The 63260-nt window shown below is 54.0% G+C and overlaps 2 protein-coding genes and 3 pseudogenes across 5 annotated transcripts in view; 1 reads left to right on the top strand and 4 right to left on the bottom strand.

The window, feature by feature from the left end:
- Window positions 1-1656: 1656 nt before the first annotated feature.
- LOC309448588 (olfactory receptor 14J1-like) lies at window positions 1657-2589 on the bottom strand (annotated as a pseudogene). Its single transcript has one exon. The product of its transcript is annotated as an olfactory receptor 14J1-like (transcript).
- A 12377-nt stretch (window positions 2590-14966) lies between these two features.
- LOC309448691 (scavenger receptor cysteine-rich type 1 protein M130-like) lies at window positions 14967-29350 on the bottom strand (the record flags this gene model as incomplete). The annotated part of the gene is made up of 13 exons (XM_082070419.1): window positions 14967-15088; window positions 15316-15468; window positions 15653-15736; window positions 16136-16231; window positions 17003-17173; window positions 18933-19247; window positions 19776-20090; window positions 20430-20744; window positions 20830-21150; window positions 21671-21985; window positions 23153-23317; window positions 25430-25594; window positions 29290-29350. 13 exons carry the CDS (start codon window positions 29348-29350, stop codon window positions 14967-14969), a joined length of 2598 nt encoding a protein of 865 aa, XP_081926545.1.
- Window positions 29351-40006: 10656 nt separating this feature from the next.
- On the bottom strand, window positions 40007-40940 carry LOC309448780 (olfactory receptor 14A16-like; annotated as a pseudogene). The gene has a single exon. The product of its transcript is annotated as an olfactory receptor 14A16-like (transcript).
- An 11943-nt stretch (window positions 40941-52883) lies between these two features.
- On the top strand, window positions 52884-53817 carry LOC309448750 (olfactory receptor 14J1-like; annotated as a pseudogene). Its single transcript has one exon. The product of its transcript is annotated as an olfactory receptor 14J1-like (transcript).
- A 9307-nt stretch (window positions 53818-63124) lies between these two features.
- LOC309448614 (olfactory receptor 14J1-like) overlaps window positions 63125-63260 on the bottom strand; it is a gene marked incomplete at both ends in the record, with an annotated part of 933 nt that continues 797 nt past the window's right edge. Inside the window, one exon of the mRNA XM_082070324.1 lies at window positions 63125-63260. This exon is cut by the window's right edge and continues 797 nt beyond it. Coding sequence (XP_081926450.1) covers window positions 63125-63260 — 136 coding nt within the window.

Raw genomic sequence — 63260 nt, 5'->3', positions numbered from 1 at the left:
CCAGGCACCGAGCTCAGGCTGACAGGCCTGGAGTTGCCAGGGTCAGCTTTGCAGCCCTTTTTGTGGACTGGGGTAACACTGGCCAATTTCCAATCATATGGGACCTCCCCAGTGAGCCAAGACTGTTGGAAGTTCTTGTTTGTGCTCTTCTTGAAGATGGGTTTGAGGTCTGCATTTTCTAAGGACCCCAGAACCACTCTGGTTTCTATGGCACTTTTGAGAGCACAATCCAGAATCATGGGCAAGGGTGAGGTAGGAGACTGGAGCACTTGCAATGAGCCTGTCCAAGGCAGCTGAGATGAATCTCAGTGGGCCTGTGGAGTTTGTTCCTGGAGTCACACACAGAAATGTCAGGGTTTCATCAAGCACCCACATGTGACTGGACCTCATGGACTCCTTATGCACCCAGGGATGTTCAGAGACAGAGTCTGTGCCTTTTACACACAGAGGCAGGAGTCACAGTGTCCCTCTGGCCTCCTGTTGCCATTCAAAGGGATGGGATGCACCTCAGCCCTGTGGTGTGTCACCTGCTCTGCACTCACCTGAGATATCCCACACCATGAGGAATGGACAAAGGGACCTCAGTTCAAGGATGAAGATCCCAGTGGGTGGTTTCCCATGAGCTGTTACTCCCAACATGAAGTGACCTCGAGAAACTGTCTGTCCCACAGGCCTTCATGGAAGCTCCAGGAATCGCTGATGGAATTTTTCCTTACTCAGGTTCATGTCACCTCACATACATGATCTGCATGCTCACATCTCATCTGAACAGTGCAAACATGGATTTCTGACCTACTCATTCAGGGTCCCTCTGTGGAGGGTAGAGCAAGCTCTGTGAGCTGGGGTGAGAGGCCAGTGCTGGAAATGGTGGCTGTGAGGGGCCAGTCCATGGTGATTGACCTGGGGCTCCTTCCATGGGGTGTCCAGTGCACAGGGGCACAGCCCAGCCCCTGCTCTGCTGGTCCTGCAGGTCTCTGGCAGGAGCCTGGCTGTGAGAGGACACTGCTGTGTGCCAGCCCTGCACACACACTGTTCAGCTGCACACTGGGGTTTGAATCTGTGGGACACTTTTGTACTCATATGCTTGAAGACATAAACCATCATGCACTGCCCTGAGGAGATCACCTTTCTATCTGGAAAGGCTGTTGTGAGGCCAGCTCTGTCACAGCAGTGCCCATTGCCTGTCCCTGCCTGCGCCCACAGGACTGACACACAGCAGGACGGTGACCAAGCTGCCAGAGCACTCAGGCCTTGCACCAACACAAGGGATGAGAAGGAGAGTGTGAGAGTGGAACCAGAACAGCTCTGGAAGAACAAGCGCTGGTGCTCCCTGGCAGGGCTGCCAGGTTGGACACGTTTCCCCTCCTCCCATCACAGGAACTGTCCCTGCAGCTCTAGAAAGGCCTTGGAGTTACAATGTCAGTAGAAAAAAAAAAATTGTGGAAGATCCTTTTATTTTACTTAAACACAGAGAGCACGAATTCCTCACTGACACAGCCACTCAGTGAGAAAAAAAAAAAGCAGGCAGTGAATTACAAAGGGAATTAAAATATTTTCATAATAAACAAACACAAGGAGAAATAAAAAATACTGCACACAGGATGAACCTGTAATGAGTTAGACTATAACTCTTATGTAGAAGAAGTTAGAGACAGTTTATAGCTTCAGAAGAAATCCAGTCATCTGTTTCCTCAGAGCATCCTTGAGCTCCTGGTTCCTCATGCTGTAGATGAGGGGGTTCACTGCTGGAGGCACCACTGAGTACAGAAAGGACAAAACCAGGTCCAGGGATGGGGAGGAGATGGAGGGGGGCTTCAGCTTAGCAAACATGGCAGTGGTGAGGAACAGGGAGACCACGGCCAGGTGAGGGAGGCAGGTGGAAAAGGCTTTGTGCCGTCCCTGCTCAGAGGGGATCCTCAGCACGGCCCTCAAGATCTGCACATAGGACACCACAATGAACACAAAACAACCAAAAGCAAAAGAAAAGCTGACAACAAGAAACACAGCTTCCCTGAGGTAGGAGTGTGAGCAGGAGAGCTTGAGGATCTGGGGGATTTCACAGAAGAACTGGCCCAGGGCATTGCCCTTGCACAGGGGCACTGAAAATGTATTGGCCGTGAGCAGCAGAGCATTGAGAAACCCAGTGGCCCAGGCAGCTGCTGCCATGTGGACACAAGCTCTGCTGCCCAGGAGGGTCCCGTAGTGCAGGGGTTTGCAGATGGCAACGTAGCGGTCGTAGGACATGACTGTGAGGAGACAATATTCTGCTACTACCAAGAAGGTAAACAGAAAGAGATGTGCGACACATCCTGTGTAGGAGATGTTCCTGGTGTCCTAGAAGGAATTGGCCATGGACTTGGGGACAGTGGTGGAGATGGAGCCCAGGTCGAGGAGGGCGAGGTTGAGCAGGAAGAAGTACATGGGGGTGTGGAGGTGCTGGTCCCAGGCTATGGTGGTGATGATGAGGCCGTTGCCCAGGAGGGCAGCCAGGTAGATGCCCAGGAAGAGCCAGAAGTGCAAGAGCTGCAGCTCCCGTGTGTCTGTGAACGGCAGGAGGAGGAACTGGGTGATGGAGCTGCTGTTGGACATTTGCTGCTGATGGTCATTACTGTGGAAACAGGAGAGCACGTTGACAAATCAGGACAGAGGTCTCCCAGAAAATCTCTTCCCCCCCTCAACCAACATCCCTCTTCCACTCCCACCTGTGCCACCGCATACAGAAATGCAAATTGTTCTCTCCTTTTTGGCAGCCCCTGTGGTCACCTCTCTGGCTGGAGCGTTGGTTTGTGCTTTCTGACTGCACTGTGAGGATCAGGGCCTCTCCCCGTGGGCTCCCAAGGAGTCAGTCCTGCCCTACAGCACCAGGACCTGGGAGAGGGGGGGAGTTCTTGTGTTTATACATAATCATAATCTACTTATATCATAATCATAATTCACAATATCATGCCAGGGAAGCACTGGGATGTCCTAAAGCTGTTCTGGAACAGAATGGGCTCATTCCCCAGCCCCACACATCACACATTCCAGAGCCCCACAGGGCATGATGGGCTTAGGGACTTTGCTCCCACAGAGACATCTGCAAGGCAGGACTTGCAGCATCAGTATCTGATCTTCAGCTGAAAGCCCAACTGCAGAGAGTTTGAGGGAAGAACACAGGCAGCGGAGCCACCGAGTGGACAAGGAGACATGGCCCAGCGCTCCTGCTGAGAGAGAAAAGGGACACACAGACAGGCCCTCAGGAGCTTCTCCTTCTTGGCAGCTGGGCTGCCAAGGAAGTGCCTCAGCTCAAGACACCACAGACCTGAGGACAGAAGCCGTGGTGGGTGGGAGAGGAGCCTGGCAGCACTGCTAAGGGGTAGACATCAACACTGCAGGGGATGGCAGGGAGGTGCTCAAGTTCCCCCTGTGATGGCACTTTTGGCAGAAGGTCCCTCTCTCCCCCTGCCCAGGTCTCCACTGCCTGGAGCTGTTCCTGCCGGGAGCTGTTTCTCTGTTCCCATGTCTCCTCCCCGTCACTGCTCTCAGGGTCAGTCTGTCCCACCCCCTGTGTGCTCAGCTCTTCCCTGCACAAACCTCCTGGCAGCTCAGCACTGCCCAGGAACATCTCTATGTGTGTGCGGATTCTGCTGAGAACATCACACCAGCCCTAAAGGGGCTGCAAAGGAGATGTTGCTGCTCTGTGAGCCGGAGAGCATTGAATTGCGCTCTCAGAGAAAAATAAATATTTGGAGTTTCAGCACTTCCCCCGGAAATGCAAGACATATTTCCATCTTACCTTTCCTAGCCAGCCAGCCAAGAGTAGAGGACAAAAGGCAATAATTGCTTCCCCTTCAGATAATCCCTGCCTTGTTGTCCCTCTTGGAATGTCCCTGGGGGTGAGTTGTCAGCAACTCTGATCTACAGGGCACCCTCTCAAAGGCAGAAGGACCCTGTCCTGCCTGGGACCACTCCTTCCCCCCACAGCTTCTCCCCTCCTTATTGCTGGGATCTCCCCGGGCAGGCTGAGCGCTGACCCTGGCAGGCGGCAGAGTCCCTGCCCGGCACAGCCCTGGGGTACAGGGACCCTGCTCTGCAGGACAGCCCTGGGCACCCCTGGGTGCTCACCCGGCTTCACACACGTCCTTACAGATCCTACAAGCTGTGCCTGTGCCAGTTTCAGGAGATGCCTCCAGGAGCTACAGCTGCACTGCCCTGCACCCAGAAACTTACCATGGCAAGGGCTGCAAAGGTTTCTCCTCCAGTGAGCTCTCAGTCATCCTCCCAGTCCTGACCACCTTGAATCTCTCTCTGCCTTGCTCGTCTGCTGAGATCCCCAGGCAGAGCCCTCAGCCCTGCTGTGTGTGCAGAGGAGCTGCTCCTGGGCAGAGATGTCTCTCTGCAGCGCTGCCGCTGCCATGAGCTCCCTGTGTCCCAGGAGCCCAGCCCAGCTCAGCAGCACAGGAGCAGCCCAAGGCGCTTTAATGACCCCTCTGGTGGGTTTGGTGCTGAGTCCATGGACCTCTGGCCCTGGAGGAAGTTGATGAAACCTCCCAAGAAGTCAAAGTCAGAATCAAACTCCAAAGTTTCTTGTAATGTTAATGGGTCCCACTGGGGTACAGTACTGAGCAACTTTCCCTAGGGCCAGTTAGAGCAGAAAACTGGAGGCAGTGATGACAGATCAGGAAAAGCGAAGTAAATGAATCTCTAATGCTGAGTAAACCTGGATATGTTTCATTAATCAAAGGGCAATGCCCTGACCCCCAGCACTGGGAAGGCAGATCCTGTTCCTCCCACGTTGCCCAGGGCCCTTCCTGGGACAGTGTGATGTGGGGCTGTGCAAGGCCAAGGGCAGGTCTATGGTCCCACACCTCCCAGGTTCCTGGCTGGGGACAAGGAGGCCATGAGGCCCCTGTGCTGCAAGGACAAGGTGTCTCCTCACAGGCATCAGAGGTGCAGACAACAGCCACAGCCAAGGGGAGAAGGAGCTCATGGCTGGTGGGGCTTTCAGCCTCTTTATATCCCGTGATCATCTCCACGACAGCCTGTCCTGTGCTGTGGCATCCCCTGCACCTCTGTCCCTGCAGGCTGGAGACATCCCCCCTGCTGCCCCACCTTGCTCCTGTCTGAGCATCTTCCTTCCTTTGCTGAGATCTCTCCATCCTCCCCAGCTGCTCCTTGAAGCACAAAGCCTTGGGCTGATGCAGACTCCCTCTGATGACCTGCTCCACCATAGCACTGCCCTTCCATCACATTCCTTTCTGCTCATGTCCAGCCTGGACCTCCCCAGCTGCACTTTGGGCCATTATTTCTTTCTCATGTGCTTTCCCACTATGAAGAAACCTCCACCTCCATCTCTGAAACTGCCCTTCAAGCACCCTCAGGCTACTCCTGCACTGCTGCAGCCTCCCCAGCACTGCTGGGCCAAATCAGCCCAGGTCCCTCAGCACCCCACACCATGTGCACAAGGTGCTGATCCTGCCTTGGCACAGCCCTGCACTCTCCAGTTCCTCCCTGCTGCTCCAAACTGGGAAGCCGCACACTGGCACACACCCGTGTGTGTGGGTCACACCAGTGCTGAACCGAATGGGATGAGAACTACAGGTGTCTGGGTCCCCACGCTCCTCCTCATGCAGCCCCGTGTGCAGCTGCCTTGTTCATGGTGAGCGTGCATCACGGGCTGGTGTGGGGACCTTGTAGTGCCCAGGCCCTTCTCCTCAGGGTCACTGCTCGGTGTGTCAGGTCCTGCTCTGTCCTGATGGATGGGGTTATTGTGCCACCCTGATACAGAACTGGCCACTTCCCCTTATCAAACTTAGATCTTTCTGATGGGTGAGTTCCAGATTTCCTCAAAGTTGTGTCTCTCCCTGGACAGAAGCTCCATTCACTCAGCTGTTAATGTTTCCATGCAGATGGCTTGTCCTGATCAGGGTGTCTCTCCCAAGAAAACAGGATAAGGAGTTACAGGGCACTACAAATACCGTTTCCTGGAGAAACTGTGGAGTCTTGGGCGTCCAGTACTCATAATGCCAGAGGTCTGGATTTTCTGATATTTCCCTTCATATGGTAGAGCAGCAGGATTACGTGGAGCTCCGCCTGGGGACAGACAATGTCAGCTGAACGTTGAGGAGTCAGCATGAGAGGACAGAACAACATGGGCAGTGTTGTGGTGACTGGACATCAGCTACTGACTCACTGATGAGGAAGAGGAATGAGATGAGGCCTCCTTCAGACAAATGAAAGAAGCCTCATGTTTCCAGGGCCGTGTCCTCATGGCAGACCTGAGATATCCCAATATCTGCAAGGAACCAGCCATCCAGGAGGGTTTGGAACCCATTGACAACATCTTCCTGACACGGGTGACTGAGGAGTCAGTGGGTGAGGTGCCCTGTGGGACTTCACTCTTACAAACCAGAAAGAGTTGGTCAGGATGGAACAGTCAGGGATGGGAAAGTGGAGCTGAGGCTCCTGGGAGATGAGAACAAGGCCAAGAGCAGGATTTCAGGAGAGCAGGATTTGGCTGCTGAGGGACCAGCTTGGGTCCTATGGGATATGACCTTGGTGTCTGCAGAGCTTTTCTCTCCCATCTCCTCCCTCCTCTCTCCCACCTGCTGTTGTGCAGCGTTTTTTACCCTTTCTCAAATACAATATCCCAGAGGTGCTGCCGGCATCACTGAATGGCTCAGATTGGGCAAGGAGTGGGTCCATCTTGGAGCAGCTGAAATCGGCTCTGTCTGACATTGGTCAAACTCCTGTTGTCTTCTCAGAGAGGTGACAACTGTAGCACAGCCACACTCACCCCCAGTTCCAAGACTTTTCCATGTAAACCCAGTACAGGGTGACAACCTGTTGGGTGTTACAAACTGCTGGATCGTGGAGAAGAAATGGAAAAGATCTTCTGTCGGCAACTCAAGGAAGTCACAAGTCAATGAGCAGATTCCTACGGGGAACTGTAATTGCGCTGACATTCACGGGCAGGCAAAGCTGCAGATGCGAACACTCCAAAGAATCTTGGGCCAACGGCTTAAAAGAGCTGCCTGATGGGCCACAACGGTGATGTTCACCAGGTCTGGAACTGGAAAAGAAGGGAGAGCTGGTGAGGGATGTGAACATCAGTGTCCACCTTGGCTGTTGTGACCAGGACACAGTGGGGTGCCAGGCACCAGAGGGGAGGGAGGAAGGCCAGCAGCACAGCACAGGCTGGTGGAATCCAGAGGAGAAGTCTTGGACATACTGGGGGATGGCGGCCGATAAAGGTGGTGACATGGAAGTAGATCTGAAGGTTTTAGGAGCTCAGGAAATCTCATCATCCTTACAGGACAGGCTGCTCCAAGCACAAGAATGATCTCTCCAAGTACCCATGAACAGAAGCATTTATCTCGTGAGGCTGCTCCTCTGAACTGTTGGAGCTGCAGGGCACAAAGGCAGCAGCACACAGGAGGTGGGAGAAGGGGAAGCTGCAAAGGAGGAATTTAGAAACCTTGTCCATGGGTGTAGAGATGATGCAAATCTCCCCTGGACTTGATCCCTGCTGGGGACTGTAAGGGCAGCAAGATGAGCTGGCACAGTTTCCTTACAGTAAAAGAGTAGACAGGGTGAATGTGGGACTGCTGCTGAACTTCAGAAGAGTAGAATCAGATGGGACTGAGGTTCCTCACGGCTGCTTTGCCTCCATCTTCACCAGCAAGGTCTCCTGGGACTTGGTTCCTGAAGGCAGGAGTCTGGAGAACACCCAGCAGTGGATGGGGCTCAAGTCAGGGGTGACCTGAGCAAACTCAGACACCGTTACAGAACAGGAAATGGGTCACTTGACCAGCTCCTGAACACAAGTATCGCTGTGCTGTGGCACCTGAGATTGCCAGGGCCACCCACCTCCAGAGGTGTCTGACTCCTCTTAAGGTGTCCTGGACTATTTCCTGATTCACATGGTGATTTAGGTACCCACTTTTCTGACATATTCAGTCTTTATCAGGAGACGCTCCATACCGATATGAACTGGAGGCTGCTGATACCACCTGTTCTGGAAAGGGAGGAAAGGGTGAGCAGGGAAGGTAATAGAAGACATTTGGCTTTATTGCTCTTTATTATGGAAATACTTTCTGTTTGGCTATTCTGAAATCTCCCTAATCATTCACACCAGACTCGAAAGCTTTAGGAAAATGATGCACAGAGCCTTGGCTTGTAAGAGCATTTTCGATGTTAATGAGCCCTCTGGTGTCGTAATTCTGAACTGCAGCTACTGAGAGAATGAACAAACCTCTAATGAAGTGAAAGGCAGAAGCAAACCCCAAGTTCTGAGGGTGTTTGGACCCCATGAGGGGCCATCACTGACACAGCTGTGAAGGAAACAACCAGTGCAGGTCCCTGTCCCTGGAGGCTGCTGAAGGAAAGACTTGGAGACCCTGGTTCCAGGTGGTGAGGGCCGTGTGGAGGTGGCTCTGATACTGAGGTGTGGAATGACCTTACAACCCTTGAGGGTTGTAAGGGAATGACCTTACAACCCTCTTGGGCTACCAAGGTCAAGATGTCCCATCCCCGGACCCCATGAGGCCACCAAGACCCAGGATGTCTCATCTCTGGACCCCTTAAACCACCAAGACCTAAAACGTCCCATCCCTGGACACTTTGGGCCACCCAGACTTATAATGTCCCAACTCTGGATCCAAGATGTCCCATTTACAGCCATCTCGGGCCACCAAGACCTTAAATGTCCCAACTCTTGGATCCCTTAGACCACCCAGGCCAAGATGTGCCATCCCTGAACCCCTTAGGCCACCAAGACCTATAATGTCCCATCTCTGGACCCCTTGAGGTTGTAAGGAAGGTATATATTTTACCTATTTACGACATCAGACACACAGGGAAGAATTTCACTTAATACCAGTGTGTATTTCCAGTAGTTGTGAGCTTGGTTAAATGCAGTAAAGTGTTACATAGTCATGAAAGTTCTAGGAACACCTGCACATATTCATAAGAGTTAAGGGTTAGTCTCTGTTAGCTCTTTAAGTCTTTACGTGTTAGTTCTTTAAGTGTTAATTAGTAATTGTTAATTCCCTGTATCAGGCTGGTGGAGGTGAAGTCACCCTGCCCAGGGTGGGGGAGGATGTGGCTGCCAGCACCTCGGTACCACCCTGGTGTGTGCATGGGGACAGGCACAGTGGGGCACAAAAGGTGCTAAGGAGCCATCACTGCCCTATTGGAGGCTCTGGATCTCAGGGGGATGTGCAACTGCCACGGTGGGGCATTGTGATGTCACTGGTGATGTCACAAAGGGCCCCACACCCCTTTAAATATGAGGCAGGGAGGTGGTCACCCCACCGGGTGCTGGTCCGGGTGAAAGAGATGTGGCCACTCTTGCTGCTGCTGTGTCCCATCCCTGGAAACTGTGAGGCCACTAAGAGCCAAAACTTCCCATCCCTGGAAACCACGGGCCAGTCAGGGTAAAATTTCCTGTCCCTGGACCCATTAGGGCACCAAGACCTAAAATGTCCCATCCCTGGACCCTTTGGGCCACCAAGAGCCAGAATGTCCCATGCCAGACCCCAGATATCCTATCTCTGGAGACTTTGGGCCACTAAGACCTAAAATGTCCCATCCCTGGATCCAAGATGTCCCATCCCTAGACACTTTAGGCCACCCAGTCCCAGAAGGACCCCATGAAGCCACCAAGACCCGGGTTGACCCATCCTTGGAAACTTTGGGGACACCAAGTCCTAAGATGTCCCATCTTTGCATTGAAGATGTCTCATGCCTGGAGACTTTGGGCCATCCAGGCCAAAGTGTCCCATCCCTGGACCATGTGAAGCCACCAACACCCAAAATGTCCCATCCATGGACACTTAGGGCCACCAAGATGCAGGATGTCCCATCCCCGCACCCAAATGTCCCATCTCCAGCCCTCTTGGGCTACCAAGGTCAAGATGTCCCATCCCCGGACCCCGTGAGGCCACCAAGACCCAGGATGTCTCATCTCTGGACCCCTTAAACCACCAAGACCTAAAACGTCCCATCCCTGGACACTTTGGGCCACCCAGACTTATAATGTCCCAACTCTGGATCCAAGATATCCCATTTGCAGCCATCTTGGGACACCAAGACTTAAATGTCCCAACTCTTGGATCCCTTAGACCACCCAGGCCAAGATGTGCCATCCCTGAACCCCTTAGGCCACCAAGACCTATAATGTCCACTCTCTGGACCCCTAGGGCCACCACAAGCCAGGTTGCCCCATGTCAGACCTCCACTGTCCTATTCCTGGAAACTTTGGGCCACTCAGATCAAGATGTCCCATCTCTGCTCCCAAGATGTCCCATCCCTGGACACTTTGGGCCAACAAGATGTAGGATTTCCCATCTCTGGAAACTTTGGGCCACCAATACCTAAAATATCCTATCCCTGGATCCCTTAGGCCACCAAGACTTAAGATGTCCCATCCCTGGACACTTTGGTAACACCAAGACCCAGAACGTCCCATCTCTGGACCCAAGATGTCCCATCTCCACCCCCTTGGGCCACCAAGACCTAAAATTCCCCAACCCATGGACCACCTAGGCCAACATGTCAATTCTGTGGATACTTTGGCCACCATGACCAAGATGTCCCGTCTCTGGACCCCTTTTGGCTACCAAGACCAGCATGTCCTATATCCAGCCACCTTGGGCCACCAAAATGAAGATGTCCCATCTCTGGACCACTTGGGCCATCAAGAGCCTGGATGTCCCATCTCTGGACATTGTGAGGCCACCAAGACCCCGGATATCTCATCCCTGGAGCCAAAGTGTCCCATCTCCAGCCTCTTTAAGCCATCAAGAGCCAAAATTTCTCATCCCTTCATCCCTTGCGTTACTCAGGGCAAGATGTCCCATCCCTGGGGCCCTTAGGCCACTGAGACCTAAAATGTCCCATCCATCCAATGGGTTGGGGGGGATCTCCAATGGATTTAGGGATCTCCAATGGGTGGGTGGGATCTCCAAGGGGTTGGAGAATCTCCAAGGGGTTTGGGAGGATCTCCAGTGGGTTAGGGGGATCTCCAGTGAATTGGAGGACCTGCAATGGGTTTGGGGGGAGCTCCAATAGGTTTGGGGAATCTCCAGTGGGTTTGGGGGATCTCCAGTGAATTGGAAGAACTCCAATGGGTTTGGGGGGATCTCCAGTGCGTTGTGGGGGATCTCCAATGGGTTTGGGGATCTCCAGCCAGTTGGGCGGGATCTCCAATGGGTTGGGTTGGGGGATCTCCCATGGTTGTGTTGAGGGATCTCCAATGGGTTGGGGGTCTCCCATGGTTGGGTTGAGGGATCTCCAGTGGGCTGGGGGGTTCCCAGGGGTTTGGGGGGGATCTCCAATGGGTTTCGGGGGATCTCCAGTGGGTTGGGAGATCTCCAAGGGGTTGGGGGATCTCCAGTGGGTTGGGAGATCTCCAATGGGTTGGGTTGGGGGATCTCCAATGCATTGGGGGGATCTCCCATGGGTTTGGGGGGTCTCCAATGGGTTGGGGAATCTCCAATGGGATTGGGGGGATATCCAGTGGGTTGGGGGATCTCCAATGGGTTGGGGGATCTCCAATGGGTTTGGGGGGATCTGCAATGGGTTGGGGTATCTCCCATGGTTGGGTTGGGGGATCTCTGATGGGTTTGAGGGATCTCCAATGGGTTTTGGAGATCTGCAATGGGTTGGAGGATCTCCAATGGGTTTGGGGGGATCTCCAGTGCGTTAGAGGGATCTCCAGTGAATTGGAGGACCACCAATGGTTTTTGGGGGATCTCCAATGGGTTGGGGGGATCTCCAATGGGTTGGGGATCTCCCATGGTTGGTTTTGGTGGGTTTTCCAATGAGTTTGAGGGGATGTCCAATGGGTTGGGGGATCTCCCGTGTTTGGGTTTTAGGTGATCTCCAATGGCTTGGGGGATGTCCAACGGGTTTGAGGAGATGTCCAATGGGTAGGGGGATCTCCCATGTTTGGGTTTTGGGTGATCTCCAATGGGTTGGGGGATATCCAATGGGTTTGAGGGGATCTCCCATCTTTGGGTTTGGGGGGATCTCCAATGGGTTTGCTGGGATCTTTAATGGGCTGGGGGATCTCCAGTGGTTAGGTGGGGGGATCTCCAATGGGTTTGGTGATATGTCCAATGGGTTGGGGGATCTCCAGTGGGTTGGGGGGGATCTCCAGTTGATTGGGGGATCTCCAATGGGTTGAGGGATCTCCCATGGTTGGGTTGGGGGGGTCTCCAATGGGTTGGGGGTTCTCCAATGGTTTGAGGGGATATACAATGGCTTGGGGGATCTCCAGTGGGTTGGGGGATTGTGAGAGTTGGTCTGAAGATGGAGCAGTATTTGCCTGACCATCGCCATCAAGAACTGAGAGAACTGAGGCCCTGACTGAAAGAACAGATGGACAGTGACTTGGAGAGAGGCCCGAGGAGCAGCATTGTGTTGAACTGTTTTCTCCGGTACGGGGGGGCTCCTGCTTACAATGGCTGCCGTGTGGACTTTGCTGCTGCTCCAGCCAAACCAGCCCCCGCCTCCTGAAAGCTGTTGTCATGAGGGTCTCTTTGACCCAGGGACAAGAGCTGCCGTCCAGAAGGTGTGTTCTCACCTGCAGCCTCAGGTACACGTGTCCCTCACCTGCTCCCCCAAACAATGGCCAATGAAAAGGAGCATGGCCAGAGCTCGCCAAGGGTCCTGAGGTCACCCGATGGACCAGAGAGAGACCCCTGAATGCTGGACATGCTGGCAAAAGAAAGCGTGGATCTGTCGAGCCTGCGCAGTACGAGCCTGGGTTGCAAAATCAAGGAGGAGACTGGGCTGAAACAATGGGAGCAAATGTCCTGGTTTTGTTAAAAACAAGTTTCTCTTTCGGTGAATTTTGCCTGTCAGCTAAAGCTTCATATTAACTGCATTTTCCTGGAGAACCAGACACATGTTTTGGTGAATATAGCAATGGAATGCGAGGTTATTGATAAGCATGGATGGACATCTCGCGAGAGGGGCGACGAGAAACAAGGGACCAAGAGACTGACCAACTGTGTATAACATTCCATTCACGTGAATACTTCATATAAAAGTGGGAGATCACGAGGATCTCGGCCCTTCTGCTTATGGCGACATGAGGAGAGGACCTTGCGAGTCATCCCTGTGACCTGAGGCCAGTGACAGACTGAATCCAGCTCCGGTTGGCTGCAGAGTCCAGTCCAGGACTTTGGGTGCCGGCTCTGCAGTTGCTGAGACTTTCAGGATTGGTTTTGTATATTTTGTATTATTTTCTCTATTCTTATTAGTAGCATTAGTAAAACATTGTTAATTTTCCCAACTCTCTTCTCTCTGTCCTTCTTTCCCTCCCGATGGCCTGTCCTGAATGGGAAGGGGGAGAGGGAGGGGCAAAAAGGGGGAAGTGGGGGGAGAGGGGGTTAACAATACATCTGCCAGGGTTTGATTGTCACCCCGCAATCTAAACCCTCGACAGCAAGGGGGGGTGAAGAAGCATAAAAGGTGACTCCAGAATGGACACCATTGAAGATCCTCCCACCAGAGGATCCCGAACCATGGCGGAGAACCAGCAGGACTCCACGGGACCGGAGACCAGAGGGAGCTTCTGGAACTGGATGGTGATAAATGCAACCTCATTTCTCATCTTTTCCTTTACTTTTCCCTGTTTCTTTCCCCTTTCTCTTTCTTACTCTCTCTCTATCGCGTGCCACTTTATGGGCAAATTAATAAAGCAACACTGCTTGATTGAATTATAACCCCTTGGCTTTTTGGTCGCCTTAATTTTGCGCTCTGAGATCAAGGTAAAAGCACCATCAGGAGTCCATCATGGAATGGACCGTGACACCCGCCCGCTCCCGTCCCTCTTTGGGCCACTAAGACCTAAAATGTCCCATCCCTGGATCCAAGATGTTCCATCCCTAGACACTTTAGGCCACCCAGGCCCAGAAGGACCCCATGAAGCCACCAAGACCCAGGTCGACCCATCCTTGGAAACTTTGGGGACACCAAGTCCTAAGATGTCCCATCCTTGCATCGAAGATTTCTCATGCCTGGAGCCTTTGGGCCATCCAGGCCAAAGTGTCCCCTCCCTGGACTGTGTGAAGCCACCAACACCCAAGATGTCCCATCCATGGACACTTTGGGCCACCAAGATGCAGGATGTCCCATCCCTGCACCCAAGATGTCCCATCTCCAGCCCTCTTGGGCTACCAAGGTCAAGATGTCCCATCCCTGGACCCGTGAGGCCACCAAGACCCAGGATGACCCAGGATGTCCCCGGGGGGCCTCACAGCCCCTGCTCAGGAAAAACGCGGCTCTGTGGCTGTGACAAGAGTGCTCGGGGTCTGTGACGGCCCAAGGCAGCAGGAGCGGCCCATGGAGACTGCGGCCCTGGCAGAGCCAGAGCAGAGGGAACCCCAGCCCTGTGTGTCCCAGAAAGTGGCTCCGCACCCTGTGCCGGGCATGGGGAGCACAGCTGCCTGCTGACCATTGTGGGAGGTGATCTGGGCTGTGATCCCCCCTGGGCCATCTGGAGTTTAAAGGGCATGGTGATGACCTCAGGGCTCACATCTGCGGGGTCACAGCCAGGACTTACCCTGGCACAGCAGCTCTGTCATGGCCTCTGCACTGCGGGACCAGCCTGGCCCAGGCAGGGCCTGGGGAAAGAGCAGCTGGGGATCTCGGGGTGAAGAGATGGGCACTGGGGAGCATCATGGGACCTGTTAGAGAGTCATTTTGACCAGAAACTGCCTGTGGCAAGCAGGATGGAAACCACCCCAGGGCTATTTTTGATCTCTGCTGCCCCTGATCAAACTCAGGAAGATTTCCTGACGCATGGGTTACACAAACCAGCTCCAAGTCAAAGTCCACCGACACTTTCAATAAGAACAATATGATACACAGTGGAAAAAAGGGGAAAGTAGAGGAAACTCTGGGCTGTTTGTGCTGCCCATGGGCAAAGGGAGGCGGTTCCCAGTGCCACCCAGCTCTGTCACAGCCTTTGTGTGTCACAGGTGTGCCAGAGATATCTCTTCAGCGTCATCATAGCCCGTGCTCCCCGGGGACAGGGACGCGGTGTCTCCTTCAGCTCCAGGGACCCCGGCACTTCCCTGGGAGCACAGGCTGCCCCCTGCAAGCAGCAATGCGGGACATTGCAGCTCACCCCATGGGGTCTGTGCATCACCTCCCCCCTGCTCCTCACCACACTCAGCTCCTTCTCCCACCCTTCAGTCCCTCCACGGGAAACTCCTGGGGCAGTTCCCCCTTCCCAGGAGGTTTAGGTCTCAGTGCAGCAGCAACCAGGGTGGCCGTGGGGATGGCACCCCAGGAACCAGCAGCGCTGAGTTTCCCTCTCACCTCTGGGTGCATCGCTGGGTCCTGCTCCCTCCGCTGGCACCCTGGGCATTTCCTGAGCTCCCTGTCCAGGGGCATCATCCTCTCCAGGGTCAGAAACCTCCCTGGCATCATCATAGCCATCCACTGGGTCACCCCCAGGCAGAACAGGAACATCTGAAAAGAGAGGGGAGCTGGTGACAGTGAGCAGATCCATCCTGCAGAGCAGAGGATGGGAGGCGCTGGTGTTGGCAGCAGCACAGGAGACCCCCAGGTCCTCCCCGTCTCTGACGGTGACACCCAGTGACACCTCTGTCCTTCACTGGTCTGCAGGCAGATCAGCCCCTTCCTGCTTCATTACCTGGTGCTGATCCCAGACCATCCTCCTCCTCTCGGTGCCCCAGGTAGGGCTGCAGCTGGGTCAGGGACTGCTCTGAAGAGGAGCCTGGAGAGATGTGCAGTGAGTTATGGGACGAGCCCACTGAACTGGTTTGTGGTCAGCACTGCTGGGGAGGGACCCACAGAGCTGGGGCTGCATGGGGAGGAGGGCTGGGAATTCACCCTGCTCCCTGGGACAAGCCCTGTCTCAAAGGTGCTCCCAGAGCCGCCCCAGGACAGCTCTTCCCTCACTCGTCAACGGGTGCAGGGGCAGGAAGAGAGGGGCTGTCCAGCTGCCATGGGCAAAGCGGCTTGGGAGGCAGCTCCTCTCCCAGCCCAGGGCTGGGGTGCTCTCCCCACAGACCACACAGCCCCAGCACTGCAGGGACCACGGGCTGGGGGCTTCAGGGGATCAGCCCTGGGGAGGGGCCAGGGGAAAGGGTCCTGCAGATGTGCCCACACCCACCTGAGCCACCAAACCTCGCCTGCTTCTCCCACGCTGGGCTGTGACCGATCTCCTCGTACACGGCCTCGGGGAAGAGCTCCTGGGCTGTCCTGGAGCCTGGGGACAGAGGCAGAGCTGGCATGGAGCAGGCAGAGGGGCAGTGGGACCCCACTGTGCTCCCCAAACCTGTTCCTTGGCCCAGCCCAGGACTGCTCCAACAGCACAGCCCCAGGGTGTTGTCCAGGAACAGCTGCCACATCCCCAGTGAGGGCCACATCACTGTGGAGAAGATCTGGGGCAGCATCACCCTCACATCTGCCCCTTGGAGACAGCGCTCGAGCCCCTCTGGCCCCTGGGTCACCCCCTTGTCTGACCCCAGAGCAGCTCCCGTGTTTCCCCTGCACCTGGAGCCGACCCCTGTCTGCCCCACGAGTCCATAGCAGGGCCCCCACCCTACCAAGAGCAGGCAGGGCTGGGCAGAGGGTCAGCCTGGGGCCTGACTCCATGGAGATGGGCCCTGCCGCCCTGTGTTCCTCCCGTCTTCTCCTTTGCCCCAGAGCGCCCTCCAGCACTACCCAGAGCACTGCCAGCCTTGGCCACCTCCCCCAGGATGACATCTCCCCCAGGATAACTTCTCCCCCAGGATAACATCTCCTACAGTCCTGCTCTGCCATGTCTCTCCTTGCCCCATCTCTTGCTCCCACCACCTCTGGGCTCTCTCCACCCTTTGCTGCTGGTGCCCTATGGCCAGACAGTCAATGGGGTGCATGGGACAGGTGGCAGCACACAGTCTCCTCCCCTCAGCTCTGCTGGTGCCCCTTACTGACCCCCCGCAGCACCCCCAGCCCCTCCAGGAGGCATCACTGGGAGCTCTGTGGAAGGACCCACCTCTGCGCCCAGCCCTGGCCCTGAGCGCTTGCCCGGCCAGCAGGGCCAAGAGCAGGCAAAGGGCCCCCAGGATGATGCAGATGATGACGGGCACTGAGATTCTCCCACTGACAGTCGGACGGCCCCGGGTGGGATCTGCACGGGCAAGAACATGGAAGAACAGCACCAGCCCTGCGAGAGGTGGAGGCAGCACCAGTCACAGAATCATAAAATCACAGAATCATTTCAGTTGGAAGAGACCCTTGTGGGGGACTACGGTGGGTCCATGGATTCCCTGACGAAGGGCATGAGAACAGAAATCAGCCTTGAAGATATGAAGGCCCACCCGTGAGAAAGATGGGAGTAAAGGAGTGTCTGGAGATGTTCGGGATGTACCGTGAGAGAGAAGGGAGTAGAAGAGTAACATTGATGACAGCAAAAATAGCCAGGGAGATGTTACTGCTGTAACTTGTACCAATAGTGAAGAGACACATGAATTGGTAAAACTGTATAAAAACGCACTTGTGGCAATAAATGGCATCTACTGCTTTCATCCTGGAAGAACTTGGTCCATGTCGTTTGTCCGTCTCAACCACAACTGACCCTCAAGATCATTGAGTCCAAACATAACCTAAGTCTAGCACTAAGCCATGTCCTTCAGAACCTCATCTAAATGCCTTTTAAACCCCTCCAGGCATGGTGACGCAATCACTTCCCTGGGCAGCCTGTTCCACTGCTTCACAATCCTCTCTGTGACAAATTTTTTCCTAATATCCAATCTGAACCTTCCCTGGGCCAACTTGAGGCCGTTTCCTCTCAAAATGGTCTGACCCCATCGCACAAGGCAGCAGGGGGGTGAGTGATGGGGAAGCTTCCACCCTGCTGAGTGAATTTCACCCCCACACCACCACCCCAGTGCCTCCTCCTGGGAGTTTCACGCCCCAGCAAGGCGCCCCTTGCACCCCAGTGTGGGTCAGAGCCCGGCCCTGGGATACCCAGCCCTGGGGAGGACGAGTTACCTGCTCGGGGTGGGGATGCTGCTGTCCTGGGCGCAGCTGCAGAGGAGGAAAAGGAGAGCTGGGCTGAGAGGGTGGGAGTGCACGTACCAGGGAGCCTCCCCTGCAACACCCGGTGTGTGTCTGTAGTGTCCCTGACACATCCCACCCCAATTGCCCCTCCCATAGTGCCAGAAAGGGACCCAGGACAGGGCGCAGGGCCTCTGCTCTGGGCGGCGGGCAGGGTGGCACAGGCAGCCCGGGGCTGGATGGTCCTGGAGCTGCAGGGCCCCACGGCAGTGGCCCAAGGACACCCAGTTCCACCGAGGCTGCTCCCTGCTTGGCACCAGCTGCTGCCCCCACAGGAACGTTAGGACAGGGAACTGCTGGAGAGGGTCCAGCGCAGGGCAACAAAGATGCCGGAGGGAGTGGAGCATCTCCCGGGTGAGGAAAGGCTGAGGGAGCTGGGGCTCTTTAGTTTGGAGAAGAGGAGACTGAGGGGTGACCTTATTAATGTTTATAAATATCTAAAGGGTGAGTGCCATGGGGATGGAGCCAGGCTCTTCTGGGTGGCAAACAATGATAGGACAAGGGGTAATGGGATCAAGCTGGGACACAAGAGGTTCCACTTAAATTTGAGAAGAAACTTCTTCATGGTGAGGGTGGCAGAGCCTGGCCCAGGCTGCCCAGGGGGTTGTGGAGTCTCCTTCTGTGCAGACATTCCAACCCGCCTGGACACCTTCCTGTGTAACCTCATCTGGGTGTTCCTGCTCCATGGGGGGATTGCACTGGATGAGCTTTTGAGGTCCCTTCCAATCCCAAACACACTGTGATACTGTGATACTGTGAACGTTCCTGCTCTCGGGAGCTCAGGGGCCGTGCCAGGACCAAGCGGGTGAAAGGCCTTTCCCAGCTCCCTGCCAACACCTGACCAAGGGCTCCCAGCCCCCGCTCACCCGAGCAGCACACGGCAGCGTCTTCCTTATGCCGGCAAGCACGTCCGTCCCCAGGCCGGGCCCAGCAGTCCTGCAGAGACGACTCCGTCCCCTGGCACTCCACCCGCTCCAGCCAGATGGGGCCCTGGCCCACCCCAAAAGCAGCCTCGTGCAGGGCAGACACCGCGGGGCCACAGCCCAGCTGCCTGCACGCCACCTGGGCATCCCGCATGTCCCAGGAGTCATCGCACACTGTCCCCCAGGAGCCGCGGTGCCACAGCTCCACTCTGCCCGAGCACCCGTCCTCGCCTCCCACGGCACGGATCTTCTCCCTGTCTGGAGAGGGCAAGGAGCTCCCACGGCACTCAGACAGCAGAGGAGCCAGGCAAGAGCAGCATGCGGAGGAGCAGCTCCCTACCTGTGCAGCTGCTGGAGTTGGGGCACGGGGCCAAAGGCTCTGGGGGCATTTCTGGGTGTCCCCCTGAGGAAGGAAACACTGTGGTGAAGGGGCTGGCTCGGGGATTGTGCAGAAGAGAGCGGGGCTGAGCTCTGCTTGTGCCTGTGTGTGCCATCTTGGTCACAGAGCAGCAGGAGAGTGTCCATGGAGGGGAGGCTCCTCTGAACCCTCTCTGGTCTCTGCTGAGACCCCACTTGGAGATGTCGCTGCCTCCCCCAGGCACTGCTGGGTGGCAACTGCTCCCGAACATGTGGGACACTGAGAACTGTGGTCACATCTGTGCCACCAGCAGCACAAGAGTCTGACATGGCAACGAAATCCCCTCCAAGCTCTTTCTCTGCATTTGGCCGTGCCCAGAGGGGAGCAGAAGCTGGGGTGGCACCAGTGCCCGCGTGGCTCACAGTTACCATTGCAGGTTATGTGGGCCTCATCTCGCAGGTCATCGCACGACTGTGGGTCCCAGGGGGTGGATGGACACTGCGAGAAGGAGCTGGTTCCCTTCTCACACTGCACGTAATCCAGCCAGGCAGCGCCAGACACCCTGCCATAGGGCAGGCCTGCTTCCAGGGATCCTCCGTCCCCGCAGCCCAGCTCCTTGCACACCAGTGACACCGTGTCAGGAGTCATCGAGCTGGAGCAAACGCTCCCCCATGTCCCGTTGTAGAAAACCTGGAGGCGCCCGGAGCAGCCGTCACTGTTCTCCAGCCTCAGGGCCACGAACTCTGGGAGGAAAGGCAGCAAGAGAACAGGCTGGTGTGGGGCTGTGGGAGCCAGGACACCCCTGCGCTCCCCAGGCCCGCAGCCAGGCAGGGCAGGGCCAGCAAGTCCCCCTTGCACCCAGGGCAGAGAGAACTCCCTGATGGACACAGCCCCTGCTCTCCCCGCTCACCCTGGGGGACACTGAGCTCCCCAGGGACCCCGCTGAACTGAGGGCACCCGTGCAGGGGTGTCTGTAGGCTGGGCTCAGGCAGGGGCTCAGCCAGGGACAGCCTTGGCCATGCCCGGCTTTCCCTGCGTCCCGGCCTCCCGGGAACCATCCCGGCACAGCTCCTGGCACACACCTGAGCACATGACGCCCGCGTCCTCTTTGTGCCCGCAGTCGTGCTGCCCCCAGGGCCCGGCAGCGCAGTCCCAGAGAGCAGCTTCGGCCCCGGAGCAGTTCACACCGTCCAGCCAGATCTGCCTGGAGCCTTCCCCGAACCGAGCAGAGCCGGCCGCCTCCAGCGCCCCTCCGCAGCCCAGCTGGTGGCAAACGACGGCGGCATCAGACAGGTCCCAGCCATCGTCACAGACGGTCCCCCAGCTGCCCTGGTAGTAGATCTCCACTCTCCCTGCGCAGCGCCCGGGCCCATTCACCAGCCGGACCCGCCGGCTCCCTGCAGTGGGGAGAAAGCCCAGGAGCTGTCAGGGGGTGGCTGCCCCCCCACCCCATCATCTGGGGACCTGTGCAGCGCTGCTCACCCCAGCAAATGACTCCCACGTCCTCCACAACCCCTCCCAGCAGGGCACTCCCGGGCAGGGAGGTGTTGCAGAGGGTCAGGCTGGCCTCGTGCCCTGCGCACCGGACCCCTCGCAGCCCCACGGGGCCCGTCCCTCGCTCAGGCTTTGGGGGGCTGTAGGCTTTTTCTGCCCCTCCACACCGCAGCTGCCGGCACACCACGCTGGCCTCCCGCACGCCCCACTGGTCGTCCAGCACTCTGCCCCACGTCCCGCGCTGGAAGATCTCCACTCGCCCGTCGCACCGGCTCCCGCCGCCCACCAGCCGCAGGGATGCAGAGTCGGCTGGGCCTGGGGAGAGCAGAGGAGCCGCAGCCATCAGCGGCACCGGGCAGCACGGCAGCCTCCAGGGAGGAGGGCAAGGGGTGTCCGACCAAACAGGGCGAGAGCGAGCCCTGTGCTGACAAGCAGCGAGGGCAAAGCCCAGGCCCTGTCTGCAGCTCACACCGGGTCTGCTGCTGCGGGTGGTGGGATGAGGCTCTGCAGGGCTCTCTGTGGGGATGGGATGTGTTTGTCTGCAGCCACAGGGATGGAGCAGAGCCCCACCAGCCTGTCCTGGGCTCATCCCATGGAACCCGGGCCGGGCAGTGGTACCAGGGCCTAAGGCGCTGCCCTGGGGACAGGTGTCTGTGTCTGTTCAGACCGCAGCTCTCCCAGAGCAGAGCGGTCAGTCTGAGCAGGGAAAGCCCCCCAGGGATCCTCCAGGGAGAAATTCAGCCTGGTGCTGCCATGGGACCCCTGCTTTGGGTGGCCGTGTCTCACATAAAGGGAAACAGAGCTAATGCACCATTTTCCCAGCACTCACCTGAGCAAATGACAGCAGCGTTGTTCCCGGGGGAGCACAGGGAGGCCCCCAGGGTGGCCACTGGGCACTGTCCCAGGTGGGCTTCAGTCCCGTCACAGTGGAATGAGTCTCTCCAGACAGGGCCAGTCTCTCTCCCAAAATTCTCTCTTCCAGGAATGGACTCAGCAAACCCACAGCTGAGTTGACGACACAGAACGTGGGCATCCGAGAGATCCCAGCGGGAGGCACAGAGGGTCCCCCAGCTCCCCAGCACCTGGACCTCCACCCTCCCCGCACACGCTGTGCTGCCGTTCACCAGCCTGAACCCTGTGTACTCTGGGGACAGAGGAGGAGAGAATCACAGAATCACACAATGTCAGGGCTTGGAAGGGACCTCAAAGCTCATCCAGTTCAACCCTCCCACTGGAGCGGGAACACCCAGATGAGGTTACACAAGAAGGTGTCCAGGTGGGTTTTGAATGTCTGCAGAGTAGCAGACTCCAGAACATCCCTGGGCAACCTGGTCCAGTGTTCTGTCACCCTCACTGCAGACCGCACTCCCTCAGTTTAGCTGTGAGGATGCTGTGCAGACTGTGTCAAATGCCTTACTCGAGTCAAGGTAGATCACGTCCACCACTCTGCCGTCATCCATCCACCTTGTTATGTCCTCATAAAAGTCAATGAGGTTAGTCAAGCACGACTTCCCCTTGGTGAAGCCATGTTGACTGCCCCTAATGACCCTCTTATCCCTGATATGTCTTGAGATGGCATCAAGGATAAGTTGTTCCATCAGTTTCCCAGGGATGGAGGTGAGGCTGACTGGTCTATAGTTCCCCGGGTCCTCCTTCTTGCCCTTTTTGAAGACTGCAGTGACATTTGCTTCCCTCCAGTCCTCAGGCACCCTCCCATTTGCCACAACTTAGCAAAGACGATGGAGAGTGGCCCAGCAATGACCTCAGCAGCTCCCTCAGCACCCGCGTGTGCATCCCATCCGGACCCATGGATTTATGGTGTCCAGATTGCCTAACTGCTCCCTATCCCAGTCCTCATCAACCGAGGCAAACTCCTCCATTGTCCTGCCTTCCTCTGGGGCCTCAGTGGTGCAGGGCTCCTAGGACAGCCATGGGAGAATAGGCAGAGACAAAGAAGCATTCAGAGAGGGCGGGTTGGTGCTTTTGTACCCTTGGTAGCTGGTGGAAAGGCCAGAGGGACAGAGGCCTTTCTTCTCCTTCTGCACGGTTTTCATGCTGCAGACTGTCCCATGACCCCTCCTGCCCTACACCCACCCAGCACAGTCCTTGCTCTGTCCCCAACCCCCGGCACAGCCCCAGCATTCAACACCCCACCCCGAGTCCTCACGTGTGCAGCTGACAGCAGCGCTGTTCATCTGGGGGCAGGCCTGGTCCCTGGAGGACCCCGTGGGGCAGGAGGACAGGAGGGACTCATTCCCCACACACTGCAGCTCTCCATCCCACATGGGACCAGCCCCTTCTCCAAAGTGACCTCCTCCAGACACAGGCAGGGCCATGCCACACCGCAGCTCCCTGCAGACCACCTCAGCAGCCTTGGGGCCAAAGCGGGAACCGCAAACGGTTTTCCACTGGTTCCCATCATGGATCTCCACACGTCCTGAGCAGCGGCTCTTCCCGTCCACCAGACGGACAAATCCTGGATGGGGGAAAAACAAACCAAAAGAAAATAAGCAATCAAACCTAACCAAACAAAGAAACAAAAAGCAACCAAACATACAAACCCAATGCCACCCCAGAAATCTCTGACAGTTAGATGTCCACATCCCACGTCACCCCAAGCAAGCCATGGCCAAACTGCCACCGCACATCCCTGGGGAAGCTGTTGGGGAAGTGCTGGTGACACAAACACATCCAAGACCCTCCTCCCCTTGTCTACAGCACCAGAGCACTCAAGGTGTGTGTCTGCCACACACTCACAGCCACAGGTGTGCTCAGACAAAGGGTCCCACACAAGGTCCTCTGTGCTGCCCGACACGCTCCCCCAGCACCGCAGCCCTGTGAGCCATTTGGGTCCAGGAGAACTGGCCCAGATGGTGACGAAGCTGCAGCTGCTCAGCCCCTGCAGAGCTTGGGCCAGGCAGGACCATCATCACCTGGTGCCACCAGAGGCTCACTCTGATCCCAGGGTGTTCCTGGGCTGTTGGGAGGTTCCTTTTAGGTGGGAGATGTCCCAGAGCACAGAATTGGAGCAGCTGTTATCATGATTTGCACTTTCCAGAGCCCTCCCCTGCCTGCTCCAGGGGGATGTTCTCATCCAGGGACACCGTGCTCTGCCCAGGGGTGCACAGGTCCCAGGCCAATGGCCAGGCTGGGGACAGGAGACCCGCATGTCCCCCTGGCCTCAGCTGCCTCAGAGGGTGACAGCAGCACAGACGAGAGTCAGTAAGTGCTGGCAAAGACCCTGTTTCATGGGTCAGTGTGGGGAGCTGTGGGCAACCAGGAAGGGTTGGGCAGCTGGTCAGCGCTGCCTGCACGGGGTCCTGTCCCCTCAGGGATGTCACAGCTTTCCCCAGGGACCAGTTACACCAGCAATGACAGTCCCAGCTCAGCAGCATGTCAAGCATCACTGGGCTCAGATCCAGCATGTTTGTTGCTCCCTATGGCACAGCCGGGTCGGTTCCCCAAACCCATCCACTAAAGGTGAGAAATGGATGACTCCTTACCTGAACATGTCACTCCAACTTCGAGAATGTGAGCACAGTTATGTTCACCCCATCCTGCATGTTTGCAGTCAGACAGGGCAGATTCGGTGCCTTTGCAGCCAACATTTTCCATCCAAATGGGGCCAGATCCTGCCCCAAAGTGTCCGTACTGAGGAGCTCCAACAGCAGACCCACAGCCCAGCTGCTTACAAACCACTGCTGCATCGTTCATGCTCCAGTAGTCACCACACACAGTGCCCCACTGTCCCCAGTGTTTCACCTCCACTCTCCCGGCACAGCGCCTGCCGCCATCCGCCAGCCTCACCTCCGCAGCACCTTCAAACACCGACACGGGACCAGTCAGATCAGCGCCAAGCCCCAGCACTGTGGGTGTCAGGGTGGGAACCCCCCCCTTCCAGGCTGTCCCCAATGTGGTGCAGAGGTCCTTTCTATCCACGTGGAAGGTGCAAGCCTGAGGTGTCCAGCTGCAGCTCTGCTGGGTCATTTATGGTCCCAGAGCTTTCAGCACTTCCTTCTACCCTTGCAGACCCTCCAACCTGACCCTGGCCCAGGCCCACCTAGAGCACCCACTCCTCCCCAGCCAGCACCCTGGGAAGAGACCTGTCCCCAAGGATCCCCAAGCACATGCTGCTGCTTCTCCCAGGGCCCCCAGCTCAGCTGGGCCACAGTCTGCACTGAGTACTTCCCAGCTCATCATCTCAGGCCTTTGTGTGTCCCCTGTGGAGCAACATGTTGATCCCAGGGAGCCTTCCCAGCCCATGGCCCCTCTTTGTTCTTGGGCATCAGCCCAGTCCTGCCCTTGTCTGTGATCCCCAGGAGGGTCACGTCTCTGCCAGCCTGTGGGAACAGATGCCCCAGTTCCCCTGTCTTCACAATCCCAAACTGTCCCCTCCTCAGGCTGGGTTTCACCCCAGTGTTCAGCACCCCGCCCCGAGTCCTCACGTGTGCAGCTGACAGCAGCGCTGTTCATCTGGGGGCAGGCCTGGTCCCTGGAGGACCCCGTGGGGCAGGAGGACAGGAGGGACTCATTCCCCACACACTGCAGCTTCCATCCCACACGGGATCAGCCCCTTCTCCAAAGTGACCTCCTCCAGACACAGGCAGGGCCACGCCGCACCGCAGCTCCCTGCAGACCACCTCAGCAGCCTTGGGGCCAAAGCGGGAACCACAAACGGTTTTCCACTGGTTCCCATCACAGATCTCCACACGTCCTGAGCAGCGGCTCTTCCCGTCCACCAGACGGACAAATCCTGGATGGGGGAAAAACAGACCAAAAGAAAATAAGCAATCAAACCTAACCAAACAAAGAAACAAAAAGCAACCAAACATACAAACCCAACGCAACACCTGGGAGCTCCCCAGAAATCTCTGACAGTTACATGTCCACATCCCACGTCACCCAAGCAAACCATGGCCGAACTGCCACCGCACATCCCTGGGGAAGCTGTTGGGGAAGTGCTGGTGATACAAACACATCCAAGACCCTCCTCCCCTTGTCTACAGAACCAGAGCACTCGAGGTGTGTGTCTGCCACACACTCACAGCCACAGGTGTGCTCAGACAAAGGGTCCCACACAAGGTCCTCTGTGCTGCCCGACACGCTCCCCCAGCACTGCAGCCGTGTGAGCCGTTGGGGTCCAGGAGAACTGGCCCAGATGGTGACGAAGCTGCAGCTGCTCAGCCCCTGCAGAGCTTGGGCCAGGCAGGACCATCATCACCTGGTGCCACCAGAGGCTCACTCTGATCCCAGGGTGTTCCTGGGCTGTTGGGAGGTTCCTTTTAGGTGGGAGATGTCCCAGAGCACAGAATTGGAGCAGCTGTTATCATGATTTGCACTTTCCAGAGCCCTCCCCTGCCTGCTCCAGGGGGATGTTCTCATCCAGGGACACCGTGCTCTGCCCAGGGGTGCACAGGTCCCAGGCCAATGGCCAGGCTGGGGACAGGAGACCCGCATGTCCCCCTGGCCTCAGCTGCCTCAGAGGGTGACAGCAGCACAGACGAGAGTCAGTAAGTGCTGGCAAAGACCCTGTTTCATGGGTCAGTGTGGGGAGCTGTGGGCAACCAGGAAGGGTTGGGCAGCTGGTCAGCGCTGCCTGCACGGGGTCCTGTCCCCTCAGGGATGTCATAGCTTTCCCCAGGGACCAGTTACACCAGCAATGACAGTCCCAGCTCAGCAGCATGTCAAGCATCACTGGGCCCAGATCCAGCATGTTTGTTGCTCCCTATGGCACAGCCAGGTCGGTTCCCCAAACCCATCCACTAAAGGTGAGAAATGGATGACTCCTTACCTGAACATGTCACTCCAACTTCGAGAATGTGAGCACAGTTATGTTCACCCCATCCTGCATGTTTGCAATCAGACAGGGCAGATTCAGTGCCTTGGCAGCCAACATCATCCATCCAAATGGGGCCAGATCCTGCCCCAAAGTGTCCATACTGAGGAGCTCCAACAGCAGACCCACAGCCCAGCTGCTTACAAACCACTGCTGCATCGTTCATGCTCCAGTAGTCACCACACACAGTGCCCCACTGTCCCCGGTGTTTCACCTCCACTCTCCCGGCACAGCGCCTGCCGCCATCCACCAGCCTCACCTCCGCAGCACCTTCAAGCACCGACATGGGACCAGTCAGATCAGCGTCAAGCCCCAGCACTGTGGGTGTCAGGGTGGGAACCCCCTCCCCTGCAGGCTCTCCATCCCACCACACAGGGCACCTCTTCCCACCCCTTCATCCACCTGCCCCCCACCCATGCCCACCCACACACTGCCCAGCTCTGCACTGGGCACCCACTGCCCCCAGCCCAGCCCCCCCTGAACAGCCCTGTGTACCCAGGGCTGCAGCTTCCCCTGTAAAACACCTGTCCGAGCACCATCCAAACCAACCCCATCCCCAGGGTTTTCCCTGTTCCCACTGAGATGATCCAGAGGATCTCACATCCCCTCCTCTCCCCTGGCATCAGCCCTGGGCCAGGCCCCCTCAGGAAGGACATGTCTCTACTGCAGATGTCCCCGTCCTCTCTCTCTGGGGGCACAAACTGCCCTCGTGGGGTCAGGTTTCCCTTTGAACAAGGGGCGCTGAGCAGCACACAAACCCTCTGGGGCAGCCCAGAGGTTGGCAGTGCCCTGGGCATCTCTGGGTGCTGCCATCGGCAGTGAGGCCACCACTGGTCCAGAGGCAGAGTGCTGGCAACAAGGGGACCCCAACGGTACCCCAGGACAGGGGGGTTGTGAATCCAGCCAGGCACAGAACACTGGAGCCCCAGAAAAGGAGATACTGTCTCCCACCCAGACAGGCACAGGGAAAGGCACAGGCTCCGTGGATCTGAGAACCTTCTGCTCCCTGTCTCAGCAGCAGCTGCAAAAGAACCCCATTCCCAGAGAGATCCCCATGACCACACTGGTACCCACTGGCCCTGGGCGGTGGGACTATGAGTCAGCACTTACCCCTGCACAGCTGTACCCAGAGGAGCAGCCACAGCGTCTGAGGGGACACGAGTCCCTCTGTGCCCATCCTGAGCCTCCTGCCCTGATGGCACAGCCCTCTGTGCCGCACTCCCTGCCACAGCTCCAGGGACTCGTGGGAGCAATGATGGCGGGAGGGCAATATATCTCTGCAGATGCCCCCAGTTACAGGAGGAGCCAATTGAAGCAGCAGCACCTTTTTAGACATTATCAGGAGCTATCTCCCCTCCGACACGGCCCAGTCCTCCAATGAACTTCTCCAGCGCCGTTCATGACCATATATGAGGGACGGCTCCGCTGCAGGTGTCACATCACTGTAATGGTAGACCATCACAGGACAGGGCTGGTTGTAGTGGGGCAACCAGTTTTTCACCCCTGGAGCTCTGAGTGTGGACCAGGAGCACTGAGCATGTGCTGCGACAGGCACATCCAAGAGCCCGAGGTGAGAGTGTCCAGTCACCCCGGTGCCATAAGACCCAGGGGGCTGGGACTGCACCGGGGCTGTGTCAGGAAGGGAAGGAAACAGCCCCTGTGACAGAGCCCGCTGTGCGGGGAGCAGCAGCTGGGAAAGGGCCTTAGCCCAGGGTAGATCCCCATCCCCGGAGCGCTGTCTCACCCACCGCTCCCTGGAGAGCCCGCGGAAGGTCCCTCACAGGAGCTGGAGCTGGGACACATCCCTGTCCTGGCAGCAGACGTGCAGCCCAGAGGCTCAGACGTGTCCCTGACTGTCAGCGAGTCACCGAGGGGCCGTTATTCCCCACGGGTGGATCAGAGCTGCAGCCTGCAGGTGCACAAACCACAGCCCCCGCGCGCCCCCCTCACGGCGCCCGGGCAGGAAGTCTGTGGTTTCCTCCTGGCGCCGTGCCCGGGCACATCCCTGCTGTGCCTCTGAGACACCCCCAGCCCGACGGCTGCAGCCAGGGCTGCAGGGGCTGCTCCTTCGGCCTCGCAGGCACGGGGCCGGGCAGCTCCTGTGCCTGCTGGGGACCCTGTCACAGCAGATGGACGGTCGGCACCGAGCTCCATGGCCACGGGGTGTCACCGGTGACATGAGCTCTGCTCCTCCTACTGCCACTGCTGTGTGCTCATTGGTTACACTGACAGTGACTTCACACCCTCTACTGCCACTGCTGTGTGCTCATTGTTTACACTGACAGTGACCTCACACCCTCTACTGCCACTGCTGTGTGCTCATTGGTTACACTGACAGTGACCTCACACCCTCTACTGCCACCACTGTGTGCTCATTGGTTACACTGACAGTTACCTCACACCCTCTACTGCCACTGCTGTGTGCTCATTGGTTATACTGACAGTGACCTAACACTCTCTACTGCCATCGCTGCGTGCTCATTGGTTATACTGACAGTGACTTCACACCCTCTACTGCCACTGCTGTGTGCTCATTGGTTATACTGGCAGTGACCTCACACCCTCTACTGCCACTGCTGTGTGCTCATTGGTTACACTGACAGTGACCTCACCAGCCCCTGTAAGGATGTGCACCTGGTCCTGGCCTATCAGCCGTTCAGTCAGCAGCGACATCACTGCCCCTTGTCCTACCATTGGTTGTCACCCAGAAGAGCCTGGCTCCATCCTCCTGACACTCCCCCTTTCCATCTTGATCCCATGAATGAGTCCCCCCTCAGTCTCCTCTTGTCCAGCTCCAGAGCCCCAGCTCCCTCAGCCTTTCCTCACACGGGAGATGCTCCACTCCCTTCAGCATCTTGGTGGCTGCGCTGGACTCTCTCCAGCAGTTCCCTGTCCTGCTGGAACTGAGGGGCCACAGCTGGACACAAGATTCCAGGTGTGGTCTCCCCAGGGCAGAGCAAAGGGGCAGGAGAACCTCTCTGACCTACTGACCACCCCCTTCTAATCCACCCCAGGTACCACTGGTCTTTATGGTCTCCCATCCAAGCACTGACTGGGCCCAACCCTGCGTAGCTTCCCAGATCAGGCGAGATGGGGCGTGCTCAGGGTGCTATGGCTGTGTATATATATGGTCTCCCATCCAAGCACTGACCGGGCCTGACCCTGTTTAGCTTCCCAGATCAGATGAGATGGGATGTTCTCAGGGTGATGTGGTTGCATATATTATATATATATATATTTTTTTTTTTTCTCAAGTATATTCTGGTAGTATCCAAACTAAACCCTTTTTTCAAGGGCAGAGTAGAGGGACAGGCGAAACTCTCTGACCTACTGACCACTCCCTTCTAATCCCTGCCAGGTACCATTGGCTTCCTGGCCACAAGGTCTCCCATCCAAGTACTAACCGGGCCTGACCCTGCTTAGCTTCCCCGATCAGCCATTCTCAGGGTGCTATGGCTCTATATATCATATATATGTATATGATCCCCAAGTATATCCTGATAGTAACTGAACTAAACCCTTTATTAAAGGGCAGAGTAGAGGGGCAGGAGAACCTCTCTGACCTACTGACCACCCCCTTCTAACCCACCCCAGGTCCCATTGGCTTCCTGGACACAAGGGCCCAGTGCTGGCTCATGGTCACCCTGCTGTCCCCAGGACCCCCAGGTCCCTTTCCCCTACGCTGCTCTCTAATAGGTCATTCCCCAACTTATACTGGAACCTGGGGTTGTTCCTGCCCAGATACAAGACTCTACTGAGACCCCAGGGACCTCACCAGCACAACCTATTTGCTCTGTGCACATGTTGGGGTGACCCCATCTGGCAGTGCCCACCCAATCACTTGCTCACACCCCACCAGTGGGATTGGGCAGGAACTGGAAGGGCAGAAGCAAGAAAGAAAACCTCATGGGTCAAGATAAAGACAATTTAATAAGTGGAGAAATAGTTACTCACAGCAGGAGATACATATGCCCAGCCTCTCTCTGAGCAGAGGATGTTTTGAAGAACACACCTGCCTCCTCAGTTTTATTGCTGACCCTGACATCATATGGTGTGGAATATCCCTTTGGTCAGCTGGGGTCAGCTCTCCTGGCTTCGTCCCCTCCAGCCTCTTGTTACCTCCAGCCTCCACACTGTTAGGGCAGCGTGAGAAACAGCGAAGGCCTTGAGGCTGTGCCAGTGCTGCTCAGCAACTGCTACAACATCAGTGTTGTCAGAGCTGTTCTGGGCACCATCAGCAGGGGTTGTGAAGAGGAAAATCAGCTCCATCCCAGCCAGTACCATCTCCAGCCCTTGTTCCACACCGTGTGCACCCTGCTCAGGTCCTACAGCGTTCAGACATTGACATCCACAACCAGCCCTTCCCCAGCCCTTGCCATGACACACACACACACTGGTTTGGCTGGTGTGGCTCAGGTGGACCAGGGCAGGTCCCAGCACCCCTGACTTCTCCCCTTACTCAGCCAGAGCAGTTGGGAACATTCAGTCAGGTTATGAGCCTAAGGACAACGTGTCCCATCCCAACAGATGGGATGAGGGATGAGTTAATCCTGACTCAACAGATGGGATGAAGAGGGAAGAAGGAAGAGAGAGAGAGAAGAGGAAAACTAAGATATCAGAAGGAGAAAGGGGGAGAGAGAGATCACAGATACCACCACCCCGCAGGTACATTGGTCCCAGGATGACTCTATGGGTCTCTATGGATCTCTCTGTCCCTATGGGTCTCTATGGTCTCTATGGTCTCTATGGGTCTCTATGGGTCTTCATGGGTCTCTATGGTCTCTATGTGTCTCTATGGGTGTCTCTGGGTATCTATGGGTCCCTATGGATCTCTATGGTCTCTATGGGTCCCTATGGGTCTCTATGGTCTCTATGGGTGTCTATGGGTGTCTATGGGTCTCTATGGTCCCTATGGGTCTCTATGGTCTCCATGGGTCTCTATGGTCTCCATGGGTCCCTATGGGTCTCTATGGTCTCCATGGGTCCCTATGGGTCTCTATGGTCTCTGTGGTTCTCTATGGTCCCTATGGGTCTCTATGGTCTCCGTGGTTCTCTATGGGTCTCTATAGTCTCCATGGGTCTCTATGGATGGTTCGTGGTTTCTTCTGGTAGTTGGTTGTCAGACAGATGGTTCATCTCTATCATCCCCATTAGGCCATGAGGCCTTTCACAGCAACACTGTTAATTGTCCTTATCTTCTGCCTCCATGGCCATAAAACTTCGGGAAAGATGAGGTGTCATTTATCTCTTCCTCCCAAAGCAACAAAACCCAGACGTTTAAGGCATAACAAGGTCTTTGTTCTGCTAAGGATGGGGGGAGCGCTTCAAGGTTGTCACACAATGAAACCTGTTTATCACCAGCCTGCACCCCCCATTGGCCTTACAGGTGGCTGGGAGACCCCCACAACCAGGGGGGTGCCTCTGTTTGCACCTTAACATCCAATTCGTGGTTCAGGGTTCATTGGCGAGTTCCTCTGCTTCACGTGGTCTATTTTGAGATCCCCTTTGAGATCCTAAGGACAAGGAAACCTATTTATCACCAGCCTGCACCCCACAGTGCCCTTACAAGCAGCTGTATGATCCCCTACAACCATGGGGAAAGGCAGTTCCCCACCACCCTTCCTCTGGCACCTCAAAATCCAGTTTGTGGGCCATCAGTTCATTGACAAGTTCCTCTGCTTCACGTGGTCTATTTTGAGATCCTCTTTGGGTCTTTTCCATACTGTCCCCATGCACATGTTTTTCTGAAGCTGGCGTTTTCTCCTGGTTTCCCATGTTCACAGACAGTTTCCCTGTGTCTCGCAGCACCGAGAGGATCTCAGAGTCTGACCCAGTAATCCTGCAAGGCCCGTCCTGCTGGGCTGGGCTTGGATATGGGGACCTTCCAGTCCAGCTCACAGGACTGGGCTTTTCTTTGTGTGTTAAAGGATTTGTGCTGAGTGTCCATTGGTGGCCCCTTGGGGGATCTTGGCCCTTGGGCATGATCCAGCTTGTCTGTGTCCTCCCCACCTTCTGGAAGTTCCTCCACCCCACACATCTGTGGGTGCTTCTGCTTCTGATGAAGTGGGGAATGTGGACCCATCCTTGTACTTTTCTTTCTACTCTCATTAAAATCTACTTCTTCATTCCATTATGTCATATTGGAGAAGGTGTTATCCATTTTATATGTACATTATAATGGTTATGTATATTTAATTTCTCTGGTTTTATACATATCTATATAAAATGTATACAAATAGACATATATAGAGAGGTATATACACATTTTAAATACTGTATTTATTAATAAATAAAATGAAACAAAATAATAAAACAAAATATTTGGCTGCTCATGGCTTGACCAGGTGTACTCCTGCTGGGTAAAGAACTGGCTGGAGGGCTGGGCCTGAAGAGCTGTAGTGAAAGGAGTCAGATGCAGTTGGTGGCCGCTCACAAGTGGTGTCCCCAGTGTTCAGTATTGGGGCCAGTTCTTTTTAGTCTCTTTATCAATGATCTGGATGAGGGGATCGAGTGCACACTTAGTTTGAGGATGACACCAAGTTGGGCAGGAGTGTTGATGTGCTGGAGGGTGGGATGGCCATACAGAGGGATCTGGACCAGCTGGATCAATGGGCTAAAGCAGGGCTATCAAACTCATTTCACTGGGGGCCACATCAGCCTCACGGTTGCCTTCAAAGGACCGAATGTAATTTTAGGACTGTATCATTGTTACTACTCCTACTTGAGCAGTTCTGGTGGCCATGGTCATGACCTGCAGCCACACGTCTGGTGCTGGTGGCCATGGTGGCATCTCATGGCTGTGGGTTGTTGGTGGCCATGGTGGTGACTCATAACCATGACCTGGTGGCCATGGTGATGACGTGCACATCTGGTGCTGGTGGTCATGGTGACATCTCATGGCCATGGGTGGTTGGTGGCCACGGTGATTTCCAACCATAGTCTGGTGTCCATGGTCATGAGCTCAGGATGAGGAAATGTCATTCTGAGCACAGTGCTGTGGTCATTCAGAAGGACCCTGGATCAGCCATGGCTTTGTGTTTCAAGGAACAGCTGGTGAGGATGGAGAGACAGCAGCACAGGTGGGGACACACTGGGGTGAGAACAATGCAGGGAAGCTCATGGGGTGTCTGCAGCCTGTGGGGAAACAGCCACAGGCCTGGGAGAGTGCAGGATGGACTATGGTGGAGATGGCCAAGGGCACTGGCAAGGCTGGATGTCCCTGAAAGAGCCAAGGTCTTTGTCCCCTTGGCTATGGCTGATGTCCCTGACAAAGAGGTCTAAGAGGAGACACATGGTTGTCATGGCCATGGCACCCCATTGCCTCCTTGCACCCCCAGGGAGTGTCACACCATTGTCCTGCACTGGACATCGCACTCCCCACTGCCCCAGGAAGAGCCCTGAGCCACACGTGAGGGACAGGATCTCCCTTCCCAGGAGCAGGGGCTCAAGGCTTGGCCATTGTCCTTCATCAGACAAACCAAGGGCTTTCTCAGCATCAGAGCTGCTGCACTTTGCCTTTGCCTGATGCAATCACTGCCTCCAATTATCTGCTCTAACGAGTCCCTGGGGAGGCTTTGTCAGTAACAGCCCTCAGTGGGGCCCATTAATGCTTCAAGGTACTTTGGAGTTTGTTCTGACTTGGACTTCTTGAGCAGATTCTTCAGTCTGTGCTTGGTATCTGAGGTTCATGGACTCAGCACCAAATACGCCATGGGGCTCATTAAAACACAGAAAGTCCTAATGAGCGATGTTTCTTTCTGTAATTTCCTTCAAATCTTCACGACTTGTAGAAGTAACTGGAGAGGTTTCAATGGGACACTTGATGATGAAGATTTCAAAGAAGATTTCATAAAGGAGGGTTTTTTCTTTCCAGGGTGTTTTCTGTCATTTTCCAGTGTATGGAAGAAGTGACAGCAGCATTCTACACTGGACATTGATCCCGAGGGTCTCCTGAAGACATCTGGAGAGGCAGGAGAACAGTCCCTTGAGGCTGGACACTGTATGGACAACCTGGCTGCTCACCCCCACCCCCAGTCTGCCGGTTCACTCATTGGCCACCAGAGATTGCATCACTTTTCCTCCATCAGACTTCTCCACTGAGCTCTGCAGGAGATGCTGCAGCTCCTGTGCACCAGCTCCACCTGCTCTCCTGTGCAAACACTGCACAGTTCAATAAACAGCAAAACACTTTCCTCAGCTGTGTGTGTAAGCTGGATCTGATGAGGTCCATCATCCACAAGGGACAGCCACACAAGAACTGGTTTAGACAGAGAGATAGAAGAGGATAGAAATAAACACAATGAACGTGTTGACTGCCATGTCAATTAGAGCTCTGAAGAATGAGGCAAGTTTGTAACTCCCTGAAGCTCAAAGCAGAAACCAGACAGTTGAGAGGCCACTGAATGACCAAAATTGCAAGTGGAGGAGAAACCTGAGAGCACTGGCAAGGGCAAATGTCCAGACAGTGCTGGAAAGTTGTCCTTGGACAGGGACATTTAATCAGGAGAGGTGAGAACTCCTGAATGACGAGGGAGCTGTCTCACCATAAACAGCCAGTGCCATTTTAGGGGCCCAGTGTACCTGAGGTGCTGGCCTGGGATTGGCATCTATCACACAGGACCTGGGGAGACCAGAGCACCTTGCAGTGCAGGTGGAGCCTGGGCAGGGGTTCCCGGGGCATCTACACTGGCACCAGGTGTTTGTGTCCCTGGAGCTGAAGACATTTGTGTCCTAAATCTATGCCCAGTTCTGGAAAACTCTTCCCTTTTCGAAGAAAAGAAATTCCCCTACAAGGACCTTAAAATTAATGAATGAATTAATTAATTAATTAAATAGAAGTATGTTCACACCATCCTCTGCTTTGGATCTTTGCCTTCAGTTCCTCTTATTTTAAGTTTCATTAACATTAACTGACATCTGATGGGGCTGCAGGCATGAAGCCAAGATCATGTTGTGTCCTGCACAGCGCCCCATGCCCTCTGAACCTTCCCTGCCCAGGACTCCTCACACGTTGCCCAGAGCGAGTCACACTGAGGTGTTGGCTGGTTCCCTGGCTGAGATGTTGGTTTAGATGGTCACCTACAGCACAGGTGGATCCTGCCCCATCATCGCCTGCTCTGCTCCAGTCTGAAACAGAGCCCAACATCACAATGGGATCATGAGAGAACTGAGGTTGAAGGGACCTCAGGAGCTTGCAGTCCAACCTGTCACCAACTGGGTCACACCAAGGTGTTCAAGCCTTGATTCAATCAGAGTTTTAGCAGGACTAGAGAAGTGATCATCCCTTTGTACTGGGCACTGGTGAGGCTGCACCTTGAAACCTGGGGTCAGTTTTAGGCCCCTCATGGCAAGGAAGACATTGAGGTGCTGGAGAGAGTTCAGAAGAGGGTGACAATGCTGGTGAAGGGTCTGGAGCACCAGTCTTATGAGGAGCGGTTGAGGAAGCTGGGGCTGTTCAGCCTTGAGAACAGGAGGCTGAGGGGAGACCTTGTCACTTTCTACAACTACCTGAAATGAGGTTTTGTCATGGAGGGTGTTGGTCTCTTCTCCCAAGTAACAAGTGATAGGACAAGAGGAAATGGCCTCAAGTTGCACACGGGGAGGTTTAGATTGGATATGAGGAAAAAAATCTTCAGGGAAAGGGTTTTGAAGCCATGGAACAGACTGCCCAGTGAGGTTGTGGAGTCACCATCACTGAAGGTGTTTAAAACACAGATAGATGAGGCTCTTAGGGACATGGTTTAGTGCCAGATTTAGGTTATGGTTGGACTTGATGACCTTGAGGGTCTCTTCCAACCACAATTATTCTATGATTCCATGATAAGTCATTTTTGCAATTTTCTTTCTCAGAGGACCATGCAGCCTCCCTGAGAGCCAGGACTTTTCTGAGGTGTTTGGGAGACGTCTCACGGTCACACCAGCCAGTTCCACCAGCCCCTGTCTGTCCCTTCCCAGACCAAACCTTTTCTCCATATCCCAAACTTCCAGGTGAGTTTCTGGGACACAGCAAATGCTGTCCAGGTCCTCTGGGCCTGTTCAGAGAGAACAGCAGGCCAACATGTTGATGGGTTCTCTGTGAACCTCAAAGGCTTCCTGACCATTTTTCTCAGTGTCCCACTTGTACCCAATCTTTCTGGTCCTTGAAGTGTACATGAGGGGATTGAGCAGGGATGTGGGGAAGGAGTAGAAAAGAGGCTTTGTCAGACTGTCTTGGGAGGGCTGTTCTGGGCATCCCACAGTCCAGGATGAGGCTGCTGTAGAAAACAGTGGCACAGGTGAGGTGAAAGGTTCAGGAGGAGAAGGCCTTGTGCCTGTCTACACTGGGGTAGAGAGCAGTGATGCATTCATGGGATGCCCATGTGAACAGGAAGCGGACAAATGGCTGTATAATACAAACAGAAAACTATATCTGTGGCAAGGATGAAGCGATGACTGTAGGGGATAGAACTCCCCATAGCCAAGGTGCCAGCTGCCTTCTGGAGACAGACTGTCCAGCCTGTGACTCTTGCAAAATGAAGCGGGTGGCTTAGGGACAACACTGGTTGCAGGATGTGGCCATCAGAAAACAAAGAAACCGACAACACAACACCTCAGCACTCAGTACAGGCAAGAGCTGCAGGAAATAGTAGTGACCGTGCTGCAAGCACAGATGGTGCCATCATAATTCAGAAAGCCGGGCAGCAGCTGGGTCTGGGTGCTGGAGCTGATGCAGGTCTCCAGGGAGGCCACAGTGACCTCGGTTCAAGGAAGCACATCCCAGTGCTGCATTCAGGTGGTTTCTTGGGGAAGTTACTCTCAACATGAAGTGACCTTGACCCGTCCCACAGGCCTCCATGTCCTCCACAGCGATAGCTGAGGCATTTGTGCTCATTTGGGCTCATTTCCCCCCACAAACACTGTGTGCATGCTCCCATCTGCCCTCTGTGCACACTCAGGCTTCTGACTAGTCATTCAGAGTCCTTCCACGGAGGGACAAACAGCCTCTCTCAGGTGTGGTGAGAGGACAAGAATCAAAATGGTGGTTGCAATGGGCTGATCTGTGACTAATGCCTTGGGACAGCTGCCACAGCGTGTCCAGGAACATGGGCACAGGCCAGACCCTGCTCTCCTGGTCTTTCATGTCTCTCCCAGCAGGCCTGGCCATGCGAGATCACTGCTGTGTGCCCCACAGAATCACAGACTTGTTTGAGTTGAAGAGACCTCTGGAGATCATCCAGTCCAACTCACCTGGTAAAGCAGGTTCACCAGAGTAGATCGCACAGGATCATGTCCAGGAGGGTTTGAATGTCTCCAGAGAAGGAAACTCCACACCTGCTCCGGGCAGCCTGTTTCAGGGCTCTGTCACCCTCCAAGTAAAGAAGTTTATCCTCATATACACATGCAACCTCCTGTTCTTCAGCCTGTGCCTGTTGCCCCTCATCCTATCATTGGGCACCACTGAAAGGAGTCTGGTCCATCCTCTTGACACCCACCCTTGAGATATTTAAAAACATTGATAAGATCCCCTCTCAACTTCTCCAGCTGAACAAACCCCCTCTCTCAGGCTCTCCTCATCAGTAAGATGCTCCAGACCCCTCATCATCTTTGTAGCCCGCTGCTGCACTTTCTCCAGTAATTTCTTCTCCTTCTTAAACTGGGGAGCCCAGAACTGGACCCAGTAACTCCAGATGCGGCCTCACCAGGGCAAAGTAGAGGAGGAGGCTTCACCTCCCTTGACCTGCTGGTCACGTTCTTTGCAATGCACCCCAGGTACCATTGGCCTTCTTCGCCACAAGGGCACATTGTTGACTCATGGTCAACCTGTTCTCAACCAGAACTCCCAAGTCCTTCTCCACAGAGCTGCCTTGCAGGTCTGCCCCTAACCTGTAGTGGTGCCTGGGGTTATTCCTCCCCAGGTGAAGGACCCTGCACTATCCCTTGTAGAACTTCCTCAGGTTCTCCTCTGTTCAGTCCTCCAACCTGTCCAGGTCTCACTGGATGCCAGCACAACTGGTGTGTCAGCCCTTCCTCCCAGTTTGGTGCCCCCACCCTGCACGCTCGCACACTTCAGTTTTCACTGTTGTTTCCCTCTCTGGGGCACTTTCCAGCCCAGCCCAGCAGAGAAGCTCCATCTGGGCAGGCCCTGTAGAATGAAATGGAGGAAGCGGGGGTCAGTGACAGTGTCTCTCTGTCTGCTACGCTCAGGCTATCCAGGGACAGGGCAGCCTGACCCAAGTTGTCACCCACAGGCAAAGGGTATCTCTTTTCATGTCTGCACACAAACAGTGCCCTGCTCTTCTCCTGGGATGTCCCATCTCCCCACAGAGCCTTTGCCCAAGGAGAGCACACCTGCGCTGGCCTGGCTGCCATTCCTGCACCCTGTCCCCACGCTGCCCACAGCCCCGAGCTGGGGGTTTTGCTCTGTAGATCAAGTGGGCTGTGGTGACTCTGCAGGGCCATATTGGTCGAGCTGGGAGGCAGCCCCAGCTGGTGGTGGTCACTGCCACTGACCACCTCCCACACAAGCTCTTGGGTGGCCATGGAGGCTGCTCAGAGGCACCCTGCCTTATTCACCTTGTGCGTGGGTACTGGCCACCAACAAGCAACACCTGAGCAACCAGCCTGAAGTCCCTTGAAAACCACACTGGGACCATGATCTCCTCACACTGAGCCCACAGAGAAACAAGCAAAGCAACAAGCCTCTTGAGAGTCTGTTACTAAGGAATGTTCTTCAGGGAACTTAGGAAGAAGACCTAACCCTTCAGGCACTGTGCTACGGAGATGCCTTTGCTGATGGAGATGCTGTTCTGAGGCCAGCTCAGTCACAGCAGTGCCCACCGCCTGTCCTGGTCACAGGACTGACACACAGCAGGACGGCGACCGAGCCTTGGGAGCGCTCAGGCCTTGCAGCAACACAAGGGATGAGAAGGAGAGTGTGGGAGTGGAAAGAGAAGGACTCTGGGAAGAACAAGGCTGGTGCTGCCTGGCAGAGCTGCTCTGCTGGGACTGTTTCCTCCATCTTCGCACACAGACACCTTGTGCTGAGCTTCACAAAGGTTGCAGAGGAAGGATCTCAGACAAGCAATTCACTGCAGGGTCATTTATTTTCTTTAAATACACAGGGAGCACGACTTCTCATTTACAAGGTCTTTGACTTGATCTATAAAGGTAGACAGAGATATGGGATGAATAATAACATTTATTTGAGGGCAATATTATCAGAGTTAAAAAAGCAAAACCAAACAAGTCTTCCCCCCACTCCAAAAATTCATCTGAAACTACAAAATATAAAAAAGACAGGTTGGACCTGTCATGACTCATGCCATGAGTGATATACAGAAGATGGGAAGTTTAATGCCTTTGAAAACAATCCTGCCATTAGTTGCTTCAAGGCATCCTTGAGCTCCTGGTTCCTCATGCTGTAGATGAGGGGGTTCACTGCTGGAGGCACCACTGAGTGCAGAACAGACACCACCAGATCCAGGGGTGGGGAAGAGATGGAGGGGGGCTTCAGGTGGGCAAACATGCCAGTGCTGACGAACAGGGAGACCACGGCCAGGTGAGGGAGGCAGGTGGAAAAGGCTTTGTGCCGTCCCTGCTCAGAGGGGATCCTCAGCACGGCCCTGAAGATCTGCACATAAGACACCACAATGAACACAAAACACATTAAAACTAAACAGGCATTAACCACAATAAGCCCAAGTTCCCTGAGGTAGGAGTGTGAGCAGGAGAGCTTGAGGATCTGGGGGATTTCACAGAAGAACTGGCCCAGGGCATTGCCCTTGCACAGGGGCAGTGAAAATGTATTGGCCGTGTGCAGCAGAGCATTGAGAAACCCAGTGGCCCAGGCAGCTGCTGCCATGTGGACACAAGCTCTGCTGCCCAGGAGGGTCCCATAGTGCAGGGGTTTGCAGATGGCAACGTAGCGGTCGTACGACATGACGGTGAGATGTGAATATTCTGCTGTAGCACAGAAAAAGAAAAAAAAGAGCTGTGCAGCACATCCTGTGTAGGAAATGACCCTGGTGTCCCACAGAGAGTTGGCCATGGATTTAGGGACAGTGGTGGAGATGGTGCCCAGGTCGAGGAGGGCGAGGTTGAGCAGGAAGAAGTACATGGGGGTGTGCAGGTGCTGGTCCCAGGCTATGGTGGTGATGATGAGGCCGTTGCCCAGGAGGGCAGCCAGGTAGATGCCCAGGAAGAGCCAGAAGTGCAAGAGCTGCAGCTCCCGTGTGTCTGTGAACGGCAGGAGGAGGAACTGGGTGATGGAGCTGCTGTTGGACATTGGCTGCCTGTGGACATGAGGACCTGTGCAAGGAGGAAAGGACAGTGACAAGTTAGGGGAGACTTCACTGAGCAAAATAAACAGGTTGTTTCTCATGGAAAACCCCCTCCCTGATGGAGGGATGTTTCCGCTCATTCTCTCTTTCTACTAAGTTTGAATAACAGTTCATCACAGTTTAAAATGCAGCTTCGGCATCTAGATACCATGAACACACCTCTGGGTCAAGACGCCCTGTGTTGGTGTCTGAACAAAAACTGACCCACACTCCCATCCCAACCCCAGAGAGCAAGAGCACCAGGGACAGGTGGAGAAACAGGGAAGAACACTGCAGTGCTACCAGAAAATAAAGCAAGGACAGAAAGGCAGACGGGCATGCTGCGGAACCTTCTCCTGACCCGGCTGTGCTGCTGCCACTCACATAATGACACTGGAGAGCAAGTACTTTTAGCACCTTTTTTGAGTACCACGTTGCAGAACCCCTTCACCTGGAGGTCCAGCTGCTGAGGTGGAGACTCGTGACCTGGACCCCATGGCTTAGGGGCAGAGGGTCTGCTGGGGAGGAGAGGAGACCAGGGGTTGCACTGGGAAATGTGTCTGCACTGCAGGGAATTGCAGGGGGGTTCCTAAATCCCGTCCCTGGCACATCTGGTAGGAGCTCCTTCTCCCTGCCCATGTCTGTGCTGCCTGCAGCTGTGTGTCTGTCCCTGGTCTGCTCCCTGTCAGTGTCACAGACCCCGTCCCACCCGCTGTGTGCTCAGCTCTGTCCTGCTCACACCTCCTGGCACTGCCCAGGGGCAGCTCTGTGTGTGCAGGGGCTCAGGAGCAGCTCAGACAAGTCCTAATGAGAACTGGGGTCTCAGTGTCTTCTCCAAAGAGAGAAATAAATCCCCATCTCCCACTGCACACCCAGACAAGCAAGGGTGGAAAACTGAAAGCACAGACTCCTTCCCTTGCAGCTGTTGCTGTATCCATGTTGTTGTTCTGAAGGCCCCTCTGCCATGTCTGTGGGGGGATCTGGAGCTCTGAGCAGCCCTGACCCACACAGCCCCCTTCAACCCCACAAGCTCCCTGCCTGCCCTGCCGGGGGTCGCTCCTTCCCCCCACAGCTGCTGCCATGGGATCTCCCGGGCAGGCTGAGCGCTGACCCTGGCAGGCGGCAGAGTCCCTGCCCGGCACAGCCCTGGGGTGCAGGGACCCTGCTCTGCAGGACAGCCCTGGGCACCCCTGGGTGCTCACCCGGCTTCACAGCTGTTCAACATGGCCTGACAAGAGCCCCGTCCTTACAGATTCCACCAGCTGTGCCTGTGCCAGTGTCAGGAGATGCCTCCAGGAGCTACAGCTGCACTGCCCTGCACCAGAGACTTACCATGGCAAGGGCTGCAAAGGTTTCTCCTCCAGTGAGCTCTCAGCATCCTCCCAGTCCTGACCACCTTTAATCTCTCTCTGCCTGGCTCGTCTGCTGAGATGCCCAGGCAGAGCCCTCAGCCCTGCTGCGTGTGCAGAGGAGCTGCTCCTGGGCAGAGCTGTCTCTCTGCAGCGCTGCCGCTGCCATGAGCTCCCTGTGTCCCAGGAGCCCAGCCCAGCTCAGCAGCACAGGAGCAGCCCAAGGCGCTTTAATGACCCCTCTGGTGGGTGTGGTGCTGAGTCCATGGACCTCAGACCCTGGAGGAAGGTGATGAAACTTTTCAAGAAGTCAGATTCACACTCCAAAGTTTCTTGTAATGTTAATGGGTCCCACTGAGGAAACCTACTGAGAAACAATATCCATGTTTGTTTAGAGAAGAAAACTGGAGGTCAGGAAAAGCACAGTAAAGGTGGCTCTGATGCTGAGGAAACCTGGTTGTGTTTCTTTAACCAAAAGGCCAAGCCCTGACCCCCAGCCCTGGAAATCAGATCCTGTCCCTCCCACGTTGCCCAGGGCCCTTCCTGGGACAGTGTGATGTGGGGCTGTGCAAGGCCAAGGGCAGGACTATGGTCCCACACCTCCCAGGTTCCTGGCTGGGGACAAGGAGGCCATGAGGCCCCTGTGCTGCAAGGACAAGGTGTCTCCTCACAGGCATCAGAGGTGCAGACAACAGCCACAGCCAAGGGGAGAAGGAGCTCATGTCTGGTGGGGCTTTCAGCCTCTTTCCATCCCGTGATCATCTCCACGACAGCCTGTCCTGTGCTGTGGCATCCCCTGCACCTCTGTCCCTGCAGGCTGGAGACATCCCCCCTGCTGCCCCACCTTGCTCTTGTCTGAGCATGTTCCTTCCTTTGCTGAGATCTCTCCATCCTCCCCAGCTGCTCCTTGAAGCACAAAGCCTTGGGCTGATGCAGACTCCCTCTGCTGACCTGCTCCCCCACAGCACTGCCCTTCCATCACATTCCTTTCTGCTCATGTCCAGCCTGGACCTCCCCAGCTGCACTTTGGCCATTAATTCTTTCTCAAGCTCTTTCCCACTATGCAGAAACCTCCACCACCTCTGAAACCGCCCTTCAAGCACTCTCAGGCTACTCCTGCACTGCTGCAGCCTCCCCAGCGCTGCTGGGCCAAAGCAGCCCAGGTCCCTCAGCACCCCACACCATGTGCACAAGGTGCTGAACCTGCCTTGGCACAGCCCTGCACTCTCCAGTTCCTCCCTGCTGCTCCAAACTGGGAAGCCGCACACTGGCACACACCCGTGTGTGTGGGTCACACCAGTGCTGAACCGAATGGGATGAGAACTGCAGGTGTCTGGGTCCCCACGCTCCTCCTCATGCAGCCCCGTGTGCAGCTGCCTTGTTCATGGTGAGCGTGCACCACGGGCTGGTGTGGGGACCTTGTAGTGCCCAGGCCCTTCTCCTCAGGGTCACTGCTCAGCATGTCAGGTCCTGCTCTGTCCTGATCGATGGGGTAATTGTTCTGCCCTGATACAGAACTGGCCACTTCCCGTTATCAAACTTCAGATCTTTCTCATGGGTGAATGCCACATTTCCTCAATGTGACGACTCTCCCTGGACTGAAGCTCCATTCGCTCAGCTGTTAATGTTTCCATGCAGATGCCTTATCCTGCTTAGGGTGTCTCTCCCAAAATAACAGGATAAGGGGTTACAGGGCACTACAAATTCCGTCTCCTGGAGAAACTGTAGAGTCTTGGGCGTCCAGTACTCATAATGCCAGATGTCTGCACTTTGACGGGAAGTTTCCCTTCATGTGGGAGAGCAGCAGGAATGTGTGGAGCTCTGCCTGGGGACAGACAATGTCAGCTGAACGTTGAGGAGTCAGCATGAGAGGGCAGAACAACATGTGCAATGTTGTGGTCACTGGACATCAGCTACAGACTCACTGATGAGGAAGAGGAATCAGATGATGTCTCCTTCAGACAAATGAAAGAAGCCTCATGTTTCCAGGGCCGTGTCCTCGTGGCAGACCTGAGATATCCCAATATCTGCAAGGTACCAGCCATCCAGGAGGGTTTGGAGCTCATTGACAACATCTTCCTGACACGGGTGACTGAGGAGTCAGTGGGGTGAGGTGCCCTGTGGGGCTTCAAACTTACAAACCAGAAAGAGTTGGTCAGGATGGAACAGTAAGGGATGGGAAAGTGGAGCTGAGGCTCCTGGGAGATGATCACAAGGCCAAGAGCAGGATTTCAGGAGAGCAGGATTTGGCTGCTGAGGGACCTGCTTGGGTCCTATGGGATGTGACCTTGGTGTCTGCAGTGCTTTTTTCTCCCATCTCCTCCCTCCTCTCTCCCACCTGCTGTTGTGCAGCGTTTTTTACCCTTTCTCAAATACAATATCCCAGAGGTGCTGCCGGCATCACTGAGTGTCTCAGATTGGGCAAGGAGTGGGTCCATCTTGGAGCAGCTGAAATCGGCTCTGTCTGACATTGGTCCAACTCCTGTTGTCTTCTCAGAGAGGTGACAACTGTAGCACAGCTGCACTCACCCCCAGTTCCAAGACTTTGCCATGTAAACCCAGTACAGGGTGACAACCTGTTGGGTGTTACAAACTGCTGGATCGTGGAGAGGAAATTGTAAATATCTTCTGTCGGCAACTCAAGGAAGACACCAGTCAATGAGCAGGTTCCTATGGGGAACTGTAATTGCCCTGACATTCACTGGTCAAGCAAAGCTGCAGATGCCAGCAGTCCACAGAATCTTGGGCCAACTCCTTAACAGAGCTGCCTGATGGGCCAACAAGGGTGATGTTCACCTGGATCTGGAACTGGGAAAGAAGGAAGAGCTGGTCAGGGATGTGAACATCAGTGTCCACCTTGGATGTTGTGACCAGTAGACAGTGGGGTCTCAGGCACCAGAGGGGAGGGAGGAAGGCCAGCAGCAGAGCACAGGCTGGTGGAGTCCAGAGGAGAACACTTAGACATACTGGGGGATGGTGGCCAATAAAGGTTGTGACATGGAATTAGGTCTGAAGGGTGAAGGAGCTCAGGAAATCTGAGAAACCTTACAGGACAGCCTGCTCCAAGCACAAGAATGATCTCTCCAAGTACCAACATAAAAAAGTGTTTGTCTAGTGAGGCTGCTCCTCTGAACTGTTGGAGCTCCAGGGCACAACAACAGCACACAGAAGGTGGCATCAGGGGAAGCTGCAAAGGAGGAATTTAGAAAACTTGGCCATGGGTGTAGAGATGATGAAAATCTCCCCTGGACTTGATACCTGTAGGGGAGTGTAAGGGCAGCAAGATGAGCTGACACAGTTTCCTTACAGTAAAAGAGTAGACAGGGTGAATGTGGGACTGCTGCTGAACTTCAGAAGAGTAGAATCAGATGGGACTGAGGTTCTTCATGGCTTCTTTGCCTCCATCTTCACTAGCAAGGTCTCCGGGGACCAGACTCGAAAGCCTTAGGAAAATGATGCACAGAGCTTTGGCTTGTAAGAGCATTTTAGATGTTAGTGAGCCCTCTGCTGCCATCATCCTGAACTGCAGATACTGAAACAATGAACAAACCACAAATGAAGGGAAAGGAAGAAGGAAACAAAGTTTCTGTGGGTATTTGTGACCCCACGAAGGGCCATCACTGACACAGCTGTGAAGGAAACAACCAGTGCAGGTCCCTGTCCCTGGAGGCTGGTGAAGGAAAGACTTGGAGACGCTGGTTCCAGGTGGTGAGGGCAATGTGGAGGTGGCTCTGATGCCATGTCAGCCCTTGATGCTTGTTCATCACCAGAATGGCTGAGCCCTGACCCCTGGGACCTAGTAGATTTTTCTCCAATGTTTTTCAAGGCTTTTCCTGTGGTCAGTGTGAGTGTTTTGTGATTTGGGCGTGGGTTTTATGTCAAGTGCTGTTGCTTTAACTGCAAGGCTCTGGTTTTCTGTGGAGCTGGAAATGCCTGTGAATTCCTCACACCTCATCCAGCTTCTTTCATACACCTGGCAATGGTCACCAGTCACCTCAATGTCCCAGTCCCACACTTGCTTGAATCCCCTATTTGGATCCACACCCCATCACTCCAGGAGGCTCAGGGATCCACCAGGGTCGTGGATGATTCCTGAGGACCATCCAAGTGTGGGCAGTGTAAGAGAGGAGCAGAGCAGGGTCAGCTCATGGGCCATGACTGAGCACAGCCACCCCAGCAGCAGCCGTTCCCCATCTCCCAGGCACAGCCATGCCCACAGCATGCAAATGTCACTGCCATACATGATCAGCCCAAGAGAGGCCTTTCTTCCTTCCGTATTCCCAGGAAAATCTTCCTCCTGTTCCTCCTCCACCTGCAGACATCAACTGCTTTCCATTTCTGGGCTCAGACATGGCTGGAAGGGTTCACTGAAGCCCTCAGCCATCTCATTGCTTCTCCCTGACATGCCCTGACCCTCTCCCACACCTACAATGGCCAATCAGGGCTGCTCAGGCCTCCCGCTCTTCAGAAGAGGCCTCAAGCTTCTTGGTTCTTCCTGGTGCTTATTATGAACTTTCTTACTCTCTCCAGAGTTCATGGTGAGCTTTCTTGTCCAAAACAGCCCCTTCATGACCATGTCTCACTAAATGGTTGTGTTTGTATGATGATTTGTGCAGAAAGGGCAGTCACAGGACAGCACCCAATATGTCCAAACTGATGCCCAATGAAATGCCGTAAAGCCCTGATGAGTTCCCCTGTGTCTGTGTCTCTCCTGGAAGGAGTCTGTCCCGAGAAGGGGATCCAGCTCCTGCCACTCTCTGCAGAGGCACATGAGCAGTGTCCATCACCTGGGGACACAAAGGGTGACGTTTGCCACACCACCCTTCATCTGAACCACTTAGATGTGTGCTTGTGGATGGGGTATGGAGCCTTATAGTGCAAATGCCTATTTAATTGTCATTGCCAGAGGGGCTACCACAGATGCAGTGTAATATTTTAACAAATATGTAAATATAAGCATATATGACTGACATTCCTAGACATATTACACAAACACTTGAAGGATTATTCATGCCTTTTAACATGATTATCCTCAGAAGGCCACCAGCTTTACATCTCAGGAAATGGGATGCCAGAGTCCAAGGGCAGGTTGGTTTGGGCTCTGTGCTGGGATCTGGAAACTGAAGCGTGCTCCCATCTCCCAGCCCCCTGCCCTCCTCAGTGAGGGTGTGAGACATTCTGCAGCGAGGGCTGAACTCACAGCCATGACCAGTATCTTATGTCCAACTGCAGCCAGTGGTGTCCTGTCAGCTCAGGATTGGAGCTTCCATTGCTGGTGGTGTTTAAAAGACATGGAGATGTGGCGCTTTGGGACCAAATCGAGTACCTGGAGTGTTAGATTTACCATTTGACTCCATGTTCTTAATGGTCTTTTCCAGCCTAAATGATTCTATGATGCTATGATTCTATAATTTGGGTTGAAACCATTTCAATCCCATCACCGCCAGCTTCCCTCAGAGGCGGCTGTTGTGTGGCACAACTGTCCTGGCTCTCCAGGCAGGTTGGGCACTGGTTCGGTGTCTGCATTGGCAGTTTTCCCCTTCCTGGGGTAAAAGGCTGTTGAGCAGAGACAGTTGTAGAGATTTGGGTCACAGGGGTTTGCATCAATCCTGTCAAACTCTGAGCAGGATGAGCTTTGGAGCCCAGGAAAAATGGAGATGGGCTGAAGGATGTTTGTGAACGGTGATGCTGTCATTAGTAACAGTAACAGGGAACTCCTTCTTCTCACTGATGATGATGATAAACTAAACCTCTTTAATTTCATTCCTAACAGTCATTCTTGCTTTTCTAAATATCTACCACACCTCAGCAGTTGTTTCTTGAAAGAAGTTCTTAGAACAACGATTTTTCTCTCTGTTTTTTTTTTTTTTTTTTTTGTAATCATATAAAGAGTACACCTCTTGGACAGAATTACCCCCAAATTATGCTTCTTTCATTATTTTTCTACCTTTTAATTATTTCTTATGTGGTGTGATGTGGAGGTTGCATAGGAGAACAGTTTCTTATTTAGACAGAGGTGGCCAAGGAACAGATCCTAGGTCAGTGGAAAGGCCCAAAGGAAGCCAGAATCTTTATGTGTGTGCCCTGACACACACTGTCACCTGCATTTCCAGTCTCTGCAGTCCCAACCGTGCAGCAGAGTCTGGAGTTCTGAGCTCCCTCATCTGCCCCGTGTGACACGTGTAAAATGGAACTACCCCAGTCCAATGGCTGGTTTTGATTCTCTTCACAGCTTGAAGCACCACATGGGTCAGGAGACAAGCCAGGATACCCAACCAGGACTCACATACCATTCACGTAGATTTTAGTTGTTCCCTGGCATCTCAGCAGACATGTCACGCTGATATCTGGGTGCAAGGAGCTGGTCAAGTTCCTCGTTTTCATTTCTATAATGATGGATTTGTGTCTGGCTGATGTGCAGACTCTGTGCATAGATGCTGACACCTCTTGAACAACCTGCTCTGAAATTGTTAACAGCACAGGCTGTTCTTTCTGGAGAGGCATTAGGACAGCAAAAAATAAGATCTTGGCTCAGGGCAAAAGAAAAAGGATGGAAAAGATGTGGTCAGAACTTTTTGGGGTCACTTGTAAAGCAGCCCTGCTCCTCCTGTGAATTACTTCTGTGGTCATGGATAACCTGAGAGTTCTCCCTAATTTGAAAACATGAAGGGGAAGGAAGGACAGCGTCATTCAGGCTCAAAGGGACCTCGGGAGGTGTCTTGACCAACCTCCTGCTCACAGCAGGGTCAGACCAGATTGCTCAGGGCTTGATCCAAACACATCTTGGTCACTTTCTGGGACAGAGTGAGTGCACACTCCTGGGAAACAGCTTCCAGTGCTGGACTGTCCTCATGACTGGAAAGCTTCTCCCTTTCTACAGCACCTTTCCAAGCCCAACCATCCAGATTGTTTTCACCCATCTACTTACACACTAACACAGACCAGAATTTACTGCCTTGGGCACAAGAGTGTTGTGGGGGATGATGCTGACTTGCTGACTTCCAGGTAACAGACCACCACTGGTAACAAACCATCAATGTTCTCCCCACATCCACAACCCTGTCCTCTCCTCACAGAAAGCAAAGAGGATGGACAGGCACAACCTGCCCTGGGCAAACCCCGGCACCTTCTCTTCCAGACACCCAGAAATGGAATCCCAGTGGACATGCTCTGGGGCACAGCCCTTAGTTCCCCTGCTCACCCATTGGCCATTTTGAAAAGTGCACACACTGTGTGAGAGCTGCCAGTGGTCAGGGAGTCCCCCCAGTCTCCATGAGCTTTCACAGATGGTGGAGAGTGGCCTCACTGTGACATGGTCCTGCTGTCCCAGCTCCTGGGATGCTGGCCCTGCTGTCCCATAGACTGGAAAGGATGTGTTAGTTACAGTGACCCCTGACTTGATCCCCATCCACTGCTGCTTGTTCTGACTCCAGTCACAGAGACCTTGCTGGTGAAGAGGGAGAACGAGAGGACACAGGGATTCTCACCTCTTATTATATTCACCGGTGTCCACACAGTGTCTTTGTTTCTTCTTTAACTGTTCCTGCAGTAGTAACAGCTCATTATAGGGCCCTTCAATTGCCTTATAGGTCTGGACTGAGCTTTGATCTGGACTGTTGCTGTGCTTGGAGGCTGCTGTCCTTGCAGACCAGATGAACTCACTCCTGCCACCCTGCCTGGCAGTTCATTCCATCCGTGTCACAGCTCTGTCTGCAGCACTGACAGCTCCAGCTCCCCCGGTCAGGTCCCTGGCTGAGGACATTGCCTCACATCTGGGCTGAGCCACCCCAGCTGTGGCACCAGCCCAGCTCTGACCTGCCACAAGAAACCTGGTACCAAGTGTCCAAGAGCCCATGTGTGCAAAGGCTTTGAATCAGAGCACAGACATGACATGGCCAGAGATTGATGAATGTCTCTCTAGACCTAGGAGTATAAAACCAGAACAAAATGCCTAAAGTCATTCAACTGAAGATATTCCTCCCCTAGCTTGGAGAAATTAGATACCTTGCAGTAATCTTCCTGGTGTCCTGTCTAATGATGGTAGAAGAAAATATGATTCCTATACCGATTTATTTTTTAAAATGAAAAATACAATTCTGGAAAGAAGTGTCTGTGCAGAGGAGAGAGAATCAACATCACTGATTACTTCAACTTCGAAGTTGTGCCTCTGGAGCCCCAGGGACACCTGGAGGAGCCCAGAGGGGACAGAGAAAGGGACATCATGGGCTGCTCCTGTGCTGCTGAGCTGGGCTGGGCTCCTGGGACACAGGGAGCTCATGGCAGCGGCAGCGCTGCAGAGAGACAGCTCTGCCCAGGAGCAGCTCCTCTGCACACGCAGCAGGGCTGAGGGCTCTGCCTGTAGATGTTGATCGTAGAGCAGCCAGGCAGAGAGAGAATAAAGGCAATGTGGGGTGGTTGGTTGCTGAGGATTCAATGAGACCAATCACAGTTGTAACACGGTAAGTCGCTGGCTGTAGGACAATGCAGCTGCATTACCTGGAGGGAGACCCTAAGCTGGTACATTCCATGATTTACAGGATCTGTCAGGTCTCTCTCACAGTATCTCTGTTGTAGAGAAGAACACACTCCAGAGCAGGGCTTCCCTGCTGCACTGTCAGAGGGACAGGGAATGACGACAACTTCTGCTGAGGGTGACTGCAGGGGGAGCACCCAGGGGTGCCCAGGGCTGTCCTGCAGAGCAGGGTCCCTGTCTGGACGAGATCCCCACGGTGCTGTGGGGACAAGCTGTGGGGGGAAGGAGCATCCCCAATAAAGGCAGGAAAGGTGCTTCTGCTTGTGAGAGGGTGCTGTGTGGGTCAGTGCTGCTCACAGCTCCAGATCACCCCCAGCATTTTTCCAAGGGGATGCCCCAATGACAAGATCAATGTAAGGATTAGCAGACTGATAAGGAGCTTTCCTGAGCCTGTCTTTTCAGTTTCCTCTCCCAAGGGGTGGGGGGTGCAGGAAAGGATAAAATGAAAATGAGCTCTCATGCTGAAACAAGTCACTGAGACTCCTGAACTGCAACTGTGAGTGATCAGTACATCTGCCAGAAGGCTCATGCCATCCCTTCCCCACCCCTCTGCCTGTGCACAGCACCTGCATCACCTTGGCTGGACCCGTCAGCCTTAGTCTGACCTGTCCTTTTTTCCAGGCTGCAGACAGGAAGATGCCCCCAGGCAGTGCCCTGTGAACAGGCAGGATCTGTAGGGCCAGGGGGAGGGCACAGAGGGTGGGATGGTCTGTGAGCACTGACAGGGAACAGACATGGACAGGGAAACACCTCCCAGGGGAGAATCTCCAGGCAGCAGGGAAATGATCAGAAATGAGAGGAAACCAAACCCGGAATTGTTATGGGAGGGAGAACAGAGAAAAGTCCCTGTGACCCCCTGCAGGTCAGATCCCTCCTGTGAGCAGCCCCCTGGCCTCCTGTCCCACCCAGCAAAGCCTCTGCCCTCAGGGCCGGGGGCTCCAAGGCATGAAGCAGCTCCTGTGCAGCCAGAGCTGCAGTTCCTCTGCAGAGCACAGGGGCTGAGAGCAGCTGCCTGGCAGTGTTGGTGTCTGGGAGGTGGCTGCACAGCTGGGGAAGGGTGACGCTGTCTGAGTGCCCGGCTGCCTCTGCCCTGGCCTCTCTCACACCCACCCTCACCGCATTGTCCTTCTTGTTCCCCTGCTCTTGGTCCCTGCTGTTGGGATCTTGTTCTTGCTGTCAGGCTCTCTGGGGATGGCAGTTTCAGCTGCAGAGTCACAGCCTAATCTTGTGGGTCCTTTCCTGCAGGTGTGTCCATGGGCACACGTGTCCCAGCTTTGCTCTGACCTGTGGGCTGTGGGCAATGCAGTCTGTGGGGCTGGGGAATGAGCCGTGTGTGTCCTGGGCTAAACGTTGGGTGCTGAGACCTTAGGAAAGGGTGAGACCTGTCATGGTCTGAGGTGGGTCCCTCTGCTCTGAGCAGTGCCTGGTGGCTTTTCAGGGTAACATGGGAGTGTGATCAGCCCCCATCTCAGAAAGGTGCCAGCCCAGGGCAGCTGGAGCAAGACAGAGGGACAGAGCAGCTGCCCTCACTCTGCAGTGACCCACAGGCACCCTCTGGTCTCACAGGACTCGCTCTGTTCTCCCTGAGTGCAGCAGAAATGCTGAGGGTTTCTGACACCCAACAACACTCCCCAGGGTGGGAGGGGAGAAGGAGCTGTAGAAACACCAAACCTCTCCAACTCGGTTTCTCAGGCCTGGGGGTGCAGATGCTGACAGTCCCTTCTGCACCAGGAGTGGTTCCAGCTGACAAAGCTGAACCCCAGGACTGGCCCCTGCCCACCGGATCACACAGGGTCAGGCTGACTCCTCAGGAGCCCCTGGGCAGAGACCCTGCTCTTCATTGCACACTCATCAAGCACCGACGAGGGCTCCAGCCAGGACGGTCTCCTGGAAAAAGAAAAGTGTCTCTTTTTGTGACGGGGTGGGAGGGTCTGTGGGAAATGGTTTTGATTATTCCCAGAGAAGTCTCATCTAAACCTTCACTATCTTTTCCTCTATGCACAGGTCCTCATGCCCACAGGCAGCCAATGTCCAACAGCAGCTCCATCACCCAGTTCCTCCTCCTGCCGTTCACAGACACACGGGAGCTGCAGCTCTTGCACTTCTGGCTCTTCCTGGGCATCTACCTGGCTGCCCTCCTGGGCAACGGCCTCATCATCACCACCATAGCCTGGGACCAGCACCTGCACACCCCCATGTACTTCTTCCTGCTCAACCTCACCCTCATCGACCTGGGCTCCATCTCCACCATTCTCCCCAAGTCCATGGCCAATTCCCTCTGGGATTCCAGGGCCATCTCATACTTGGGATGTGCGACACAGCTCTTTTTGGTTTCTCTTCTTGATCACAGCAGAGTTTTATCTCCTCACCATCATGTCCTACGACCGCTACGTTGCCATCTGCAAACCCCTGCACTACGGGACCCTCCTGGGTAGCAGAGCTTGTGTCCACATGGCAGCAGCTGCCTGGGCCACTGGGTTTCTCAATGCTCTGCTGCACACGGCCAATACATTTTCACTGCCCCTGTGCAAGGGCAATGCCCTGGGCCAGTTCTTCTGTGAAATCCCCCAGATCCTCAAGCTCTCCTGTTCACACTCCTACCTCAGGGAACTTGGGCTTCTTGTGGTCAGTGTCTGTTTAGCATTTGGCTGTTTTGTGTTCATTGTGGTGTCCTATGTGCAGATCTTGAGGGCCGTGCTGAGGATCCCCTCTGAGCAGGGACGGCACAAAGCCTTTTCCACCTGCCTCCCTCACCTGGCCGTGGTCTCCCTGTTTCTCAGCACTGCCGTGTTTTCCCACCTGAAGCCCCCCTCCATCTCCTCCCCATCCCTGGATCTGGTGCTGTCTGTTCTGTACTCGGTACTTCCTCCAGCAGTGAACCCCCTTATCTACAGCATGAGGAACCAGGAGCTCAAGGATGCCCTGTGGAAACTCATATCTTACTGTTTTGTAAAGCAATAACCTGCCCATCTGCTTCTTCATAGGCGTTTTAATGTAGCTAATTACAGGTCCAGCCTGTAATCTGGATTTTTTGTTTTTAGTAGTTGTTTTCTTATTGTGATAATGTTGTCATCCCCTTTCTAATTCATTATTGGCTTTTCTTTTATAACTGTTGGCTGTGTAAATGATGAGCTGTGCTCTCCTTGTCTCTAAACAAAATAAAAGGCTCTTTAGTGACTTGTTTTTCTCTATATCCTTCCTGCAAGCACATTTTTAGAGCTCCAGGGATGGTTCCTGTGTTCATGAGAGGAGGGGAAAAACGTCCATCCTGGCAGCCCTGCCAGGGAGCAGCAGCGCTTGTTCTTCCAGAGCTGTTCTGGTTCCACTCCACACTCTCCTTCTCATCCCTGTGTTGGTGCAAGGCCTGAGTGCTCTGGCAGCTTGGTCACCGTCCTGCTGTGTGTCAGTCCTGTGGGCGCAGGCAGGGACAGGCAATGGGCACTGCTGTGACAGAGCTGGCCTCAGTAACAGTACTTGCACAAGGAAAAGTGATCTTCTTTGGGTGGTGCATGATGGTTTATATCTTCTTGCAACGTTTCTGTCAAGCTTATTCCTACAGAAGTGGCCACAGATGAAACATCAGTGTGCAGCTGAACAGCGTGTGTGTGCAGGGCTGGCACACAGCAGTGTCCTCTCCCAGCCAGGCTCCTGCCAGAGACCTGCAGGACCAGCAGAGCAGGGGCTGGGCTGTGCCCCTGTGCACTGGACACCCCATGGAAGGAGCCCCAGGTCAATCACCTGGACTGGCCCCTCACAACCACCATTTCCAGCACTGGCCTCTCACCCCAGCTCAGAGGTCTTTGTCCCTCCATGGAATTACACGGAATGAGTATGTCAGAAATCTATGTTTGCATTGTAAAGATGGGATGTGAGCATGCAGAACAGGTACATGAGTTGACATGAACTTGAGTCAGCACAAACACCATCAGCTATTCCTTGGGGTTCCATGATGGCCTGTGGGACAGACAGGGTCTCATTGGGAATAACATAGCATGGAAACTGTTTGAATGCAGCACTGGGACGTGCTTCCTTTAACCAATGTCCCTGTGTCCATTCCTCGTGACGTGGGACATCTCAGATGAGTGCAGAGCAGGTGACACACCACAGGGCTGAGGTGTCTCCCGTCCTTTTGTGAGTGGCAACAGGAGGCCAGAGGGACACTGTGATTCCTGCCTTTGTGTGTAAAAGGGCTGTCTCTGAACATCCCTGGGTGCATAAGGAGTCCACGAGGCCAGCTCTGATGGAACCCTGGCATTTCTGTGTGTGACTCCAGGAACAACCCCAGTGGCCCAGTGACATTCATCTCAGGTGCTGGGACGGCTCATTGCAAGTGCTCCTGTGTTCTACACCTTCCCCACATCCCTGCTCAATCCCCTCATCCACTGCCTAAAGACCAGAAAGGTTGGGTACAAGCGGGACATTGAGAAAAATGGTCAGGGAAGCTTTGAGATGCACAGAGAGCCCATCAACATGTTGGCAAGCTGCTCTCTCTGAACAGGCCCAGAGGACCTGGACAGCATTTGCTGTGTCCCAGAAACTCACCTGGAAGGTTGGGTTATGGAGAAAAGGTTTGGTCTGGGAAGGGACAGACAGGGGCTGGTGGAACTGGCTGGTGTGACCGTGAGACATCTCTCCAACACCTCAGAAAAGTCCTGGCTCTCAGGGAGGCTGCATGGTCCTCTGAGAAAGAAAATTGCAAAAATGACTTATCATAGAATAATTGTGGTTGGAAGAGACCCTTAGGATCATCGAGTCCAACCATAACCTAAATCTGGCACTAAACCATGTCCCTAAGAACCTCTTCTGTATGTCTTTTAAACACCTTCAGTGATGGGGACTCCACAAACTCACTGGGCAGTCTGCTCCATTGCTTAAAACCCTTTCCCTGAAGAATTTTTTCCTTATATCCAATCTAAACCTCCCCGTGTGCAACTTGACGCCACTTCCTCTTGTCCTATCACTTGTTACTTGGGAGAAGAGACCAACACCCTCCATGATAAAACCTCCTTTCAGGTAGGTGTAGACAGCGACAAGGTCTCCCCTCAGCCTCCTGTTCTCAAGGCTGAACAGCCCCAGCTCCCTCAACCGCTCCTCCTGAGACTGGTGCTCCAGACCCTTCACCAGCCTTGTCACCCTCCTCTGAACTCTCTCCAGCACCTCAATGTCTTCCTTGCCATGAGGGGCCTAAAACTGACCCCAGGATTCAAGGTGCAGCCTCACCAGTGCCGAGTACAAAGGGATGATCACTTCTCTAGTCCTGCTAAAGCTCTGATTGAATCAAGGCTTGAACACCTTGGTGTGACCCAGTTGGTGACAGGCTGGACTGCAGACTCCTGAGGCCCCTTCAACCTCAGTTCTCTTATGATCCCATTGTGATGTTGGGCTCTGTTTCAGACTGGAGCAGAGCAGGCGATGATGGGGCAGGATCCACCTGTGCTGTAGGTGACCATCTAAACCAACATCTCAGCCAGTGAACCAGCCAACACCTCAGTGTGACTCGCTCTGGGCAAAGTGTGAGGAGTCCTGGGCAGGGAAGGTTCAGAGGGCATGGGGCGCTGTGCAAGACACAACATGATCTTGGCTTCATGCCTGCAGGCCCATCAGATGTCAGTTGATGTCAATGAAAGTTAAAATAAGAAGAACTGAAAACAAAGATCCAAAGCAAAGGAAGGTGTAAACATACTATTTATTTATTTATTTATTTATTTATTTTCAAGTCTTTGTAGGGGAGTTTCTTTTCTTTGGAAATTAAAGAGTTCTCCAAATCTGGGCATGAATTTAGGACACAAATGTCTTCAGCTCCAGGGACACAAACACCTGGTGCCAGTGTAGATGCCCCTGGAACCCCTGCCCAGGCTCCAACTGCACTGCAAGGTGCTCTGGTCTCCCCAGGTCCTCTGTGACAGATGCCAATCCCAGGCCAGCACCTCAGGTACACTGCGGCCCTAAAATGGCCCTGGCTGTTTATGGTGAGACAGCTGATGACTGATGTCTGTCTGGAAACCTCCACTCTTTTGTTGTTGTTTTTTCTGTTTTGGGATTTTTGCTTGGTTGGTTCGTTGGTTGGTTTGCGTTTTGTTTTTGTTTGTTGTTCTTGGTTGGTTGGTTTGATTTTTGTTTTGCTTTGGTTTTGTAAGTGTTTTTGATTATTTTGTTTGGTTTGTTATTTTCTTTGATTGGAGACTTTTCTTTAGTTGTTTTTTTAACATATTAAAATTTAAAAGAAAAAGGCCAAAAAGGGAATTATGGGGAAGTTTAATAACGGAAGGAGAAGAAATATTTGTCTTCCCCTGTACTTCTATTACCAACACTCTAGTATTTCATCTCCCTCGTCATTCAGGAGTTCCCACCTCTCCTGATTAAATGTCCCTGTCCAAGGACAACTTTCCAGCACTGTCTGGATGTTTGCCCTTCCCAGTGCTCTCAGGTTTCTCCTCCACTTGCTCTTTGGTCATTCAGTGGCCTCTCAACTGTCTGGTTTCTGCTTTGAGCTTCAGGGAGTTACAAACTTGCCCCATTCTTCAGAGCTCTTATTCACATGGCAGTCAACACGTTCATTGTGTTTGTTTCTATCCTCTCCTGTCTCTCTGTCTAAACCAGTTCTTGTGTGGGTGTCCCTTGTGGATGCTGGACCTCATCAGATCCACTTACACACACAGCTGAGGAAAGTGTTTTGCTGTTTATTGAACTGTGCGGTGTTTGCACAGGAGAGCAGGTGGATCTGGTGCACAGGAGCTGCAGCATCTCCTGCAGAGCTCAGTGGAGAAGTCTGATGTAGGAAAAGTGATGCAATCTCTGGTGGCCAATGAGGGAACCGGCAGACTTGGGGGTGGGGGTGAGGAGCCAGGTTGTCCATACAGTGTCCAGCCTCAAGGGACTGTTCTCCTGCCTGTCCAGATGTCTTCAGGAGACCCTTGGGATCAATGTCCAGTGTAGAATGCTGCTGTCACTTCTTCTATACACTGGAAAATGACAGAAAACACCCTGGAAAGAAAAGCCTTCCTTTATGAAATCTTCTTTGAAATCTTCATCACTAGGTGTCCCATTGAAACCTCTCCAGTTAGTTCTACAAGTCTGGAAGGTTTAAAGAAAATTACAGGAAGAAACATTGCTCATTAGGGCTTTCTGTGTTTTAATGAGCCCCATGGCGTATTTGGTGCTGAGTCCATGAACCTCGGATACCAAAGACAGACTGAAAAATCTGCTCAAGAAGACCAAGTCAGAAGCAAACTCCAAAGTACCTTGAAGCATTAATGGGCCCCACTGAGGGCTGTTACTGACAAAGCCTCCCCAGGGACTCATTAGAGCAGATAATTGGAGGCTGTGATTGCATCAGGCAAAGGCGAAGTGCAGCAGCTCTGATGCTGAGAAAGCCCTTGGTTTGTCTGATGAAGGACAATGGCCAAGCCTTTAGCTCCTCACGTGTGGCTCAGGTTCTTCCTGGGGCTGTGGGGAGTGTGATGCCCAGTGCAGGACAATGGTGTGACACTCCCTGGGAGTGCAAGGAGGCAATGGGGTGCCATGGCCATGAAAACAGTGTGTCTCCTTTTAGTCTTTGGTGGCAGGGACATCAGCCATAGCCAAGGGGACAAAGACCTTGTGTCTTTCAGGGATATCCAGCCTTGCCAGCGCCCTTGGCCACGTCCACCATGGTCCATTTTGCACTGTCCCAGGCCTATGGCTGTTTCCCCACAGGCTGCAGACACCCCATGCGCTTCCCCACCTTGTTCTCACCCCAGTGTGTCCCCACCTGTGCTGCTGTCTCTCCATCCTCACCAGCTGTTCCTGGAAACACAAAGTCATGGCTGATCCAGAGTCCTTCTGAGTGACCACAGCACTGTGCTCAGAATGACATTTCTTTATCCTGAGGTCTACTCTGGACCTCCAGAGCTGCAGTTTCTGGTGGCTTTCCTTTCTCATGCTGTTCCCTCTACCAAAAATAGTAAAATAAATTAAAATAAAAGGCATCATCTTGGAAAGTGATTTTCAAGTTTTCTGAAGCTACTACTGCCCTTTCTTGTCATGGTTTTACCACAGCCACCAACTAAGACCATGAGAGCTGCTCACATCCTGCTCACAGTCCCCAGGTGGGATAAGGGAGAGAACTGAATGGGAAGGGAGAAACTTGTGGGTTTAGACAAAAAAATAATACGACAATAAAAATAACACACCCTACTAATAATAATATACTATTTCTGTTTACATAAAGTAAAATATATGATACTCAGTGCAATCCCCCTCAGAACTGCAGTTGTGCTGAAGAGGCAGCCCAAAAGAAGAGAGCACCCTGGTCCTGAACAGCTGATCTCAGCAAGAGAAAGTACAAGTGCCAAAGGCAGAGAGGCCCAAGGGCCAATTGAAAAACAGCAAAACATCATAAAACTGAACTAACACTGAACTCCCAATAGAATGGAACTTCCGAACAGAGCTAAGGAAAGCAGCCGGAAAGCCAAAACTAATGGGCTGGAAAAGGCAACTCCAGCTTTATACCGAGCATGACGCTAATGGTAGAGAATAGCTCATTGATTGATCTGGATGTCAATCAAGGTGCTGTCCTTTCTGTGTCCCCTCCTGCCAATTTGCACCTGCAGCTGCACTCCAGAGAAGTCCTTGGTTTCACTGACAATGGTCAAGGTAAATTAAATAGAAATAGATAAATTAAATTGAAATATATACTCAGTGCAATCCCCCGTGTAACTCCAGTCACACAGAGCAGCCAGTCCTGCAGAAGGGAGCACCTTGGTTCTGAACAGCCCATCCCAGCGAGAGAGAGCAAAAGGGCAACAGGCAGAAAGGCCCAAAGGCCAACAGCAAAATGGCAGAACGGCAAAAGGCCGAACTGACATCGAACTCCTGACAGGATGAAACTTCTGAATGGAACTGACCAAACCAGCTGGAAAACCCAAAGTAACGGATGTAACAAGCCCTAAAAGCCGGCTCCAGCTTTAGACTGAGCGTGGCGCTAATCATAGGGAACATTTCATTGATCAGCCTGCACGTCAATCCAGGTGCTGTCCTGTCTGTGTCCCCTCCTGCCAATTTCCATCTGTGTCTGGATGGCCAAAGAAGTCCTTGGTTTCCCTGACAACAGCCAAGATACCAGTGAGTTCTGACATTCCTGTCATAGCAAGTGGCAAACACTGTAAAGCTGTTGAAATTAAAAATTAACTCTATCCCAGGGAAGAAACAGCGTTATCTCATTATTCTCATAGTAAATCTAAACAAAAGACTGTACTGGCTGTGAAGGAGAGAGGTTCAAAATGCATGAAGATAATTAACCCAATTTCAGTAAAACCAGCACGTTTCCTCAGGCTCCCGTTCACCAGGCTAAAGAAGTTTGGGTCTCTCAACATCTCCACACATGACCCAGACTTTCTCTGGCCACACGACAGCTCCTCCCGTTCCTCCAGAATGGGGAACCTCACACTGGGACACACGGCTCCAGTGTGACCACACCAGTGCTGAGTCACGATGGGCAATAACTGCCCTTGTCTGGGTGGCCACGCTCCTCCCAGTGCAGCCCAATGTGCTCATGGGCATGTTCCTGTTTAGCACCACTGAGAACTGGCTGAACATCCAGGCTCAGAGGGTTGTGACCAGTGGCACGAAGCCCAGCAGGAGGTACCATGAGGAGCACTGAAGGACACCATATCCCTACCCAACATCTCCTCCTACAGGTGTCTCTTGGGTCCCTGGAACCACCTCAGTGCCAAGGGGGAGAGCACTGCCTGTATGGGGTGGAGGAGATGGGGTCTGGCATGAGGGTCCTGGGGCAGTTTCTCCTCGTTGTTCATGCAGCAACAAGATGGGCTGGATATTTGGAGAGAGGAACTCTTCCTAAGGGCCTCCAAGGGGCATGGGGATGGTCTACAGTTTCCTGCATGCTGCCTTTTCTGGTGGAGATCACAGAGGCTGCCACCCCATTAGAGGACCCAGGACAGGCCTTGTCCTTCCTCTGGTCACAGCTGGACACCAGTTCTCCAGCTCAGCCCCAGCTCAGGAGCCTTGTCTAGGGATGACGTTTGGGGTAAGGTTGACAAGAGGGGTGCATAAGTTTGTCTTAAGGACATGTGATGAGCACCAGGACTGAAGTACCAGAGCAAAATGATGTGGCTTCTGGGTGAATACTTTCTTCGGTGCAAGTCCAGACACAGGGTCCCAGACTTGCTTTCCATGCCACCCTTCACGAGGGATGATGCACTAGAAGATGGCAAGTGGGGGACACCAATCCTTCTCCAGCTACTTCCCAGGCCTGGTGAAGCACCAGGACAGCAAGGACTTCTGGCCCTGCACCCTAAACTCTGGGTATTATCTTGGGACAGCTGAACACCAGCATTTTTCTCTCCGAGGCAATTTCCAGCCCAGGTCAGCTCCTGTCTGATCTCCCCCATCCCTCCTCTGATCTGCTCTGGTGCTCCTGGCCCCATCCTGTGCTCCCCACAGGGCCCCAACCTGGCACTGATGCTCTGCAGAGCAGGTTGGCTGCAGGACCATGGGGCAACTTCACACTGGTTGTGCTGCTCAGTGAGGGACACAGATGCAACAGCATGGGCTGCACTGTCACTGAGCTCTTTCCTGGGGGTCTAAAGCTCTCGAATGAGTTCACAACTTTTCTTGGGACTCATTGGATTTTCTGCTCATTTCTGTTCAGCAATTCCTTCCTTTTCCTTCAGGTGCCTAGAGATTGGTGCAGGAAGAAGCGGACTATCTCCTTCCCAGGGACGGAGGTAGGCTGACCAGCCCATAATTCTTCAAATTCTCTTTCCTGCCCTTCTTGAAGATGGGTTTGACATCTTCCTTTCCCAAGGACCTCAGAACTTCTCTGATTCTGCTGTTCCATTGAGACCACAATCCAGAATCACGGGTAACCACTTGTAGTGAGCCTATCCCAGCAGCTGAGATGAATTTGACTAAACCACTGAGGTTTGTTCCTGCAGTCACACAGAAAAATGCCAGCGTTCCGTCAAGCATCCATGTCTGAACTGGACTCTGGAACTCCTTCTTCACCCAGGGGTGTTAAGAGACAGAATCTTTCCAATTTGCACATAGAGGTCGTGGTCTCAGTTTCTCCTTGGACTCCTGTTGCCACTCCAAAGTGATGAGAGGCACCTCAGCCCTGTGGTGTGTCACCCTGCTCTGCACTCATCTGAGATGCCTCACGTCATGAGGAATGGACATGGGGATCACAGTTCAAGGAAGCACAACCCAGTGTATGGATTCCCATGGGCTGTTACTCCCAACGTGAAGTGACCTTGAGACATTGTCTGTCCCACAGGCCTTCATGGAACCCCCAAAAAGAGCTGATGTTATTTGCACTCACTGGGTTCATCTCACCTCACATCCATCATGTGCGTGCTCACATCTCATCTGTACAATGCAAACATGGATTGCTGACCTTCTCATTCAGTGTCCCTCCATGGAGGGAAGAACAACCTCTGTGAGCTGGGGAGAGAGGCCAGTGCTGGAAATGGTGGTTGTGAGGGCCAGTTCATGACGATGTCCTGGGGCAGCTTCTGTGGGGTGTCCAGTGCACAGGGGCACAGCCCAGCCCCTGCTCTGCTGGTCCTGCAGGTCTCTGGCAGGAGCCTGGCTGTGAGAGGACACTGCTGTGTGCCAGCCCTGCACACACACACTGTTCAGCTGTATGCTGGTGTTTAATCTGTGGGTCACTTTTGTAGGAATATGCTTGAGAGAAACTTTGCAAGAAGATCTAAACCTTCAGGTCCTGCCCATAGGAGATCACCTTTCTATCTGGAAAGGCTGTTGTGAGGCCAGCTCTGTCACAGCAGTGCCCATTGCCTGTCCCTGCCTGCACCCACAGGACTGACACACAGCAGGACAGTGACCAAGCTGCCAGAGCACTCAGGCCTTGCACCAACACAAGGGATGAGAAGGAGAGTGTGGAGTGGAACCAGAACAGCTCTGGAAGAACAAGCGCTGCTGCTCCCTGGCAGTGCTGCCAGGATGGACTCTTTTCCCTCCTCCCACGCACACAGGAACTGTCCCTGCAGCTCTAAAAAGGGCTTGCAGGAAGGATATAGTGAAAAACAAGTCACTAAAGAGACCTTTATTTTGTTTAGAGACAAGGAGAGCACGGCTCCTCATTTACACAGCCAACAGTTATAAAAGAAAAGCCAACAGTGAATTAAAAAGGGGATGACAACATTATCACAATAAGAAAACAACTAATAAAAACAAAACATCCAGATGACAGACTGGACCTGTAATTAGCTACATTAAAATGCCTATGTAGAAGCAGACGGGCAGTTTATTGCTTTACAAAACAGTAAGATATGAGTTTCAACACGGCATCCTTGAGCTCCTGGTTCCTCATGCTGTAGATGAGGGGGTTCAGTGTTGGAGGCACCACCGAGTACAGAACAGACACCACCAGGTCCAGGGAT

Source organism: Streptopelia decaocto (assembly GCF_964273445.1).
Source record: "Streptopelia decaocto genome assembly, chromosome: 21".
Taxonomy (NCBI): domain Eukaryota; kingdom Metazoa; phylum Chordata; class Aves; order Columbiformes; family Columbidae; genus Streptopelia; species Streptopelia decaocto.
This window is presented reverse-complemented; position numbering and strand designations above follow the sequence as displayed.